At 39.6% G+C, this 69,393-nt stretch overlaps 1 long non-coding RNA gene across 1 annotated transcript; it reads right to left on the bottom strand.

Moving 5' to 3' along the window:
• Positions 1-10,432: 10,432 nt before the first annotated feature.
• LOC128137336 (uncharacterized) lies at positions 10,433-31,736 on the bottom strand. Its single transcript, XR_008233670.1, has 3 exons — positions 31,613-31,736; positions 26,820-26,952; positions 10,433-11,334 (listed from the first exon to the last, which is right to left on the bottom strand). It is a non-coding gene; the product is annotated as an uncharacterized LOC128137336 (long non-coding RNA).
• Positions 31,737-69,393: the final 37,657 nt, after the last annotated feature.

Genomic DNA, 69,393 nt, shown 5'->3' with positions numbered 1-69,393 from the left:
TCAAACTTGTGTTGTGTTTACTCTGCTTATACAGTAGGCATCAGCGCCTAGCAAGTGTAATTGTTGTGTATTTCTAGTTTACTTCAAATTTTGATTCAGTCAGAATCCCTAAATCTGACAACCTATAATCAAACAAAGGGAGTACTCTAGTAGGTGGGGATTAACAGAAGGAAATTAAACTGTCATTTTGCAACAGTTTAGACCAATATGAAAGCCCATTTATGAGTCTCTCAATAAATATCCCTTTTGTTTTGTCTAATTGCTGGTTTGAATGTATCAGACTCATCAATGGGATTAGGGTTAATAGATGTTTGGTCACGCATAACATGCAGAGGAGGAATCTGATACACACACGCACAAAAATTGCACTTAATGAGCTTAGCAAATGTTTGCCATATTTTTAATGAACCCTGGGGCTGTCATTTAGAAATGCTTAGCAACTGCTTTTCCATCCTTGAAAACAGAGCAACTGAAGGACATTAACACTATGTACACCATAAATAAAGTGAGCTATTTAAAGATGCCAACTGGGAGGTGGGAACGATGACATTTTCTGTGCAGGAGCCAGTGATACTTAATACTTAGTGCCTGTGTTGTTAGATCTCTCACAACCCAGACGGGCATCTCTAGTTTCCTACAGGGAATGGGTGTGGCTATTTGAGGGAGATCAAATAACTGCTTTTCAGAAAAGAAGTTAAATCTGTTTATGATACAGCTTTCAAAATCATTCTTCCCTGACTTTTTTTTTCTCACCCTCCTCATCTTGTTGCCAAATACCTACAGAGTGGATTTTTAAAAAAGCAGATTACTTGTTTGCATCTTCTGCTCCTGAGCTTATCATTTCTGCCTTTGCCATTAAGCAGAATGCTTCCTTAAACAAGTGATATGGCAAAGAACGGGCATACTCTGTGGGATTGACTGCACAGCAGATTTAATAATCTGTTCATTAACCTCTGGGACCTGCACCTAAAACCAATGCAGGCTGATTAATGGGGAATTATTGGAGCAAAACATGTCATGTGGTGTAGTTATTTTGACTGGATGTAGCAGAATCAGGTTTTCCTTGGGGAAGGGCTTGATTTGATATAATAATGAAAAAAGTGCCATTCAGATGCATTATGTCTAGAAGAAATGAGTGCTTTTTAAGACTTCAGTTGCCATAGAGGCAGTGGATCTAAGATCTTTTGTCTGCACACAGAAACCTTTTGAAACATCAGCTCTTAGGACCTTGGATGGAGAAAAGAATCTGAAAACTGAACTGGCCTTTAAATGTTTGTTCTTACTGTGATCAGTCAAAGCAGACCCTGCTGTGTCATGTGGGTAATGCTTTTTAAAATCTGAATAGCTGAGAAAAAACAATATCATTAGCTTAAGAGTTCACAGATGTCACCAGACAAGGCTGTGACTACTGAAACCTTGTGCTTCACTAGCTCATTTTTAGTTAATGCAGTAAGGAAGACTTGCATACTATTTCTGTTATACTGAAGTGGATGTCCCAGTTGGTCTAAAACCAGAGTGGGTTTAAAAGGGAGCTGAAACAAGAAAGGCCTTCAAACATCTTTCATCGAATAATACAAATGTGAATATAAACAGCACTGAAATTCAATAATTATGTCTTCAATTTGCTTGCATGGTGTTGTCTACATGAGCAAGAGACACCAAGTTCCTTTTCTCTCATTTTGCTTTTAGCTGATATATTATCCTTCTTGAAATTGGAGGGACAAATACGATGATGATCCTCACCTTAACTTTGACTTCCCAGCACACATACTTCAAAGTCTTGGAAACAATCCTTCCCACTTTTCGTTTATAAAATATTTTATTCAGAGAACTAAATAATTCTGAAGTTCTCTGTTGGTGTGCAGCGACTTTTTCCTCTACCCCCAAATTAGTCTAAGACCACTAATATGTAGAAGTAATTTCATATGATCATCAAGATATGCCATATACAAAAGTTTTTGGCCTTATTTCAATTCTCCCTGAAGAGGCACACACCTTACAAAAAACTACTTCTATGTTGTTTCTTTTGTGTTTATGTAAAATAGACAACTGAGCTGTTCCAGGGGTGTGTTGCTCAAAAGCAGTATGAAGTCTTGGAACTGATATGAAGTGGTACGGCCATTCACAGCTCTACAGGCTATGTATTTGGGTTTCTGGATAGGTGATTTCAAACTGCAGCTCATATCATCATTGGTAATGTAGTTTACATGTTTTGCTACTTATTTCTGATATGCTTTATTTCTTTTGGACCAATTTCACTTATATTTTCCCACTGGTATTTTTGTAAAGGAATTTTTTAACTGCATCACAAAATCTTCACATTTCTTAAATTGTTCAGGGTGATTATTGCTTCATCATATTTTAGAAAATAATCTAAGACTAAACTTTGACAAGATTGCTTTATATGCAAAAATACAGTGTACATTTTCAACCCACATAATCTTAGTTTTAAAGAGCTTTTCCAACTCTTACAAAGAGAAAAAGCTTTTCAGTTTGCAAAACCTCGAGGAGGAAAGATACAGTCTGACACCAAATCTGATTTCACCACTATTTGCATTGCTATGAATAAGACATACCAAAAGATAATAAATACCAGGAAAGAAAAAAAGGCCCTGCTGACAGTGGAGGCAGGTTCCGGAGGGATTGGACTGACTGCATGGCACAAAGGAGGAAGCAGGTGCTGAGCTGCTTGGGGAATGTCCATGCACATGAGCAGCATAAATCTCTCACCAAAACAGCAAGACTGTGAGGGAGAAGGTAAATGAAAACACAGGGTGTGTCAAAATAGACAGTGATATCAAGCCTGGGGGAGACCAGGCATGTTTCTTTGAAAACTTGTGACTTTTGTAGCTATTTGTCTGGATGCAAAATTATACAGAAACTACTTCTTGAATTCACCATTTGTGTTGAGGAAAGGTAGTAGTACAATATGCTGCTTTTCTGAGTTGAATTTTCTTCAGGACAACGGGAAGTGCTGGTAGGCTCTTGCCCAGTCCTTCACACTTCTGCTGCTACAAAATTCATGGAGGGAGGCTGGGAGGGTAATCACTGTTAGCACAGTCAATTTTGTACCAGAGCAAAAGGCATTTATTTGGTTATGTTTCCTTACCTCCACCCCAGCTTTGTTTTTTTTTATACAACCTCGTGCAAAACCACAGAAAGGACTGCAGGTCTTCAGCACTGAATTAGAGCTCCATGTGAGGATGGACTACAAGCTGGTTTCCTTTGAGAAAGGAAATAAATATAAATACATGTTAAGATGGAAAGACTATTGCAAGTCAACTTGAGGCACCTTTACCTCTTGGCCCTCTGTGCTGGTTTTGACTGGGATAGAGTTAATTTTCTTCTTAGTAGCTAGTATGGGGCTATGTTTTAGATTTGTGCTGAAAACAGTGTTGATGATAAAGCCGAGATGTTTTTGTTACTGCTGAGCAGTGCTTACACAGAGTCAAGGCCTTTTCTGCTTCTTACCCCACCCACCAGCAAGGAGGTTGGGGGTGCACAAGAATTTGGGAGGGGACACAGCCGGGACATCTGACCACAACTGACCAAAGGGATATTCCAGACCATATGACGTCATGCTCAGCATATAAAACTGGGGGAAGAAGAAGGAAAGTGGGGACATTCAGAGTGATAGCATTTGTCTTCCCAAGTAACCCTTACATGTGATGGAGCCCTGCTTTCCTGCAGATGGCTGAACACCTGTCTGCCGATGGGAAGTGGTGAATGAATTCCTTGGTTTGCTTTGCCTGTGTGCACAACTTTTGCTTTACCTATTAAACTATCTTTATCTCAGCTCATGAGTTTTCTCACTTTTACCCTTCTGATTCTTTTCCCCATCCCACTCTGAAGGAGGTGAATGAGTGGCTGCGTGGTGCTTAGTTGCCAGCTGGGGTTAAACCACAACACCTGAAGACTTTGGAAAGAGTGTGGTAGCAAGTACCGCTCCTGCATCTGTGTGTGTTAGCCTTTACGTGCACAGGAGCACACCAAGCGTAAAAGCTGGGGAAAGCTCCCTAAGTTCATCACGGACACTCTCTTACCTGATGGTCTCCTATAAATCAATAAGATTGATGCTTTTGTATTGGTCAGCATGTAAAATAACCTGTCATCAGTACAGAACGTGATGTGCAGAATATCAGCGTAACTTGAAATTCATACTACTTTAACACCTGTTTCCATAGCTACAGTGTAATCCAGACATCTAAGAGGCCAGCCTGCCTTTGCCAGGCCTGTCATTTCAGGGAAATAAATTAAGAAAGCTGATTGCAAGGCCTGGATTATACAATTTCTTTAAAGTATAGCAACCAGACCTGAAATCTCACCAGGAATGAACATCATTTGGACAAAATGGATAAAACCCATTTCCTGCAACTTTAGTAGGAAAATTTGAATGTAGCCTCCTCTGTATCTTTTTTTTCCTCCCATAAGCAATATTGTATGTTATACCTGGCAGTTATATTTGCAGGACCACAGTTCTTGATTTTTGAGAGGCTGTACCGTATTGTTAAGTGAAGGTTTGAAAAAAATAAACAGATGGAACAATAGGAGGGAGCAGGCATAGGAAAAAGATACAGTTAAGTGAATGCTAAAGGGCAAAGCTTCAGTGCCAGACAGTTATTTGCATATGCACAATATGTTTCTGTCTAGAGGCATATTTTCTCAAAGTCTGTGTGTATATTTCTATGACTCTATATTTATCTGTATTACTGGCAACATATGTATGGCTATGAATAGAGTTGGGGTGTTTGCTGAATGATTTATGATGCTGCTTAATTTTTTTTTTTTCTTCTTTTAATATATACTGGTATTGAGAAATGATCTCGTGCAGGTAGGGAAATCATAAAGAAATACAGGCATCATTTCTTAAATACAAAGCACTTGAATCCACAGAAGATGCAACTATATACATATTTGTGCTTAGAAGGCAAATATATAATGGGTATGCATGCATGATTTCTAGGCCAGTTCATTTGAAAATATTTAACAAGGGGCTGAAAGCTGTCCTGATATTTGTAGGGCTGAGGAGCAAGGCTATACTCTGCAGAGATGACTCTCTGCTAGCCAGATTTGGCTGGCAGAAAGGATCAGAGGTTCTTTTAAAAATCATGTTTTGCACTCAGTAATTTGTGACATCCCAAGAGCAAGGGAGGAGAAAGCTATGTAAAGGTCTCATAGCTGCTAACTGCATTAGGTAACTGGCCTGGCATAACACTACAAAAGGTCCCCGTGAGTAAATATTTGCCATGATAGTAGAAGAAGGGCTGTATTACTGTCGCGTTTAGCAAATGGGAATACCTACTATATGTAGTAGAGAGTGGGAAATTCATTCCTTGACTATTAGGTAATTTATCACCAAGTAATTTATAAGGCCAAATCACATTTGATTATTTGTATCAGTAAGTACCAAAATAAACAAGACAACTTTGTATGACTTTAAGTAAACAGAGCCTTGCATCCTTTTAAAGGCAACATATTTATTTGGCTTTGCTTCTATAAATAAATCATTGTCCTTGTATTGGCATGAATATAATGGCACTATAATGCCATATTTGACTTTTCCTTTTGTAAGACGTCTTACTGGTGAACCATTACCTAATGAACTGAGATAATATAAAACTCCAGGCTGAAATATGCTTTAAATACTTGAAGGACATAGCCAGATAAAATCAATGTTTCTGTTCCTGGCTGTAGTGGTGGTTTTTTTCCTAGAGGTGGATATAAAGAGGCGTGATACATTGACTTTGATCTGTCAGGCTGAAGTTATTACAGTCTGCCACATCAGTGATCCATAAGCTAAAGATTCTCAGTACAAGCCTTGACCCAATAAGCTGAAATGTCTTAGTAAGAGTTTTTATGGACTTTTGAAAGAATAATAAAATGGATTCTTTTCAGTGCCTACACAATTAATAATTCAGTAGTCTGAAAGTTCTCTGAAGATACTGCTCAGAAGTAATAAGTAAATAACATGTTTTTATACATCTTATTTCTGTGGTTCTAAAGGTGTGGGTTTTCTTTTTATATTGCCTGCAAAGTTTTCAGACAAAATAATGTCTCTAAAACTACATTATTTTTGGTAGTTGTTCATAATTCATAAAAAGAAAAGCTCCTTGAATCAATTTGTTAAATACATGGGTTAGAGTATTCTTTCCCTTTTGTCCCTTCAGCAAATCTTAATTATGACTCATATTGCACTTCTAAATATATATTTGAGGCTTCAGAAGGTTTCAAATTAGGTCAGCAACCCTGTTTGTCTTATGGTTTAACCCTTAGCTAATCTTACTTCAATCTTAGTTCAAGCAGTAGATACTATAACTCTAGATGTTAAAAGTCATCATTTCTTCTCAAGATCCTGTGATGACACTAGTTCTTGGTAGAAAGAAATCAAAGTAAGGGCAACAGTTTAGGAAGTTCCAATGTCTCTGTGTGATGGGAGGTACCAAAATATTTTAGAATGAGATACTAGTCATTACTGATGACATTACTGCTCAGTAATATACTAAGTAATGGTTCAGCAAAGATAGGCCTAAGTGGAAGTCCTGACATTGCTGAAAATGAAAATTGTTGGATCTACTTGTCTCTGATTCCAAATGTCGTGTCTGTTTTTAACTTTGTCCCAGAAATCTATACAATGAAATAATGAGATTGTGGGCCAGAAGGGTGGTGTTGGGGGATTAGTTGTATGACAAGGTAATGACATAAAAGAACACGTTAATCCACTCTGATTAGCAAATAGAAGTTCTGAAAAATATGCATTGGAAAGTTTAATTAGATAATGGTTAAAATCATGGAGATAAGGAATATTCTGTGGAATTCAACACTCCAGATTCTGACAGAGGCTAAGAATGTACATGCTTATCAAAAAAGATTAGAAAAATTCATGGAGGATAAGTCCAACACAGTTATTAAACACAGGAACCAGCATCTGTAAACCACAGTCACCCAATGCCATGAAGATATGCCAGGGAAAAGGATCACATTATGCATATTTTCTTTGTTTTATTTTTCCCTCTGTGTCTGCTCCTGGTTACCAACAGAGACAGGATGCTATAGGCTAGGTGGAGCTTTGATCCAAAAGATGGCAGTTCTTACCTGGAAACTCTTGACCCTGTAACTTTTTATGTGTGCCTTCTCTGTTTTAGATTTCTGTTGCTGCAGGGAGAGTGGTCTGAGTGTGTAAATGTATGCACAAACAAATGCGAAAAAATGAGAGGAAAAAAGAATGCTTTTTGATGTAATTAAGAAAGAGGACAACAGAGATTTACTGCAAATTCAGATCCTAATGTGTCATTAGTCTTCAGAATTTATTAGACTCAACAGTTGACTTTAAACAATTTTGTTGTAATTGTTGTACAAGAGTGAATGGACTGGGATTTTAATTTCTTTCTAAAAAGAAAGCACTTCTAAATACTTGGATTATTCCATTGCTTTGAGTTATGAGCATACCAATTTTTGTATTAACAATCTAGGTAATTACATACTAAAGAATGCAATAACCATTTAATGCCAAAAGAGAATTTTGAAAAGAACACAAGGTGGAAACAAATTAATAAAGTTTTTTCTGTTCAAGACCTAACTCTCCAAAGAATAATTATGAAACTTAAAATACTTAAATAGATCTAGAAATGGACAAGAGTTATGAATTACCATTGCTTGGGCAATAATGAGAATAAGCAATTATATAGAATAAAGCTAACATCACCGTTATCACAAGATTCAGATCACACAGTATTCCTCAAATGTCATAGCTTAGAGTGTAAAGGTACTATACCTGTTTGTTGGAAAACTTCCTAGTTTAATCACATCTTAGTTTGGTCACATGAAATTCAATCTTGAAAGCTAACAGAAATTACATGTTGAAAAGTAAATAATGAAGAGCAACTCAGGCACTTCATTAAAAGATTTTATTTCTGTATCCTGAGGGATGTTAATGAGTTGACAGAGATCCACTTTAAGGAAAAAAGAAAAATAGAAACTCCTAATGAACATTGTTATTATGTTTAAATACCTATTTTTAAAGAGGAATAAGTTTGGGAAGATAGAAAATCTACAAGCTTATACTTTCACATTGAGTAGAATATGGGAAAGTTTTTTAAAGATATGTGTAGGTCTGGAAAGGTGAAATCTCTTAGGTATTTTTTTCAGTCTGTAAATATCTAACTTAATTAGTCTTAATTCTTAGGTCCATAGGACCTTTTCTAATCTCAGAAACATCACTTCCCAACCTTTCAATATGCTTCTAACCTGAAAGCTTATTGAGAAATTTTGAACTTATTACAAGTGGAGGGTAGTTGGAGTCTATTAAAAATCACACAGAATTTCCCATACTTTAGACATAAATACTTAAATAGAATTAAGAGGTCCTGGATGCTTTGTTCCCTCTGCTCTGAAGGGCATCCTGAAGATGCACTCTACTTAACAACTCCAACATTAACTTCTAGATATGGTAAAATACAAACTTACAGTGAATATCTTACTTCTTTTATTCTTATTTTCTTTCTTACTTTCCCATATTGCTCACCATATTCAGCTTTCTATTTGACTAGACTTTTCTTATGGATCATCTAAGAAAGCAGCAGTTGTTGGTACTGTTACTAATTATGGCACATTTTGGTTCCTCCTAATGGCTTTAGATAATCAAGACACAGACTATCTCCCTTGCAGTGCCATTTGGAGTTGAGTGGCAGCAGGTTGAACATCAGCGCTTCTCCATAGACTTGTCCGTTTTTAAGCAGTTTTCCATCAGCTTTCAAAATGGACAAAGAAACATTAAAAAAGAGGCAACTCAAACCAAAAGGCAGCTTGTCCAAAGCTCCGCTGTGGCCAAAGATGTTTGGCATTGCCTGCCTCAGACTTGCCATCAGCCAGGATATTGATGGACCTAGCTTAGCAGAAATGACTGCCATTTCACAGAAGACGCCACAGGCAGCACTTTGCAACACGACCTTCCTCCCCGGTGCAGCTGAGGAGCAGCCAGCCCTCCCCTAGACTGGGAACAGATGGCAAAGGGAAAAAGACAAAGCTTTTGCTACCTACAGCTACTGCCAGCAATTCTGTAATACCTTTGATCACGTTCAGGCCCTTTGCTCTATCCTGGTCCCAGAACTTACTGGCGTGCTCAGAAATTCTGCTGCTCCCTTTTATCTTTTAAGAACAGAGCCTGACTTGTTTAAATTATGGGGTTTTTGTTGTTGTTGTTGTTGTTAGTTTCTTTTTTGTGTGTGTCTTCTTGACTTTATGAATAAGAGGAAGGAGGGAGGGAAGAAATAATTTCCAAGGACATGAGATTTTGTAAGGTTCTCTCCCAGCCTCCTACCTCAGGTTCAATCTGTTTAAATAAATAGCATGGCAGCAAAGGCTGGAGCTGGCCTTGTTCCGTAATTCAATTGCCCAGAGTCAAAACATGCCAGAGGCGACATTTGGTGACAGGATTTAAAATCAAAGACCCCTCTCTCTAGCAATGCTGGCCAGAGACCAGGGCTGATGCTGGTCTGGCTCTGCGAAGGTGGCAGAGGGTCTTGTCTCCCTGGGCTGGCATGTGTCACAGGCAGCAGCTGCTGCTGGGATTCAGCGTTGCTACTTTCCTCCTTAAACACAAATAGCTGGGCAGCAGCAGCTTTGGGAAAAGAAGCATAGAATTGAGGAGTACTGGGATTGTCTTGACATAAGAATCTCAAAATATCTCTAAAAATTTGCAAATTCTTCACTTTTTTTCTGGCATCAAAGTCAGTTGGTGCTCTGAGATGAGGAAACTGCATGGACCCATCACTATTTTTCCCACCTTCCACCTGGAAGCACAGTGTTTTCCAGAGATAACTCAACCTCAAAGCAAATCTGACCTGGTGCTTTTTCACAAGACTATGCTAAGTTCAACAGTCAGACCCCTGGAAAGATTCATTGTAGTACTGTAAGAGTAGACTTAAGATCTCCAAGTGTAAATCTAATCTCACATGTCTTCTCTAGGATAAGAAGTCATCTAAGGTTGCCCAGAGCTGATATGAGTGTCTAAAAAATTTAACAGCTCTTTCTACTGGTTAAGGAAGGAAAATGCGATGATGGCTTTCCGGTTCATTCAGCAGTGTTTTTCCCTGAGTTCTCCTTAAATTAGTTACAGCTGCACTTCAGTATTGATTTGTAAACAGGGCCTGAAAGAATACAAGTATCTGAGTGACCTTATGCCTTTAGAGTTCATAACCCACATTGCAGTTCGGTGGAGTAAGCCAGTGTGTGTGCTTTCCAGGAATTTATTAAAAACCAAGTAGACAATTAAACAAACATATGATTAATCTACAGAATAAAAAGCCACAATTAAAGCTTGAATCAATAAATCAAAACAGTCAAAGTAGTTAAATAAGCAAATCAAAATTAACTCATCATAATGTGAGGTTGAGATTATTTTGCATAGATTTGTATTAAGACTCATTATGGTGGATTTGGAGTCTTAAACTGACAAGAAAGTTGAAAACTGATGCAGTATTTTAGGCAATCCAATGTGTTGACCCAATAAGGTGAAGTGTATGTGTCTGTAGGACTCACACAAGCATTCTGCACATGGTATCTTACCTGAAGAGGTAGCCCAGTGAAAATCCCTTGATCCATGTTAAGGAAACAGTTCAGGCACTTAGAACAACTCTGGTGTACCACTTTCCATCACTGATGCTACTTTCTTTGGGGTTTTATTCTTTACTGTGTAAAATAACAAAGTCTGGAATCAAAGCAAAGGTAGTGGATTAAGAACGACGTCTTTAACTCACAATAATGTATTAACTCATTTAGTGGCAATTTGTCATACAGAAAAGCTTTTTAGGAAGCTATTAAAGCATTCTTCCTCACAGAGATATGCACACATCTATTCTCCATACACAGACATATCAATGACAGAATAGGGATAGATGTTTAGTAGAAATCAAGAGAAGAGTATAATTTTTCTCAAGTAACTCACAAAAATGTTGTTATCTGAAATTGCAGTTCTGCTCAGGCCTGAAAATGCAGAATCTTTTGTCCCTGGACAAAAGGGTCCTAAATGCTTGCTTCTTCCTCCACGTGGTCTATTCAGAAAAAAGAAGGACCATATAGCTTTGTCTCCTCTTCATGACATAGGAAGGCTGCTTTTCTTCTGCATCTTTTCTTCCTCTTTGAAACTTATTACCTTATGTGTCTGCTTCAGAGTTGTTTTTAATTGATTCAAAATTAGTTAGGCAAATGTACATTTTCTGAAACTTGTCTTCTGTCTAGTCTCTAAGCATTTCTAAGCAGTGTCTAAGCATTGTGGCTCCACCACTGAAAAAGTATTTAATCAGATCTGCTTAGGTTTTCCACAGTTCAGATTTTAGTCTAGAAATGTGAAACAAGATAGCAGAGTTAATAAAGACATGCATTTTCTGTATTCTCATGTGTTTTCCTACGTTCTAGCATTTCTTACATTATTTTGGGCTTCTCAGTAAAGAATTGGGGAGTGAATAAAAATAGATTCATTATTTGTGTTTTAAGTCAAAAGCCATTGGGACAAACCATAGTTTCTGAGAATAATTTCTATTTATTATTAAAAAAGAGTTTTCCGGTCTTATCTGTAAGCTTGACTACGATCTTTATGTAGTCATTGCTGCAGATTTTTATATAGTCTAGTGAATTATGTGAAAACAATTAGACCATACAGTTCTTCTTCCAAGATAAATTCTGCTGTAGTCACATGAGGATTACTGTTGTCACTCTTCATAGTGAAATCAATAAAACTGTGGAGGCAATGCTGTCATTAAACATCACTTGCAGCTTGATCTTTGAGCTGGTATAAATTAGAAGAGTTTTCTTGCATACAGTCTTTCTGTATGTAGTCAGTATGAAAAATATTTTTACTTTTTCTATTATTAAGTATTCCATTCAACTGCTCACCCCTTTTTTAATCTTAAATGTTAATTTTCTTCCTCAGCAAAGCAGTACCTCCCAGGAATGATTTTTTTTTTGCAATTGAGAAGAAACACAGAAATATAAAAACAGTATAATGATGAAATGTGGATTCACAGAAAACAGTTGCAGCATTTATTCACCCATCCTAAACTAATAAATATACATAGGTAAATAAATTAATTTACTTCCTGCCATCCCTAGAGTGTAGCTGCACTTACTTTCTCAACTGAACACTGGATGATACACTAGTCTAAACACAACTGTTGTTGAGATACTTCTGAGTACAATGGACCTGGTGGCAGAAGGGTGGAGGGGCAGGACTGCATGCTGAATCTGCTTGGTAGTCCTTAGAAATATAGTGAGTCTGGCTGCAGGTGTGTGGATGCCTGGTTGTTAATTGAGCCTCCTAAACAAGGTGCCTTTTACAACCACAAGTGCTCTCTGGTGGGCTGTAGGTCCCACTGCCATGCATGAATGCTGAAAGAGAGGCTTCAACTGGATTATGCAAAATTACTGAAAGTTTGTTAGGGAAGAATTTTAGTGAAAATTTGTAAGACAGACATGTCCATTCCTGCTTATTTTAAAAAGGTGTCTCAAGACTATGATGGCAGGAAGGGGGTTTGCAAACATGGTGCTGAAATTAATTGGCTTATCCAACATGTCAGTATGAAACCTGGTAGACAAAGTTGTGAGAGATGGGAAAATCTTGGTAAGCAAGCTCTCATACATTGTTTATTATGTAATTTCTATTATACATATTTATGATATAATATTATTTATCTGCTTGAACAATGATAAAATATTAAACAAGGAAGAAGGAGACTAAGCATGCCACAGTTTCAAGCTGATGGAAGGCTTAATTAAAGTTACTTGCTGTGGTTTTTTTTCCATTCTGTCTGTTGCCAGCTTTCATCAATGGTCTTTGAGAGCCTCTCACACTGAAAAGATTAAACATTTTCATTGAATAACCATTTAAAAAGCTCTGTTTTCCTTTCATCTATAAAATCACAACATAGATCCCCGCATTTAGCAGAATTTCATTCATAATCACATACACACAGCATCCATGATCTCCTACTGTTCCTTAGGAACTGATTGCTCCTCATATATGACAGTCTTGAGTGACCACTTCATGGCTGTCCTAACTAGGTACTTCTACTTGGTTCTTCAAATCAGAACACTTGATGATAAGTTAGGAAGTTGGCCATGAGCTCCTGACAGAAAGGATAAGATATGCCAAGAATACACTGAGCTGAAAAATATCACACCTTCATATTTTTTTCTGTAAAGAATTGCATTCTGTAACTTGAACCAACTCAGTTTTATCGCTTGCTCTTTGAAAGAGGATTTGCTTTCCATACGGAATAGGTCACGTGAAGCTGTTTCTACACAGCAGGTCTATGTAATCACTGCTATTCCACCTTTCCTTTTACTAAAATAGCGCTTACAATTTCTCAAACCACCCTCACCCAGGAAAGAAATGATCAGGGAATTTTATCCTTTTGAGGCTAATCTCACTGTTTTGTAATGCACAACAGCCTGCCCAGATACATAGCAGCAGTTGCATAAATGAGATGTACTCAACTTCTATGCTGGACAACAAACAGGTGCCAGTAATTTCACTTCTCAGGTGGCATTCTCAAAATCCATTTCAACTGCAGTGATTGATCAATAGTGATCACTTGTTTTCTCCTGGTCAAATAAGACACAGATTTGAGGAGGTTAGAAACAAAGCTAGCTTTTGCATTTAATTTTTCAGATATGCTTTTCTTTTAATCAAAACCAAAAGTGGGATCAAAGGAACATGCCTTTGAGTGTACAGGACTGAACTAACTACTGTGCTTAGTTCATGCTATTTATCAGGTATGTCCACATGTTTTAAACAAAGACATAAATAAATTTGGTTTAGAGGCCCTTTCAGACTTCTTTCCACTGAAAATATTTTTTCATAGTTATGATATGAAATTGTATATCTAGCAGTAAAGTTTTCTTTGTTAACTATCTAGTAACAGCAATCCAGAAATCATCCTGAACACATCTGTATTTTGTGAAGAATATAATACATATGCCATGCTCAAAGTGACATGTAATCTGAGAAGCTTCCAGCAATTCCACCTTCTTTGTAACTATTTTATGGCATAGTTGGATTAGAAAATAATTTTTCACACAGCTTTTAAATGGGATATTGCCATAATTTGGCAAAAATCTTTGGAGACAAGCTATTTTTAAAGCAGAATTTACTCAAGTATAAATTTAACTAAGTGTATTACATATTTTTTTTTTAAAGTCCCAGAAGAAGTGGGACTTTTGGCAGGCACAGTAAACTACTTTTCGTCTGCCAAAGGAAACCAAGATAGTAACTTTATGATACTGCAAAACCATGCTGAGATTATCTAGAGAAAACAGAATGTTTTTCCTCTCCTGTGTTCACTCAAAAAGACCAACTCTTACAACTCTTATAAATAAGGTCTCAAATTCCCAGAGCATTAATTTGCATGAGATTTCCTCCTGTGGTGGTTTTGTCGTGTCCCCCCCCCCCGCCTTTTTTTTTTTAATTAAATGTACCCAGGGCTCCTTCCTTAGAAAAGTCCAAAGTAGTCTGTAGATGGATGCCTTTCAACCTTTCCTTCTAGTTAGATGACTTTATATAGCAAGACATTTTTGCCAGCAGCCTTACAGTTATATGATTTCTGGAGGGGTTTTTTTTTGTCCAATATCAAAGCAGAATCAATTAAAGACCTGTTTTAAGGGAGAACTATCTGCTTCTTGCTAACATATTGTATTGAATTTTGGTTTAAAATGAAAAGGTACCATGGACTTAAAGCCATATGAATTAAAGCCACATATACAAAAATGACATACACACTTTACTTCTTCTGCTGTTATAGAACTGGGAGCTAAAATAACACAAATGAGATGAAACACACAGGAAAATAGTTTTTTGTATTGTAAATTAATTTTGTAGTACCCAACTGCGTGACCTTGTATATCTTCTTAGGGATAGCAACGGAATGAGCTTTGAGGGTTAACCTTAAAAAGACAAGGCCTCTCCATATAAATCAAGCTCATTCATATATTGATCAATAAAACAAGACCTAGAGCAACTCTTGAAGGACTCTTGTTATAATAAATTGCTTCTCTCACATAATAAAAGCAGTACAAACTGTTCAAGGTCCTTTTCTACAATCATCATAGAACCATCTAGATGCATGTGCACAATAACAGGAAATAGGATCATAAATACAAAGAAGAAGTCCTTTTACTGTTTCTCAGACAATCTGGACGTAATTCAGCTAAACAAATGGATTTATAAGTGTTTACTTTCTGCTCTCCTTCAGTGCAGTACAGATGATTATTTCCATGGACACATAGAAGCTAGGAGTCAGAGGAAAAAACACTGAGCCGACTGTTGTTTTAAGATTAAAAAACCCCCAGACTTTAAGCAACACAGATATTTTTTTAGTAGCTGAAACATGTGTTGTACTAGGTATTGAGCACCATAATCTTGAAAGTCTAAAGCTTTAAGGGCAGGTCAGGAAAGAAACCTCTCATCTATCCCTTACAGAGGAGTCACGGATCTCCTACTGTCAGGACTGCAAATTCTGGGGAGACAAAAATGATGCCTTCCAAAGGCTTGAAAGGTCTTTTTTTTTCCATTTTAAAATTAAATTTACACTGATATGAGTGGACCTCTGCACACATCTAAGCACATGCATGTTGATAGATCCCAATTTCTAAAACCTTGAGTGAATGGGCAGGATCGGAAGGAGCATTAAGTTATAAACTATGATCTGAAATTTGTAAGTTTCCCTTGTAACAAACATGGTCAAAGAAATTCATGAGCAATGTAATTGTTGAGATTTGAATCCAGACCTTGCTATTTAAATCCAATGTTGCCATTTGAATCCATATATAACAGTAGTATGTAAAATATCTTATTTACATAAGCTTTAATGACTCCATAATTCATGAATGGCAGAATGATTGAGTTACAAAGGTCATTTGGAATAAATGAGCATAAATTACATATAAAAAGTTAGTCTGTTGTATGTTCTGCTTATGGATGACCATTCTCAAGAGCTATTTAATTCATACTACATGCCTTGTACTTTGAAATAAAGCAGCACATTTCTCATAGTAGCAGTATATATCCACCCAACACAGATGCAGAAGTAAGAGTAATACCAGGGTATTTTGTGCTCTTCTTTTGTGCTTTAAATGCAACAGAGCCACAGAAACTGGTGACAAGATGGCTTTTGGGGACAATAGGGTGGAAGGCACAGTTGAGCAAACCAATCATGATGTTATGAGGTAAATATTTAAAAAAAAAAATGGATTTTGGTTGACAGCAGTTGCAATCAAATGTTCACACAGCAATTACATATTTTCAAATGCACAAGTGAAGATTAATATTAGCTGTGAATTGTCATCGTGTAGTAAAGAGAAGAAAAGTCTCTGTCATCTTAGTGTGCAAGATGACAAAGTGAAATGTGCAAAACATTTCAGTTTCACATTTTGAAAGAGGAAATGGACAGCTCTGCGAGTGATTCTAAAGATGATGTAACTACTTCAGGTCAGTGAAGTTGTAGCAATTTATCTCAAAGTTGCTGAAGAGATTTCCTTACATTGGTTTTGTATGTATATGTTTTAATTTGAAATTATGAAAGACTAATTAATTACTAATACCATACATAAGAATCAGGCTTAATGGTAATGTGAATTTGCAGCAGCAGTTTTCACCAGTGTTGCAAAATTTCCAATTAAAAAATGTTCTTGCCTTTTATTCCATTTATAAGAAACTGATTCTTATAGTGTTGTATATTATCCAATACTACTCCAATAAATGTAACTAAAAGAACACAGATTAAAAAAAGAAGCCTTATTTTGTACAGCATGTATTTCAGCATAATTGCACTGTGTGCATTATGAGTAAAAGAGCTGCCTGTGAATGTAGTTCTTAGTTCTTTTATAGAAAGTGACCATGCAAAATGGCTTTACAATATGTAAGTATATATTTCTGAAGTGTTTGAACTTAAATACTGTATTTAAAGGTGTCGTGGTTTAACCCCAGCCAGCAACTAAACACCACGCAGCCGCTCACTCACTCCCCCCCACCCAGTGGGATGGGGGAGAAAATCGGGAAAAGAAGCAAAACCCGTGGGTTGAGATAAGAACGGTTTAATAGAACAGAAAAGAAGAAACTAATAATGATAATGATAACACTCATAAAATGACAACAGGAATAATGAAAGGATTGGAATGTACAAATGATGCGCAGTGCAATTGCTCACCACCCGCCGACCGACACCCAGCCAGTCCCCGAGCGGCGAATCCCTGCCCCCCACTTCCCCATTCCTATACTGGATGGGACGTCACATGGTATGGAATACACCGTTGGCCAGTTTGGGTCAGGTGCCCTGGCTGTGTCCTGTGCCAACTTCTTGTGCCCCTCCAGCTTTCTCACTGGCTGGGCGTGAGAAGCTGAAAAATCCTTGACTTTAGTCTAAACACTACTGAGCAACAACTGAAAACATCAGTGTTATCAACATTCTTCGCTCTGAACTCAAAACATAGCACTGTACCAGCTACTAGGAAGACAGTTAACTCTATCCCAGCTGAAACCAGGACAGTATCCACCCCTTATTCTATACCATTGACGTCATGCACAGTTCCCATACCTTTAGTTACATCCTGATCAGTCATCACCTTTCCATTCCTTTAAGACATATGAGCAATGATATATATATATGTATACACACACAGAGATATCATTCCTTTAGTTCATGGGTCATGTTCATAAAATGTTCATTGAGTTCATTTAGTTTCTGACTCTGGGCTCCATCTGTCATACCAGTCTTTCTGGGCAGGAGGGATGGTGCAAAGTCCTCTCAGTCGGTAGAGCAGAATTGGGCTTCAGTGCAGTGTGACAAGCAGGTGACATTTGGTGCAGCAGGAGGATGGTGTGCACCGTTGGATTGTTGCATGCTGGAGTCAGTTCTGGTTCCATCACTACTGCGCTTTGCTCAGTTTTATCACAGTTCTTTTCTTGCTTGATCTAAGTGATTCTTACTATAGTACTATGGATATAGCACATAATTATAGTAAGGATAACATACAGTAGCAGGGTTATATAGCAACTAATATACAGTTTAATTCTGGCTGTTCTCACCTAAAATTAAATCCCCTTGAGGCACACATCGGACTTCCCCATCTTTTCGCATCACCCACCAAGTGCACCCAGGCCCTTGAGCAAAAGCAATCCCACGAATGGGTTTACCTTTGCCTGAGGCAGGAGTAACCCAGACTGTCTTCCCTAACATATTTTTTATGTGCACTACAGGGACTTTATCCCCTTCTACAGTATGTAAAAATTCTGACTGGGCAGGGCCACCCCGATTGGCAGATCCTCTGGTGTTGACTAACCAGGTGGCTTTTGCTAAATGTGTATCCCAATGTTTGAAAGTTCCACCCCCCATTGCTCTCAATGTAGTCTTTAACAGTCCATTGTATCGCTCAATTTTCCCAGAGGCTGGTGCATGATAGGGGATATGATACACCCACTCAATGCCATGCTCTTTGGCCCAGGTGTCTATGAGGTTGTTTCGGAAATGAGTCCCGTTGTCTGTCTCAATTCGTTCTGGGGTGCCATGTCGCCACAAGACTTGCTTTTCTAGGCCCAGGATAGTGTTCCGGGCGGTGGCATGGGGCACAGAATATGTTTCCAGCCATCCAGTGGTTGCTTCTACCATCGTGAGCACATACCGCTTGCCTTGGCGAGTTTGTGGGAGTGTGATATAGTCAATCTGCCAGGCTTCCCCATATTTATATTTCAGCCATCGCCCTCCATACCACAGGGGCTTTAACTGCTTGGCTTGCTTAATTGCAGCACATGTTTCACATTCATGGATAACCTGTGCAATAGTGTCCATGGTCAAGTCCACCCCTCGGTCACGAGCCCATCTATATGTTGCATCTCTTCCCTGATGGCCTGAAGCATCATGGGCCCACCGAGCCATAAATAGCTCACCCTTATGTTGCCAGTCCAGGTCCACCTGAGCCACTTCAATCTTGGCAGCCTGATCCACCTGTTGGTTGTTTTGATGTTCTTCAGTGGCCCGACTCTTGGGTATGTGAGCATCTACATGACGTACTTTTACAACCAGATTCTCTAGCCGGGATGCAATATCTTGCCACAGTGCGGCAGCCCAGATGGGTTTACCTCTGCGCTGCCAGTTGCTCTGCTTCCATTGCTGTAGCCACCCCCACAGGGCATTTGCCACCATCCATGAGTCAGTATAGAGACAGAGCACTGGCCACTTTTCTCTTTCAGCAATATCTAATGCTAGCTGGATGGCTTTCACCTCTGAAAACTGACTCGATTCACCTTCTCCTTCAGCAGTTTCTGCAACTTGTCGTGTAGGACTCCATACGGCAGCTTTCCACCTCCGATGCTTTCCCACAATGCAACAGGATCCGTCAGTGAACAGGGCATATTGCCTCTCATTTTCTGGCAGTTTATTATACAGCGGGGCCTCTTCAGCACGTGCCACCTCCTCCTCTGGTGACATTCCAAAATCTTTGCCTTCTGGCCAGTCCGTGATCACTTCCAGAATTCCGGGGCGACTGGGGTTTCCTATGCGAGCCCGTTGTGTGATCAGTGCAATCCACTTACTCCATGTGGCATCAGTCGCGTGATGTGTAGAGGAGACCCTCCCTTTGAACATCCAGCCCAGCACTGGCAGTCGGGGTGCTAAGAGGAGCTGTGTTTCAGTACCAACCACTTCTGAGGCAGCTTGAACTCCTTCATATGCTGCCAATATCTCTTTTTCAGTTGGAGTATAGCGAGCTTCGGATCCCCGATATCCTCGACTCCAAAACCCCAGGGGTCGGCCTTGGGTCTCCCCAGGTGCTTTCTGCCAGAGGCTCCAGGTAGGGCCATTCTCCCCAGATGCAGTATAGAGCACATTTTTAACATCTTGTCCTGTCCGAACTGGTCCAAGGGCTACTGCGTGAACAATCTCCCGTTTAATTTGTTCAAAGGCTTGTTGTTGCTCAGGGCCCCATTGAAAATCATTCTTCTTTCGGGTCACTTGATAGAGAGGGCTTACAATCAGACTGTAATTTGGAATATGCATTCTCCAAAACCCCACGACACCTAAGAAGGCCTGTGTTTCCTTTTTATTAGTTGGTGGAGACATAGCTGCTATTTTGTTAATCACATCCATTGGGATCTGACGACGCCCATCTTGCCATTTTATTCCTAAAAACTGGATCTCCCGTGCAGGTCCCTTGACCTTACTTTCTTTTATGGCAAAACCGGCTTTCAGAAGGATTTGGATTATTTTCTTCCCTTTCTCAAAGACTTCTTCTGCCGTGTTGCCCCATAAGATGATGTCATCAATGTATTGCAGGTGTTCCGGAGCTTCACCTTTTTCCACTGCAGTCTGGATTAGTCCATGGCAAATGGTGGGGCTGTGTTTCCACCCCTGGGGCAATCGATTCCAAGTGTACTGGACACCCCTCCAAGTAAAGGCAAATTGTGGACGACACTCTGCTGCCAGAGGGATTGAGAAAAACGCATTAGCAATGTCAATTGTAGCATACCACTTGGCTGCCTTTGACTCTAGTTCGTATTGAAGTTCTAGCATATCTGGAACGGCAGCACTCAGCGGTGGCGTAACTTCATTCAGGCCGCGATAGTCAACTGTTAGTCTCCACTCCCCATTAGACTTTCGCACGGGCCATATGGGACTATTAAAAGGTGAGCGAGTTTTGCTGATCACTCCTTGGCTCTCCAGTTGGCGAATCAACTTGTGGATGGGAATCAGAGAGTCTCAGTTGGTGCGATATTGGCGCCGGTGCACCGTCGTGGTAGCAATTGGTACTTGTTGTTCTTCAACCCTCAGCAACCCTACAATCGAAGGGTCTTGAGAGAGACCAGGCAGGGTAGACAGCTGTTCCGTGCCCTCTGTCTCCAAGGCAGCTATACCAAAAGCCCACCGATACCCCTTTGGGTCCTTAAAATACCCTCTCCTGAGATAGTCTATGCCAAGGATGCACGGAGCCTCTGGACCAGTCACAATGGGGTGTTACTGCCATTCATTCCCAGTTAGGCTTACTTCAGCTTCCAATACAGTTAACTCTTGGGATCCCCCTGTCACACCAGAAATACAAATGGGTTCTGCCCCTTCATAACTTGATGGCATTAAAGTACACTGTGCGCCGGTGTCTACTAGAGCCTTATACTCCTGTGGGTCTAACGTGCCAGGCCATCGAATCCACACAGTCCAATAGACCCGGTTATCCCTTTCCTCCACCTGGCTGGAGGCAGGGCCCCTCTAATTCTGGTCAGAGTATCCAGTATTCACTTCTCGTAAAATTGGCTCAGAAGTCCCTTCAAGAGGATCAGAAATAAGATCAGCCCTTCTACTCTGTTTGGAAACCGGAGCGGCATTTTTCCTGGTAGAATCCCCTTTTGTGGTGTTTTTTCCTCGCAGCTCACGTACCCGTGCATTTAGGACCGAGGTAGGTTTTCCATCCCATTTCCTCATGTCCTCTCCATGATCACATAAGTAAAACCACAGGGCACCTCGCGGTGTGTACCTTCTATATTCTCTCTCTTGGGCAGAGGAGCGCTCACTCCTAATAGCTGAGACATTGGTCCTTACAGGTGGGCAACAGGACATCTCCTCTTTGAATTGCTGGAAATCCTCGGACAGCTTCTCCACAGCCGAAATGCAGGCTTGTAGGGAGGAGGAGAGATTTTCTTCGTATTGACGGAGTTGGCGAGCCACTTCATCCACTGTCGGTGCCTCTTCGTCTTTCCAGGTCATTATTGCCAGTGAGTTGGCATAGGACGATGGTGCGCTCCGTACAAACTTCCGCCACATGGGTCGTGTGCATTGGACTTCTTCTGGATCTTTGGGTAATTGTGGGTTGTCCGGATCATGATGAATTGTCTCTAGCACAGCTAATTCCCTCAGATATTGGATACCTTTTTCCATGGTTGTCCACTTGCTTGATTGACATATAACATCTTCCTTAAAGGGGTACCTTTCCTTCACACTTGACAGGAGTCGCTTCCAGAGGCTGATGGCTTGTGTCCCTCTTCCAATTGCCTTGTCAATGCCACCTTCCCTGGCAAACGATCCCAGCTGCTTGGCTTCCCTACCTTCTAATTCCAAGCTATTAGTCCCATTGTCCCAGCATCGGAGGAGCCGGGTGATAATATGCTCACCTATACGGCGGCCAAAATCTTTTCGCATATCCCGCAGCTCACTCAAGGATAGGGACCAGGTTATTACCTCTGGTTCTGCCTCTTCCTCCTGTTCCCGTGATGACCCTGGTTCGCCTTCATCCTTCGCTAAGCAAACTGATTTTTTTGTATATTTCTTTTTCTGTACGGGGGCAACTGATACTGGTGCAGGTTGGTCCGCTGGTTCAGTTGCAGTACCGCTCGCCGGGTCTTGGAGAACCGCAGTGTCTGTTGCCAAGGTTTGGGTAGCTGCTGTGCTCGTTGCTGGGGCTGGAGGGACCTCAGTGCCCATTGCCGAGGTTTGGGTAGCTGCCGTGCCCATTGCCGAGGCTGGAGGGGCTGCAGTGCCTGTCACTGAGGTTTGGGTAGCCACAGTGCTCGTCGCCGGGGCTGGAGGGGCCGCAGTGCCCGTTGCCAAGGTTTGAGTGACTGCAGTGCTCATCGTTTTGTTGTTAGGTCCAGAGACCTTCTTTTCCCCTTGAGGGTACTGAATGGTGTCGAACAGGGCTCGATAGGCATGGGCCAGGCCCCAGCACGTTGCAGTAATTTGTATCTCTCTGGAGCTGCCAGGGTGACAGCATACCTTTTCCAAATATTTTACTAGTTCTTCTGGATTCTGCACTTGTTCAGGGGTGAATTTCCAAAACATTGGAGGTGCCCACTTTTCTAGGTACTTGCCCATACTACCCCACACACCCTGCCACTCATAATTATCCAGCCTTGGGGCAGATCTCTGGGTGATTTTCTTAAATAGTTGTTTAACCTTAAACGAGAGCTGAACCACATTCAGAAGCATGCTAATTCCTAGCAGTAGGGCTAGGACCGTGCTGGTCCCAACATCCCAAGAGTATTCAAATTTTTCAAAATTCTCAAACACCATTGTAACTGGACTGAAGGAGAAAGGAGAGGGGAAGAAAGGTATCCCACCCATAGACTGGTTTTCCAAGGAGGAAAGGTAAATGGTATAATTATTAATAGTTTCCCACAGATGGCTTCCACAGTATAAAGGTGACAATGCTGGGTGCAAGTACCGGATTAATCCCACAGCCGACGACTTTATCATACCATAAACCAGTGTTATACAATACATCAAAGCGAAAACCTTAATCCACCTCCCACGGATGATAAGCAGCAGAAGAGGGACTACATACAGCAAGCGAGGTGATACATAACAGAACTTTAAAAACCAGAGCAACAACTCTAAGAACACATAAATCAACATAATGACGAGCGACTATTAGACCGATATAATGAATGCTTATAACAAATTTGTTTTAACAAGCTCTGGTCAGGTTTGTCGTTATCTCAATCCTTCGTGCCCCACGTTGGGCGCCAAAAAGGACTGTTGTGGTTTAACCCCAGTCAGCAACTAAACACCACGCAGCCGCTCACTCACTCCCCCCCACCCAGTGGGATGGGGGAGAAAATCGGGAAAAGAAGCAAAACCCGTGGGTTGAGATAAGAACGGTTTAATAGAACAGAAAAGAAGAAACTAATAATGATAATGATAACACTCATAAAATGACAACAGCAATAATGAAAGGATTGGAATGTACAAATGATGCGCAGTGCAATTGCTCACCACCCGCCGACCGACACCCCGCCAGTCCCCGAGCGGCGAAATCCCCCCCCCACTTCCCCATTCCTATACTAGATGGGATGTCACATGGTATGGAATACACCGTTGGCCAGTTTGGGTCAGGTGCCCTGGCTGTGTCCTGTGCCAACTTCTTGTGCCCCTCCAGCTTTCTCGCTGGCTGGGCATGAGAAGCTGAAAAATCCTTGACTTTAGTCTAAACACTACTGAGCAACAACTGAAAACATCAGTGTTATCAACATTCTTCGCTCTGAACTCAAAACATAGCACTGTACCAGCTACTAGGAAGACAGTTAACTCTATCCCAGCTGAAACCAGGACAAAAGGCAATAAATAATTTACAATTAATGTAAAATGGTTTCAACGGCAGATGGTGTTACATTGACATATTTGTGATGATTTGATACAAAATTATTTATGTATAGAGGTTTCCATATGTTTTTGATGGGTCATTGTATTAAAAAGATGATGGAAATTGTAGTTATTAATAGCAACTACATATGGTATTCATAACAGTCTATCTTCCAATTTATTACACTTACTATGTTAAGAACATTTTGTTAAGAATAGGCCAATATATTCAAAATTTGAGGTACTTTCTGGAAAATGAGGCTTTTTATCTCCTAAACAAATGATGAGATTTTAGGAATATCTTACCTTGTTTGTTCTGGATCCTTTGAAGACCTTATTTTAGTGGACAACCACTGAATTTGTTTAAATGTCAAATTTGGGGCAGAGCGGCAAGAGAGAAATAACAAATGCCTATTTGTTATTAATAATTAACATAACTGAAACCACCAAAGTATCCTTGAAAATCATAGAATAGTAAGCATCCTCTCCAGTTAATACACTTTCTCTCTCAGTGTTTCAAGCAGAGTTTCACTGGAAGTAACATAAACAGATATATATACTGACAGAAATGATACATAAAAATGATCTTCACTTGCTTGCATGCTATCAGCATACTATATGTTTGATCCCCTTGAAAATTGTTACTGCATGTCACACTATCCAATAATTTCATTCTTTGTTAATATCTCTATGCTAAGAATTCTTGCTTAGTCCATATTAAACCAAAAACTTACTTTTCTCTTTTTGTATTACAATTGAGGACACACCTATGCAGTGTCATTACCTAATTAAAAGACTGAAAACAGTTAATTCTAGAAAACACGGTAAGTTCATTTTCCTGCTAAAAAATGAGAGTAATTAGACAAAAAATGAGGAACGAACCTTTACAAAGCCATACATGTGTGCGCACATGCTTAAGAATTTGACTTGCTTGCACAAGGCAGGTCACAGTGCTTCTCTGTGCTTGTATTTTTAAGGCTTAATTGAAGTTAAAGTGTAGTGATAGCCTTTTGCATGTAGAGGAAATTCTTGACAGGAGTAGTCTTTCCTGGAGTATTTCTAGAATGTCCTGTTTCTAGAGAAGGAAAAAAAATTATATGAATTCTAACATTCCCTACCTTTATAAATTCCATTTGAATCATGGCATTTCAGTGAGTTAAAACATACTGGCATTAAAGGTAGTTAACAGACACTCTCTAGGTATTTCACCTTGAATTATGTCAATTCTAGAATTAGCAATCAACTCAAGGGCAGGGACAGTTTTCAATTGTCCTTTTTTTACACTCAGAATGTATGACTAGCCTGTTAAAGTTTACATCACCTCCCCATCTAATTTTCAAAGACCACAGCCACAAAACCATGTATTAAATATACAACCTGATGCATGTGCTAACCTCTATTTCATTTTTATTAGAAAACCTTATCTCCCATTTTTTTGAATTCTACTTCTATATTTTGTAATGTTGTCATTCCTTTGAAGAGTAAGAATAGGTAAAATGGTAAGTATTTTATAGAAATTTTTATTAAAGAAAAAACAAGTTCAGACAGGGAAAGGGGGTTTATGCAAACTTTTCTGTTTGGAATTGGGACAGGAATCTCCCTCCCAATTTCTAGCTTTCCTTGTGTCGTGGTTTAACCCCAGCCAGCAACTAAGCACCATGCAGCCGCTCACTCACTCCCCCACCACCCAGTGGGATGGGGGAGAAAGTCGGGAAAAGAAGCAAAACCCGTGAGTTGAGATAAGAACGGTTTAATAGAACAGAAAAGAAGAAACTAATAATGATAACACTAATAAAATGACAACAGCAATAATAAAAGGATTGGAATGTACAAATGATGTGCAGTGCAATTGCTCACCACCCGTCGACCGACACCCAGCCAGTCCCCGAGCGGCGATTCCCTGCCCCCCACTCCCCATTCCTATACTAGATGTGATGTCACATGGTATGGAATACCCCGTTGGCCAGTTTGGGTCAGGTGCCCTGGCTGTGTCCTGTGCCAACTTCTTGTGCCCCTCCAGCTTTCTCACTGGCTGGGAATGAGAAGCTGAAAAATCCTTGACTTTAGACTAAACACTACTGAGCAACAACTGAAAACATCAGTGTTATCAACATTCTTCGCATACTGAACTCAAAACATAGCACTGTACCAGCTACTAGGAAGACAGTTAACTCTATCCCAGCTGAAACCAGGACACCTTGTCGGTGATTTGATTTAATTCATTTTATTATTATAATTTTTAAAATTTTTCTATTCTGGTGTAACTGCATCAATGAATGTGGTAGGTACTGATTCAAGTTCAGACAAAATACATTCTTAAGGAATGAAAAGCAAAAAAAAAGTTGCAGTGTAAGGTACAAAATAATGCTAACATTCATTTGTTTAAGTAAACAGAAATTTGAATGACTGTGTTCCTCTTTTGCATATTTTAATATGTTATAGGAATGACTGAAGTGCATATTTTTGAAACTTGGCATTCAAATAGCTTCCCTGAAGGCTTCTTTTTGTCTCATCAAAACTGAGTTATGTTTTTTTTCTGTGGCCAATATTTGGGGTAAAAATGAAGAAAAGCTGCAAAAAGTTTTTCCCTCTGTCTGTACTAATAAAGCTTGTGTTTCTACTAAGCTTTGTGCTAGGAGAATCACAGTTGTGTCTTAGAGTACCAATATTTCCATATGTAATTAATTTAAATATAACATAAAAGCAACAGACCCCAGATGAAATAGACAATTATCCTCTTCATAAGTTCATTAAACCACAAACCAAGGCCATGCTTAGAGTCTGGTCTTCATCTTCTTTCTTTTAGTGTTCATCTTTCTTTGTTTTTCTTGGGCTGTTTCGCATGCTTAAGGGAATCAAAAGAAGAATGTTATACAAGCAAGAGAAATGCAATAAAATACATCAGAGAAATATAGAGTTACTGTTCATGCAAGGATATTAAGGGATTTACCTTCTTTTTTTCAAAATTTATGTGAAAATAGGTGCTCATTGTCAGCAGTCAAAGGAAACCTAATTTGGGAAACTTAAAGTTTCTCATGATGTTTGTTTTCTATTTGTGAGATAGATGGACTGCAGAAACTGCTGAGGGCCGCATGCCTCTCTGTATTAACCACGCATAGTATGAGATGGTCTAAATACAGATCTCGAGCATCTCTATCTATATCCTCTGTCATTTCTCCTAAACACCACTGCACAGTCATACTCACTGCACATGGACTATTGTAACACCTGAGGGCATCCTGTTTATGCTCTACAAGGTATTTGTTCAAGATTTGCTAACTCCTTTCCTTTTCCCTGTGGTTATATCCAACTACATGTAATGCATCTAATACATTGCTAATATTATCTTTCCATAAAAGCTATTGTTCAGCTGTCCCAAGCATAGCAACATAATATGGTTAAGGGAAGTAGATGGCAAGTAAAGTAATAGATTTCAAGGCCAGAAGATGCTACAGTGATAAACTGCAGAATTTTCTCAAGTGGTTTCTGTTTCAAGTTTGTAATTTCCTGTTGGACCAGAGCATGACTTTTAGAAGAGGCATCAAGGCTTAATATAAAGATATCAGCTGACAAAGAATGTAAAATATTCTGCTGTTTAATTACCTCCACTATAGAAATGCTATCTCTATAGCAGTTTTATCTTCCAGTTTCCACTTCCTGCTATGCCTTTGGCAGTTATGTTTTTTAAAACAATTTATATTTTTTCTCATTGATTACTTAGAGCTGAATTGTCACTTCTACTTGTAGTGAACTTAAATTGATTGAGCTTCTCTAGTCTTTTATTGTTAGAAGATATTTCTGTTCATCCCTATCTTGTGTTTCTTTTAATTCTTTCCAGTTTGCCAACACTTGTTTTGTTTTGTTTTGTTTTAAGTATGAACAGCTCAACAGGTTACCAGAGGACAGCACAGAGTAAAAACAGGACAGTGTGAGAATCTACGAAAAAGCTGAACATCTCCTGACATACAGATCAAATTTAGGATTTAAGATTGACATGAGAGTGCAATGTTTCTTGTTCTACACCTGTGGAGAAAAGGGATGAGAAAACAGAAAAGTGAGAGTAAGTATGCTGTAGGATGGAGTGCTGCTTGTAGTTAACCGTAGGGAAGACAAGTGCTTCCTCATGATGGCTTTGGTTATATCGCAGTTGGATGTAAGGGCAAGGCAGTCCTTTTTCTTTCTATTTATTTTGTCTATAATTTTGAGATTATTCTTAGAAATGAGTGAGAGATAATGTTTCAAATTTTAGGAAAACTGGGTAAAGTTGGTGATTTGCTGTTGCTGTTCTAATATAATTCTGCCTTTAAATTTATGTAATACTTACACAGATGTGCAGACAATTTTCATTCCTTATTCTTTCCTCTCTGTCTTATTTCTGCTATACAGCACAGAATAGGATTTATGTCCCTGAGAATGTATTTCTGTTTATGAATTAACATTAGACATACAGATGAGAATTTGTGTCTTCTGCCTTCATTTTACTAAGTGCATAGTAAGAATCTTACTGAGATAGATATAATACATTAACAAGTCTTTCAGGCTTGGGAAACACTTACTGCATTCAGAGTTCTTGTTTTGAAATGACCACAAGAACCAAATCAACAAATTTTATGTGAAATTCTGTTGAAAGGAGCTTTTTGTTCTTTTGCATAAGGCTGAGAAGTCTAATTTGGACTACTAAAAACCAGTATAGCCTCAAATGCAATCTGTTTCTCTCTCAAAGGGGAAGAACATTGTCACTAACTGCTCTTTCAGCTTACTCTACGAATAGGATTAGAAGGACTTACAGAGTATGGAAAAGTAAAAAGGGGATAATTTAATTATGGAGGAAAGATATCTTAAATGTCTTTTCAAAATACAGGAAAAGAGGTAACCAATGGTTTTTTCCCTAAGGCTCACATTCAGGATGAATTTTTTGTGGCAATTACTGAAGAAAAATAATTAAATAGAACATTCTAAGTTTGACCCACAGCACATATTTATGGAGAATGTATAACCCTCTAAAATAAATGTTTGAGATATAAATTCTGTGGTTCTTGCTTATAACTGAATTATGATATATAGGCTCTAGTGAATGGTTGGAGAATCATAAAACAAAGCTGAGCCTCCCCCCACCACTTGACAACAAATAAGAGACATGTTATAATTTAATTGTAAGGAACTCTAGGAACCACATAGTTACACTACAATGAAATTTTTGCAAACAAAAACCTCTTCTGGTACACTGGGTGAAGCCTTCCCAACCCCTTCTCTCCCTCTTAATTTTTATGTTTACTTGGGCAGGTAAGGAAGTTTCAGCTGGATGAGATAAAGGTTTGAAGAAAGCAATGAGCATGTCCATTCCATATAATACACACATCCATGCCCTGTACAGGCTGCTGCTTGTTGTAACCTGGAACATTGAGAAATTCAGGTCCTCTGATTGACAAAATATCACTCACTGCCTGACGAGCCAGGTAAAGCAAATCTCATAGTTCAGTGGTGTGATACCACACATGTTTCAAGCAATCGCTGATGCTAGAGCAAAAGGTAAGCCACAGTAGTGATGCTAAAGGGGAAAAAAAATCACCGGAGCAGTAGAGTAAATCTCTGAAACAGTGCAAAAGAGCAATCATTAGAGCAGTAAGAGGAGCAGCCTTCCAAGTCACCAAAGCAGTTTAAGACGTGATTGCAGAAAATGTGAGGGAAAAGTAAACTGGAAAGACAGAAAGCTTCTGTGAGAGTTCATGATTAAGAGTAAGGCAGCTGTAAGATGTAGAGATGGAATAAATTTTATGGTACACGTATGATTCCATTAAGTCATGACTTCAAAACACAATTAAAAAAGCTATAAAGGCAGAAGCTGTAATTACTGATGGTGCTGTGGACATCATATTCTATTTTGTTGTATAATTAGAATGGCCTAATAAAATTGCTTCTTATATACTTATCTGTCTTTTTGCCTCATGTTTAGTGCAAACAAATTGAGGAGCATGAAGTATATGGAGAAGCATTTTGCTTAGAAATAGTTACAGTGATGTTTCAAGTTCATTGATTTCCCCCTTTCTGGTGACAAGTATTTGAAATCAAGAACTTTACTTGTTTCATGCAGCTTGCTTTCCAAATGTACTTAATAGAAGGATCATTTGACACACACAGATTTTAGACAATGTAAAAAACCCAAACAAAACCTTTTCAGCTAATGTCTTCCACCTCTTCCTGTTCAGGATGCACCTAGCATTTGGTGGCACCTAACAAAAATCTTAATGAGCTTGATCCCCTGATTGTCTGCACACACATTTAGTCACTTCGTTACCACAGGATAACCTTGCTTCCCTGACACTTCCTACATGTGAGGTATGCAGCCGCTATTTCTGTTAATCTTCTCAATGCCAACTTTTAAGTGCTTCACATTCAGTCACAAGACAATATTTCACACATGTGTAATTAGCATGATTAATAAGTCTTGTGATAAAGAAAGGAAGCTGATACTTGCATGGTATGATAGGACATAGCTTCTCAAGGATGTTCTATTTCCAATAGATCGGTTGTTTGTTTATACCTAAGAAAATACTAATACATCTTGCATAATCCTTGGAATGGTATTTTCTTCTTTTTAAACTCAAAATTATGGTTTTGTAGTCATTGTTAGTGCTTATTTTCCAAAAGAACTCCCTTTATCTAAAAATGTGATTATTTAGGAAGGATTTTGGTTTTGTCATTTGGAAAATGCTCATGAACTAGTTGCTTTTTTACAAGTATGCTGACTCTTCAAAAATCACTATAAGAGAACAAAAGATAGTGTTGTAGACATATTTGATGTTCAGACTCAGAGCCTTGTCACTACTAGATTAATTAACTCACTACCTTGGTGAGTATATGACTTACTAAATGTGACATGCATGTAACTGTCTTCAGGATAACATACTATACAAAGGCAACACACACTTTAAGGCAGTTCTACATATTAATGTAGAATCATGCTGAAGCACATGAATGATCTTCAGATTTTATAGGAAACCACAAGTGTTGCAAAATCTGTCTTCCATGCATCTAGTCATCAAGCCGTTATAGTTGAAACCTGTCTTTAAATACTGTGTAACTGACCACCATTTATGGGGACAATTAGACTTTCACATGAGTTAAGACATCATGATTGACATCTTGTTTTCCAGTGACGCTTAAGGGATAACTTCAACAGGTTTAGATAGAAAAGCTTCCAAAATCCTTAAAATCACTTATATCACTTATATAATTTTGAATATATTACCCTGTCATGGTTTAACCCCAGCCAGCAGCTAAGCACCATGCAGCCACTCGCTCACTTCCCTCCCCACTCAGTGGGATGGGGGAGAGAATTGGGAAAAAAAAGTCAAACTCCTGCATCGAGATAAAGACAGTTTAATAGGACAGAAAGGAAGAAAATAATAATGATATTAATAATAATAATAAAATGACAATAATAATAGTAAAATAATTGGAATATACAAAACAATTGATGCACAGTGCAATTGCTTACCACTCACCGACTGATGCCCAGTTAGTTCCCAAGCAGCCACCTGCCCCCCAGGCCAACTGCCCCCAGTTTATATACTGGGCAAGTATGGAATATTCCTTTGGCCAGTTTGGGTCAGCTGTCCTGGCTGTGTCCCCTCCCAGCTTCCTGTGCCCCTCCAGTGTTCTTGCTGGCTGGGTATGAGAAGTTGAAAAATCCTTGACTTGGTATAAACGCTACTCAGCAACAACTAAAAACATCAGTGTGTTATCAACATTATTCTGACACTAAATCCAAAACTTAACACTATACCAGCTACTAGAAAGAAAATTAACTCTATCCCAGCCAAAACCACGACATACCCACAAGCATTTCATTCAACTAAGGAATCTTTCTTTAGATTTTAGCAGTAGTTGGTAGGGTTCCAGGGAACACACGAGATCTTGACAAGTTTAGCTTCTTTTTTCTTTTTTTGCCTGGCATGCTTAAATGCAGTTTTCATTAGAAAGAGACAAAGTTCCAACTCTGGATTCTAATCTTATGGAACAAGAATAAATAATACAAACCAATTACCTGTTGGTGTTTTTTTCATTTTAGTCTTTGGAAAAACTAACCAAAAGCCTCAAATTCTTTCCATTTATCCCAGGAATCTTTGTAAAGGGCCAAATTTTTCTTCCTTCACTTATTTGAGAAGTCTTATCAAGTCAAATTCTTTCATCTCTCTTCCTGTCATTTATTAAATTCTCCTTTTAATGGTCCATGTGTGTGCGCAACTTTGACTTCAGGTGCGTAATTCTGAAATCTTAATATGTAACTTTTTTCATAAACAATAGAAAGAAGTTGACAGGTCTGAAAGGGGCTTGTGTGAAAAGATAATTAAGTGCTTTAGAGAGTGTCAAGAGTCAATAGCTCAGCACTGTCAGCATTCTCAAGTGTTACAGGCTATAATTAGATGGCATGGAGGTGTAAGGGATGTTTGGCAGTTTATTTCAGCATGATCTCCAGGGTAAAAAAAAAGAGCTGCCTCAAAATGAGACAGTATGACTGAGAAAAGCAGGGAGATTAAAACCTCACACATGTTTTTTAGCAACTTACACAAACTGTTACTTTGTGAAGATGCCACTGTTTTCAAAATTTTATCCATCTATCCATTCAGTTTTATTTTATGCCCTAAATTTCGATTATGATGTCACTGGTACTTTTTTTTTTTCTAATTTTCCAATTCTTTCCTAACTTGCACTCCTTCCTGTTTCATTATGGCACTTAGTGAGTGGCCTTTAATCAATAACATAATATACAACAAGCCATGTGTTATTACAGGGATTGGCAAACACTCCTAACCATGCTGATTCAGAAACAAGACACAGCCAGTTGCTACTAAGTACTTGAAAGTGGTCAAGAAAGCTTTAATAAATACAGACCCTGAAATCTTACTGTGGTATTTATGTAACAGAGCCAATGTACATGACAAGTTTGCAAGAAGAAAAAAATCTTTAATTTCTAAACACTCTGGTGTAAGGGCCAAAATAATAGCTGTTTTAGAAATTACCTAAAATGGATAAAAATGTAAACAAATGGCTTTGATCTTGTGTGTAAATACACCAGTGAAGATAAATAACTCTGCAAAAGTGACTGCATGAGATCCTTGGGTTTCATACAACTAGTCCTAAAGCAGACAAGACAAAAGGACTTTCACATCCTGATATGTGATCTCTTTTTGAAGACCTGATCCTAAGTGAAATTGAGTAGGAAATTGACTTACCAAATTACTTGAGTAAAAATTTCAAAAGCACCTATTTAACTATTGCTATTTAAACCATGCAAAAAACCTAGCTGGTTACTTGATTACTGGATTGTGTACTTCTGTAAATGCAATAATTTACTTCCTTTCTTTTTCACTCATGCACTACTAATCCTACCCTTTGCATTAATATAGCACCAACCACCTCAAAATCACAAGGATTTTAACTCTTGTTCAAGATAACATCTGTTTTACCGATTCATTTTGAAATATCAGAAGCTCAGGATTTATACTGAAAAATAATTCCTACCATAACTTTTGTTTCTGACTGCAACCAGTTTTCTACATATAGTATTGTAATTAAAAGTTAGCTATGTAAGAGTTCATGTGATTACAGTTATGATTACTAAAATATCAGTCATCCACATTTCCATTAGCTTTCTACTTGGTAGTTACCAATAAGCAGAAATAAAATATTAGGACTTTTAAAGCAAGAGATTACCAATTAGTGGAATTCTCCAGTGGCACAGAATAAACATTAATTATCATAATCATCATTATTCACAAAGCAAAATGTCTCTGGGATACCTGTATACTTCCTTCCTGCACTGTTCTCCAATGTCGGCCTTATCTGCTCTCAAATCCTGAAGCAATACTTGTATTAACTAAAGACCTGGCTGCATAACAAATGAAAAGTTACTGCTGGAGGAAAGTCATGGCATGGAGCTAAGCTTTGTTTGGAGGGAAGGTTTTTTTACCTTTTTTTCTTCTGGACATTTCACAAACTATTTAAAATGACAGCCTCACTGGAGTGCTCTCTGAGCATCCTCTGGTCATATCTCTCCAGAATTACTTCGCTTATAAATAATCAAGAAAAGCTGGAAGATCTGTTAAAAAAAGAAAGTTAGCTACTAAGCCACAGGAATTTCCTTAAGCTAGTCAAAGAGAAACCATCACATTTTTACATTCTGAAAAGACAAGCTATAAAAGCATTTAATGTACTGAGGGGATCTTAACAGGAAGATAAGCTGGTGGCCTCAGTTTGGTTCCCTGCTCCTCTAGAAATTTTCTGTTTGTTATTACGCTGCTCCCTCCAGGCTGGAGCTCCAGAAGCACAGAACCTGCTAAATTGACTTGACGCTAACCTGCTGCTCAGGGCTGGCAGCACTTGATGTCTGAGTGCACCAGAAGAAGTGTGCTAGGTCTCCCGAGTTATGTGACTAGGTGCTATTAGGCAGGTCCTCCTTTTCTCATTCAAGCTAGGTTCTCTCCCATGTGCCACCAGAGGGTTTCCTCAGACCTCATCACCTGCCACATTCCCTGAGCTGTTAATAACAAGCAGTTGAGTAGAGAAGCACTTCTTTCTCCAACTTTTGTTGGAGAGATTTGACCTTTTGTGATCCTTGAAATCAGGAATTTGGGTGTTTTCCTCTGGAAGAGGATTTAGTGCTATGCAAGCCCACTGGCATGGAGTAAGAGCCATGGAAGGGTAAGATTTGTAACCACTTTGTCAGAAGCACTTTTTGTTGGCTACTTGAGCCAGCCAAGTACTTAAAATCAGTACTGTTTGTTGTGAAGTCCCATTTTGTGACACTCCCTTACCCTCACCTTCATCTCTTATATTCCTGTATACCAAACTTGGTAATGAAAACACTTTGAAAATTATCCTCTGGTAAGCGTTTTTTATGCGCATAATTTTTTATGCCAACAAAAATTACATGTCCCTTATTTGAATTGTTTGGACATTTCAGTGAAGTATTGGAAGGAGAAGAATGACTAGGTACAATTTCTTTAGACTTGCAAAAATGTTTGAGCGAGGTCATATTAAAGGGCTGTTATAGAAATTAAATAGTTACAATGTGAGAAATGATATAACATCATGGATCAATATCAACCAAAAGAAAGCAAGTAAAGAGTGCAATTAAACTGACAGTAGGTGTTGATAGCACAGCACCTTGAGATTCCATACTGAGGTCCTATGTAATGCTTTAAGAACATATACAGTCAAAAGGGAATGTGATTAATGAAATAGTACTGTTAGAAGTCATAAGAATTACTAAGGTGTTTTTAAGGGCTGCAAGAAACTTCAGAGCTATCTGATCATGCTAAGTAAGCCCAGTGATTAGGAAGGGACAGTCAAAGGAAAACCTTCACTTGCCACAGTTTTTGTCTTTAAAAATTTTAAATCCTATAAAGGGGGATGATATAGATAGTATGTTACCTCTGTAAAAAATTAGCAGTGCGGTCCTCAACTAAAAATTCAAATTATCTAGCAATATGGTTCTCCCCATCTCAGAAAGGATATTGCAAAAGTTAAATGTTCAGTGAAAGATGAAGAAAATTATTATGAGGAGGAGTCTGTTTTGGGAGTTGAAAAACACTTTAGAGGGATTGAAAAAGGATTTTTTAAAATCTTAGATAGGAAATTAAGAAGATGAAACAGGAAAAAAATTTAAAAAATAGTAAATGTTAGAGAAGAAATAGCAGAGGACATTTAGTTCCCTATTGTATAGCTCAAGAACAAGACATCATTCAAGAAAGCAAAAAGATTTGCTTGTTAAAAACATTAATGCATATTTGTGAATGCAGTGGTCCACACAAAATCTTTGTGGCCAACAATTTTGCATAAGTCTAAAAAGGGTTTGGAAGTTACAGGACAATAAAAATGTTCAGAATTCCAATTATTACTGCAGCCAAATATTTTGGTATGTATTTAAAGTACCTTTTGAGGGGTATAAGAGCATACCTAACTAAAGAGATTAGGACATGTATTATTGATACAAATTATTCCATGTCAGCTGAGAATGAACTATTCTTCTTCCTCTGAAACTTTCAAAACTGGACAGTCTCCAAAATAGAACAGATTTCAGCACACTCTATACCCAGTTGAAATCAATGGCATAATTTTTTAGCTTTCACATTCTTAATTCTGCTCCCTGAATAACCATACCATTGTCCATAACTTTGTTTATATCTCAAATACTTAGCTAAGAAAATTAAACATACATTTATCTTATTTCTGTTATTTTTGTGTCAATAGATACACACTGAGCTAAATCCCTGTTGCAATGCTTAAATCTCCTTGTAGGACTAACCTCAAAGTGATTTTGAAAGCAGATTTTAGGATTCTAAATTATTTAGACACTATAAAAATTATGTCAACTTAATATATAAAATAATAATACTAATTAAAAAATCAACAAAAAATGGTGTAAATAATTTGATTCCAGCATTAGACAGCATGGTTTTATTCCAGAATGCAACCTGGTAATTCTGAGAATTGCTTGTGGTGAGAATATAACTTTATGTTTTTCCTATCCAAAAGACAGAAATAAGTACTATAATACTAAGCCAGAATGATTTCTCTAAGTAGCTACAGGCTGAGAAGTTATTATACCTTAGTATTTAGAACGTTTTGTAAGCTGTAGGAGAAAAATAAAAACAACCCCCCCAAAGCCCTCTCTGACAGTCATAGAAAAAAATTAAAGAGCAGAATTTTAAATTGCACCTCTTTACATTAATAATCAATGAGAACAGAGATGACATAATTTCTTTTACATATGTGAGTACAGTAAAATAAGCAAATCTGACTCATCTGGGAGTTTGATTGCTGTGTTTGGAATTCCACCGTAGTTGGAGCAGGTGGGGGAAGGATGAAGAAGGGAAGGTGAGGACAATGTTTGTAAAAGAGGCTTCCAGAAGGGGAGGAGGTAAAAGATGTTGAATAGGATTTTAGACTTTAAAAAAAGACATGACACATATGTTACCCTTTCTAGGAAAATATTTTTTAAAATTTAGGTTTTTAAGTTCTAGAAGTTATAGTTTATGGAGGCTGATCCTATTTTTCCTTTGACAAAGATCTTTTCTCATTTGTGGAGGAACTGCTCACTGCTGCTTATACCACTGATCTCATGAACCTATTGTGAAGTCCCTGTAAGCTTTTGGGTCCATCTAGTTTTCTGAACATGATTCCTTTACCAGCAGCAAGAAATACCCTATATTATAAAAGTTTACATTTCTGAACATATTCTTGCAATGTGATTAAACCACAATCCAGTCAGAAGGTATAGGTGGAATTTCTTTTTAGGATCATCACTTTCCAGAGTCCCTTGACTTTCACCTCATGACATCCGTTTGCTTAATGTTTCTTCCTATATTGACGGTCTCTTCTCCTGTAAGTTTTGAGATGGTTTCTCAGACACTGACATTGATACGGTTTTGCATAAATCAAGATCCGCCCATAGTAGTATTCTTTCAAAAAGACTTTGCAAGATCGATTTTGCCCTTTATTTCTCCCTTTTGTGCTCTCCCAAGGACACATTTTATATCTGGGTAAGTATTTAACATCCTTGCTTATTTCTCATAGGTACCTCTGCTACGAGGAAAATGTTTATTTTGTCTTTTAGCATGGAAGCTACAGCAAAAAAGGAAAGTAATATAAATTCCCTTCATTTAGTTAATCATTAATTTAATCTCTGTCTCTCCATTAAAGCACACAATAAACAGAAATTCTAAGCATGTAGCGGGGTAAGGTTATCACCATCGCACCTGTGCTGCTCATGGGCTCTATCTTTATTGTGTGGCTAGGATCTGAAGCCTCATCCAAAGTAGGTGGAATTACCAACTAGATCCTTTAAAGAGCATGTAAGAGCTTTTTCTAGCTCTTCTCAGTTTCTCAGGTGGAATGGTGGTAGGAAAATGTAACTGGTTGCCTTTCCTTGGGACATTCACCTATAAAAATGTCTGTCATCTAAACTTGAGATACCAGGAAAAGGAAAAAATGTCAGCTGGGTTGTATCCTGAAAAATAAAATGCTATTATCCTGCTAATTTTGCATAATAAACAATGTTCCTGAAAAATATAAAGCAACCTAGTTCCATTTACTCTCCTGTTATATTCTGCTGATTTCCTGTGCATGTTGCAAGGAAGTAGTGGTCATTTATTATATATATTTGCTTTGGAGTCTTAAATTTCTCAGCAAATTCCATTTTTAGATCTGAGATCTTGGGGTGCACTATAGATTTAGCAGAAGAATCTAAAAGCAATGGAAAATCCATGTCAGATTATAAATGTCCATTCCTATATCACAGACTTATGTTTGGGACAAAAAAAGATAGTCATGTAAAAGTAAATGTCTTTTGAGTGTTTATTGGAATTTATACTGTGTTCCAATAATAAAATCAAACAGACAAACAAAAAGTCCCTAAACCTAAAGTTAATACTCTGGCTTCAGCCCCAGTGATTATATTTTGGCTGCCTTTACAGGGTGTATAACTAGTCAGAACACCACCACACTGAACATCAGCACTCTCAGGTTACATTTGACAAATTCTGAACAAATTTTAGGTTTTATCATAAATATTCTATCTGTGAGGTCTTCAATCTTATATGCTAGTTTCTGCTATATTAAAAGATATTAAATGAATATTTTGTAATATCTTAACCAGCAGTTGTTCTACAGTAAGTTGAGTGGTTTCAAAGGATGCAATTCTTGTGAGTGAGTGCATAAAGATTTTCAGTGTAATAGAATAGGTGCATGTTCGCATACTGCAGGGACCCTGCCCCCTTTATACAGTCTTGACATGGGGGCAGGATGAAGATTGCTGATGAAGATTGTTATGTGTCAAAAGGAGTATGATTATGTGACTCACCTTGTTTTCCATTATATATAATTTAAAAGCATACTGTCATGGTATTTTTCATAATTAAAAAAGTCCTTGCTATTGTTTATAATTATCCCTTTAGTGCTTGACATTGAAATCTGTTTCCTTACTGATTTATTTTCCCCTTTCTTTGAAAGTAAGTGGATGAGTTATTGAAGTTATGTATGAATGTCAGGTGACTTAATTCTTATGCTTTTTCTTAAGAGAGGGGAGAGAATTTCTTTGTATTTCACCTAGATGGTTTTCTTGACAAGCCCTTGGCTGCCCTCACTGGATTCTCAGATTCATGTTATGTCTGTGGACAAAAAGAATGTGGTAGTGCAGTGCTTCCTTGTGTAGTGCCTCAGTGGTCCATGGTATGCAGAAAAATGGGTATGTAAGGGGAAATGCCTTCAGTTAAACACCTGAGCCTGAGTCTCAGGGTATGTCTTCCTTTAGGAAGACCAGTGTGAGGACGTAATACACTCCATCAGTTTATTGCATGACTTCCATCTTTTATCACCTAGTGTCCATCACAGACAGTTCCAAACATATGGCCTGTACTCACCCATGATATTAACTGTCTACTTTTTTGAACCTCCCTCAAACTCCAGCAGTTCTAATGGAAATGTTTGCTAGTTTGCGTTGTGTAAAATAGCATGGTAAATTTTATAATTCATATATTGTGAGGCTGAGGTCTCACTGAGTCACACCAGATGTTCAGCTAGCCCATTTTCCCATTCCTCACTGATATGGCATGTAGTTGTTGCTTACAGATAAAGAAAAGGAATCAGGGAAATACAAATTGCTCCTTCCATTCTTGTAACCTTTCACTTTCTGGAAATCTGCAATTTAGGAACTTTTTTCGAGCTGCAAATTGCATCTAGACTGTGGTTTTTAGTAGATCTTGATAGAGCCTTCTGGTGGTTTGACCTTGGCCAGCTGCAGGGCACCCACCCAGCCACTCTCTCTCCTTCTTCAACAGGGTAGAGGAAGGGGAGAAAATAAGATGGAAATACTCGTGGTTTGAAATAAAGACAGGGAGATCACTTACTAATTACTGTCATGGACAAAACAGACTCAACTTGGGGAATAGTATTTTAATTTATTACCGATTAAAATAGAGTTGGATGGCAAGAAACAAAGACAAAATCTAAAACATCTTCCATCCCCTTCTTTCCAGTCTCAACTTCACTCTGCTCCTGACTCCTCTACCTTCCACCCTCACACCCCAAGCAGTGCAAGGCAGGATGGTGAATGGAGGGTTGTGATTAGTTCATAACAGTTCCTCTCTGCCACTCCTTCCTCCTCACACTGTTCCCTGCTCTGCCATGGGGTCTTTCATTGGCTGCAGGGAAATATGTCCTCCACTGTTGTCTCTCCCACAGGCTACATGGGAATCTCTGCTCCAGTGCCTGCAGCAGCTCCTCCCCCTCCTTCTTCAACACCTTGTTGTTTGCAGGGTTGTTTCTCACACTTTTTTTTCCCTCACTCCTCTTCTATTAATTTAATTGTTTCAGTGTCTACTACAATATAATTGTTTTTTGTTTAAAAAAGTACTTCCTTTTATTTTAAACTCACTGACTGCTAATTTTATTTGGTTTCTCCTAAGTTGTGTGTATGTGAAATGGTGAATACCTATACCTATTCACTTTCTTCATGCCATTAAAAATTTTATAGATAGCTGTCAAATTCTTGGCCATCTGCTTCCTAGACTGAAGAGCCTCTTTGGTTACTCTTTTACAGAAACCATTCCGTACTCCTGACCACCCTTCTTGTCCTTTTGAGATAGGGATATCACAGCTGAAACTGTGTTGTCACCAGAATCTATACATATTTGTTTTAATTGCTATTCTTCTCCTAACAGTTGTTAGCATTCTGTTTTTATTTTTTATTTCTGGTGAGCATTTTAGAGAATTTTAGTCCATGGTAGTTCTGAAATCCATTTTCCTTCCAATAAGATTTAATTTAGAGAACATGTTTTCTCTTTGTTCCTTATTTTTAATTTAGCACCACTTAATTTAATCTGTTTTTTCCTGTCACTCTCTATCATGAAATTCTTATGCAAACCTTAGTAATTTTAGATTTCCTTCCATCAACAGTTGTATAGCATTATCAATTCTTTTTTCAAATTGCTATTTCCTGATAATTTATGAATACAATGAGCACCAGTTCCTAGGAAAGATCTCTCTGATGGACTTTCCTGGTAGCCTTCCTCTATACTGAATGTTGACTGTTTATTGTTACTCTTTTCCTAGTATCATTCAACCAGTCATAATTTCATTGGAGGACCATCCCTCATGCCCTCCAAAAGCTTGGCTTTTTTAATAGCTTTTAGAGAAAGACCTTGCCATGAGTTTTCTGGAACTCCAAACATACTATGTGTACTAGATAACCTTTGCCACTTTTGCAAGAGCTCAAGAAGTGCTTGAGTTGGCTCTGCTTATTCCTGCCATTACAAAAAGAAGGGAAGGTGTTCAAGACTAGAACAAGACTCACTGGCCAGGGATAGACTGATGTAGCAGGCCTCCAGATGCCTTTGCAGCCTTCTGCTTTTGGCTCTCAAAGTTGTAGTTCCAGCTGAGGTGATCCAAAGAGACAGTCCTACCTCTAATGGGCCTGCCTGGAGTTCTGAAAAGCTACTATTTCACCATCTTCTTAATGTTGTCTCCCACAGTACCTACAGCAAATATATCTCTCTGCAACATACAACACAGTTAGGCATTTTAAAACCACAAATCACTGCTACTGTGTGCAATATGCAGTATCTGAGCAAAGATGAAATTGTGAAGCTTTATGAGAAGACCTGTGAAATATCCACTGGGTCACATTTTGGCATCTTCTTCTGGCAATACAGCAATTGTAATTTTTTCCCTCATGTACAAAACCAACTAAACAAAGGAATCATTATGCAGTTTTTCCTGCTTTGAGAATAAATGAGTTTCAAGAAAAAAGCTGCTTCAGATGCAAATACTAGCCTGCCAAGATCACTAATCCACTTGGATGACACTGCCAGAAATGGCCTGCAGTGAGTACTACAGTTTGTAAAATGGTTTGTACTTCTTTCAGGCCATCTTGATCCTTTAAGACCTCTCTCCAGCTTAAGGGTCTCACTCGAGTAAGGAATCTGTGTTCTGCTCCTTACCCAGGACCTTTAGAAAAACAGTCTGCTCCTGTCATGGACTAGGCTTTCTCTGATAGCTGATGTGAAGATAAGCAAAATTATTTGTACTTCATAGTTCTTTGAAGAACATTCCCCATACAGTAGTGTTTACATTCAATGGGTCTTTCTCTTGCACAGGATGCAAAAGTTGGTCATAACATGGTCCTAAAAAGGGATTTAGTTTATTTGGGATGAAGCTTCTAGAATATGCACAAAGAATTAATTCAATCTAAGAAAAGGAGAAGGAGGAGTCAGTGAGACTTTCTGAGGAGCAAAGCTCTTTGTACAATGGCTGTTCTGGACTAAGCAAAACTTTCCAGGACTCACTGTGAGGAAAAAGCTTCCATTGTTGAGAAAATATGCTAAAACCTGAATCAGTCTTTCTCTAATCTTTCTGTCAAACTCCCCCTCTTGCCTGAAAGGGCAAAACCCATGACAACATAAAAGAAAATATTTAAGTTTGCACTTCAGTAGAATATGGTTCTTATAGCCAAAATATGGTCCTAGAAATGCTTGTTCAGATGCATAGAGTTTACCCCCAGGCCTTTTTTCTTCCTTAGCAATAACCCAGATGCCTAGAAGAATGCCTAGAAATGTGCATTCTGCAGATATCCAGAGTTGCTTCTAACTTGACTGGCTGACCAGCCTAAGTCCAATCATTACTGAGAAATAGTTATTTCTCTGCATGACTCCTATCAGGCCTCTGTGTAAGCACTCTCCAGGCATGCACTACTACCATGATCAGTTAAGATCTCTGTAATGAGGTCAATGTGCTGACTCTTATGACTCCCATTTTAAGCTACCACTCTGGGGTGCCTAGGTGTGAGTAAATTAGATTAGATCCAGTCTGGGAGCCAGGCACCTCCCATGAAATTTTGTGATCCTTAGCACTGCAGCATGAAAGCCAGTTTTTGCAGTTTACCCTCAAATCTGGAAAAGTTACTTATTGTGGCACCAAATTCTTTACTAGATCTGGCACTAAATCATCTGCTTTGTGAGTTTTTTCCTTTCTTAATTTTCACAACTGATAGTCACCAGTCTGACAGATAGCAGAAAAGTAGTTGTTCATTTTCCACTATCTAAACATTTGCCATTGTTTATTCTTTTAAACCATTCCTTTTTTTATTAAGACTCATCTTGATACCCTTTTAAATTATTAAGGGCTAGAGATGTTCATTAAGAAAGAGATAAGAAGACTTAATAGACTGTCCTAGTTTCAGCTGGGATAGAGTTAACTGTCTTCCTAGTAGCTGGTATGGTGCTATGTTTTGAGTTCAGTATGCGAAGAATGTTGATAACACTGATGTTTTCAGTTGTTGCTCAGTAGTGTTTAGACTAAAGTCAAGGATTTTTCAGCTTCTCATGCCCAGCCAGTGAGAAAGCTGGAGGGGCACAAGAAGTTGGCACAGGACACAGCCAGGGCACCTGACCCAAACTGGCCAACGGTGTATTCCATACCATGTGACGTCACATCTAGTCTAGGAACTGGGGAGTGGGGGGCAGGGAATAGCCGCTCGGGGACTGGCTGGGTGTCGGTCGACGGGTGGTGAGCAATTGCACTGCGCATCATTTGTACATTCCAATCCTTTTATTATTGCTGTTGTCATTTTATTAGTGTTATCATTATCATTATTAGTTTCTTCTTTTCTGTTCTATTAAACCGTTCTTATCTCAACCCACGGGTTTTGCTTCTTTTCCCGACTTTCTCCCCCATCCCACTGGGTGGCAGGGGAGTGAGTGAGCGGCTGCGTGGTGTTTAGTTGCTGGCTGGGGTTAAACCATAACATAGACATAGGTAATTATTTAAGGCCCAAGAAGGGGACAAATGATGCATTTTAACTGAGGCTTTAGTGGATTGTTAAATTAAATGAGTGGTTTAGTGATAAACAGGTTGGAGTTAATCAATTGAGTAAAACTATAGGGAGACTGTGTAAGTGAATTTGGATTTGAAGGGTTTTACAAGTAATCACACTTTGAGAGCCACATCTGCTTCATATTTGTTTAATAATAGATGATGACTAACTAATGGTGCACAATATCTAATGCCGCTTAAAAGTGGTGCTGGCAGTGAGGCACTGTGAGATGCCTGAAATTCATTAGCATAACAAACCATAAGAAGTATTTATTTAAATCTTGTGATGAATTGGTACAGAACACATCTTCTGGGAGGTTATTTGACAATAAGGACTAACTATTTGAATGTGTTTTAATTTCCTGAATTCTTCAACTCTTCTTCATTATCTATACCTTGTAAAGATACAGTTGATATCTTTCATCTGCCAGTAGGAAAGGATAATAGGAGATAGCCAGACCTGCTGGTCAAGACATTCAGTAGCAAACAGTAGGATCATTTACCTTCTAATCTAGCTCACTTTTGTCACATTCAGTAAAAACTAGAAGTTTCCTTTCTACAGCAGATTAAGTGTTCTTGTAAAATATGTTAGTTACAAATAAATGGCTTGCTAGGTTTTGCAACTTAGTTTAGTGCAATATAGTTTATAAGATTTGGGGGTTTTTTTGTGCAACTAAAAAAAGCTTAAAACATTTAAGCAAATATAATTATTTCTCTGTGAATTATTACAGGGAGAGGTTAGAGTCTTTATTGTCAAATGGTTGTTACAACGTTCAAGCTGTGCTAGTTTGGCTGGACATATGGTATCACTTGTGCTTTGATTGGGCGAGTGTCACTGTTAGATCCAATTTAATAAACGTGTCATATATGAAAGCTACATTTTTCTTCAATAAATAATTTTTTTCCCCAAATTTCTTATTACTGTTCATTTAAGTATACATATAAATTAAACAGAAAGACACAGAGCAAAGAAATCCTTAAAAAGATCAAGTATAACAGTTCTATCAAATATTTTAATGTTTTAATCAGTTCCACAAGAAATAAAAAATAATTTTATTTAATTTTAATACTATTAATAGCAAAAAAAGCAGTAATGCTGCTGAGGAGAGAATAGGCTTCAAAACGGGAATGTCCTTCTACCCTGACAGCTGGCCTCTCAAGTTGCAGTGGAGCTTGTTGGAAGAAAATGGTAAAGATCTTGATACATTAGTGGATGAAAAGTGGAAGACTGTGTTTCACAGAGATTAGAAGTTTTTCTTGATACGATATTTAATCTAACTTTTATAGAAAACACAGCAATGTCAGCATTACAAAGAACTGATAGTCTGTTAATAAAGAAATGCTGGGTATTTAAAACTGTTGGAATTCTTGTTTGACAAATCACCAAAGAGCTAGAGCCCTTTTATGTCACTCTCTTATTAATTGGTGGCAGAAAAAGAAAAAAAAAGTTAAGTCATACTGATTGCAGAGTAAAATACATGTTTAAAAGCAGAAATCCAAAACTAGTCCCAATTCATTCTAAATACTCTGTCCTTGGTCTTCTCTGCATATGCAAAAGAATGGTAAGGAAAACAGTAAGACACAGTCAAGGACAAGAAATTATTTTGGGAGGAAGGATAGGTTTTGGTAGTGACATTACTAGGAGTAGCTGAGGAGAATAAGATTTCTCAGCCAATATTTAAGACACAGTGTCACAAGCAGCACTTCATTGCTGTGCCTCTGACTCTCCCTTGTTTGCCACCTTACAGAAGTGGTGAGAAGCAACTGAAACTCCTTCCCCATCTTGTCTATAAGGAGGACACATCTCAGCCAGATTCTGCCCATGCACATACAGGTCTCAGTTCTGATTTGTCCTGCTTCGTTACAGCAGATTGATGGTCTGTCTTTCTTGTGAAAGAAAAAGTGAGCAACAGATACATGATTCCACCTTTTGGGGCGTGGGGGTGTGTGTGTGTAAATATAACACATTTTCAGAAGGCAAACTAATCTGGAATTTATCTAAGACCCTATGCCATTTCTGGGAAGGTCAAAATCAAAGCAACATTCAGAGGTAGCTCCTCTCTTTTCATTGAATACTTTCTAATGTATCCAAAATTTTATCCATATTCTATATTGATATTAAATACAAGTCAAATTGGCCTTTGTTCCTGCTCAACATATTACTGCTCTCTGGTCTTCATCTAAATATACAGTTGTACATATCTGTCCCTGGTGTCATTTCACGGAAATGCACTTGTTACTGACCTGATATTCATGATGCTCTGACATGAGTGCTAGGATCTCAGGTGAGCCAGGCAATGCATAGAAAACATGTAAATACACACACATATGTATATGTACTATACCTATAACTTTCATTTATTTTTTCTACTTAATTGTCAGTGTGTTCCTTTTGCATTCATGAAATATTATGGGCTCCCTCTGGTGGGCCAAAAAAATACCTTTAAGTTTTAGAGTCATTATAGGGTGTTGGAAGTCCATTTAGCCTAGTGGAAAATAAATACTTGTTCTGTGTATCTAAGGTTCAGAGTGCTAATCTGGATTTCTTATCTAATTTTAATTTCTGTACAGTTTGTGTCTGTCTCAGGAACACTGTATTTTCAGTGCTTAATTCTCATCACTTAATTTACTTACAAAATATTTTGATGAAAAGACTAAATAACCTGCACTAAAGCTGAAGGTTCACGTTTCATGAATATGTGATGACTATAATCAAAAGGAGCAGTGAGTCCCTCAACTGAATCACAGAGATCACTAAAAATTCAAATAAATATATGTCTTTTTTTCAGAATATCATACATGGAGTTATTTTGCACACTAAACCTAATTGGTCTCAAGAGCTTGATGTATCTATATCTCATAAGACTAATTGCTTGTTCAAAATCAGGACTGTATCTTGGTTGTTAGTGCTTTTTCTGTACAAATATTTTTTCCATTCATTTCTACAGTTTCTGTGGAATTATGGTGATCTCATGTCTATGAGGTGAATATTAAAATTTGTTGGTCCTTTCCTCCTTAATACGCAATTTTCTTAACGTGACTATTTTTGGTACTTGATATCATTATGAATTGACTAATTCTGACAACTTTCCTCAAATAGATCCAAAATTTGTAGCAGATCTGAACTGTTTTATAGGTACAGGAAAGACAAATCATAAGGGAAATGCTTTAGCTAAACAGAGATGAAATTTAAACAAGTCACACCATCAGAGTAGGCTGAGAGACTGAAATAATGTACATAAACAATAGATGATTACAATAAAGATGATTGCGTTATCCTGATTTTCAGACCCCGGTGTATCTTACTCAAGGTGGTCACTTATATGGGTTACTCTTTTTGCCAAAATGGCTATCTTGGGAGATTATCTGGCAGATTATGTTTTTTTCTGATGTAGCTGTAAGCTTTGTTTCATGTCTTCCAAAAATTGTGCACTTTGTTGTACTGTTGCATTGCTTTATTATTTCTTCTGCACACATGAAGTGCTTTCACAAAAGAGATCAAGACAAAAAAAAGTTTCATTGAACTGATAAGAAGATGAAATACATGTCTGTGTTTAGTTATGTTGTTAGTGGCAAAGTTCCTATTATAAGATTAAGGCCCCCCAAATGGTGTTGAAAAATGTCCCACAACTCCAGTGCTAACAAAGAGCACAAATAATTTCTGACAGTGACCGGAAGAACTTCAAACTGAGAAAAGAAGAGGATAGGGCAAAACTTTTAATTTGTTCACCTCTCTTACAAAGACTTGACTGAAAGGTGTCACTAAGCTTAGTGTGTCACTGTGATCAGGCACACGGTTTTGTTGTTCTGAGTATAAACTGATAAAGCTTTACAAGATGAATCATACCTGACACTAAGCTGACCCGAAATGCATTTAGGAAGCTGATGAAGAAGAGCAGAGCCTTCCACTGAACTGTTGTCTTTTAGGAAGACAGGAGTGTTTCAAATCCATATTCCAAACTGCCATTTCATTGTCAATAAGTGCTGCAGAAGAGCAGTAACCTCTGCACGCATGGAGAGATGGGGAAACTTTTAATGAAAGGGTCTGGTTACAATACACTTTTCTCTTCTCTTGTTAATGGCAGTGGATGGCTACAGTCTTTGTCCTCACAGTTTGTCACAATTTTCTGAAGTTCTAATTGTAGAATGGAGAAGATAAATTGCACTCCTAACTCTGTTTCAAATGGAGAAAATGCCTGGGATATAGGGAATATTTTCAAAACTCCAGAAGAAGTTCTTGTCACCATATCATCCTGTATTTACATAATAATATATCATCATAGAGAGAAGCATGGGGATTATTTCATACATTTAGTTATGGTGATTAAAATGCTGATGCTCACGTTCTAATGTTTTTTGTACTTACATAGTACATTCCTCTCAGCTCTCCACATGAGGGTTGTGATGATGATGATAATGAAGATTATGCTTAGCTTAGAATAGGAGAAATAAGTCACAGTCTGAGAAGTCAGTACTTGAAAATAAGAATAGTGGTCATACTTAGACATCTCTTTTTTTGCTCTATTTCTGATATGAACATGTTCTAGGTACATATGCAGAAATGGCCTGCATTTGACTACAGGCAGGGGGAGCTATTAAAAAAATCAGGCCATCACATTCTCACCCTCAAGTATGTTCATAGGTCTATCCCTTAGCAAACGTGTTCTGACATTGTAGGTTTTCAAACTGTCGAACAGTATGCTGCAGTGTCAGCTAAATGTGGGGAAAATCTTTCTTTTTGCTCAGTTTCACGTTTCGTTTGAGGCTTTTGAAGTACATATTTTTTATGACTAGATATATGCATTGAATTATCTGTTTTCATAAGTTACCAAGTGAAATGAAAATAAAGTAGAATACAAAATAACTGCTTTGTATTTTGCTTTTTTTGTCAGAGATAAAGCACATTAAAATTTGGGAGTGTATTTACATAAGATGGTCTTTGAATTTAAAGAATTTATTCTCTTTGTAAATTCCAGCTAGTGGCCAAGTTTTGCTTGAAATTTTCAACATGTCTGACATTTGCTTCCAGAAACAATCTGCTCCAACTTTCTTACTTCAATCCTTTCCAAAAGGCACCATGAATCATGCTGATGCATGTTAAGTTTCCAGTCCTATTCTAGAGCACTGATTTCCAACCCTCTTCATGCACTTGTTTCATATGACAAAAGAAAAAGACCTTTGGCATCACTTCTAACTTTAATGAAAGTCAGAGTGATTGATCAATTGATTCCTGAGGTGAGAACCAATGAACCTGTAAGCTAAATGGCATTAACCTGTCTACAAAGTCTAAACCCAGCCTTGGAGTATTCTGCTTGTTCCTGGTCATCAGTGGAAGACAAGTCTCATGCAATCATCAAGATGACAAAAATTTAAACAGCTATAAATCTCAATTTGGATTTTACAAAAGACCCTCTTTCTTCTGTCTTTCTCATGCAGATTTTATTCTGGAAATTCTTCAAAATAAAATAGAAGAGTTAGTGTTCATTCAAACTTAGGTCTTTCTTCAACAGAAGCCACTGAGCCTCTGGGTGCTCATCCAAACTGAACCAGCAAGCATTTAAAGGCTTCCCTCCCATTAATTTTGACTGCCAAATCACATTACTTCCATGTTTTCTCTCAAGATTCAAGATTAAAGAGGCTGGTGCCCTGGTCAGCCTCAATATAGTAACATTCCCCTTTTTCTCAAAGCTATTTTTATCTCTTTACTCCCTTCCTTCTAGAAATTGCAACCTCGTCATAAAGAAATTTGAAGGGGCCAAATTCTTGGCACTTTACTGACCAAACTTACTGAGATTGAACCCTTCAAAGCAGAACTGAATGTGTTTTAAAACATTTTGTTCAGCTAAAGAACATATTTCTATTGTGTGTTTCCTAGAAGGCTTTGTTTAATTTTATTATTTACTGTGTTTTGCTGCTGCCTGAAGGACAGGAAAATAGTCTCATTTGCTGAACAATACCTCCACGTTTTTCACTGTTGTGGAAATTAATTAAAAGATGTTGATTTAAAAGTTTTCCCACCTCCCCCACCCCTCAGTTTCTCAAATATTTAAACAATTTTTTTAGCCATCTTTTTTTTTTTTTTTTTATTTCTCTTTTCTCTCTGTTTGTAATAAGATTAATTATGTGTGGTGCACCACTGCTTATCCCCATGAAAGAAAATCTAAAACGAGGGATTTCGGCTTCAAGAAGGCTATTTTGTCCTGTTTCCGATGTTCTAAAGGGATTAATTTACCATATCGTATAGCCCTGGAAGATTGTGATAATTGAAAACATCCATATTCATTGCATGTTCAAAGGGATCTGTCTGACTTTGTAATGTAAAAAGTGCATTTTTAACCTGAACGGGGACCTGCATCTGGTATTGCTTAATCCTATTAGTCCGACAGTTCCAAAGCTTTAGTGTATAATCATTAGCTCGTGTTAATCCTCAGACATGCCTCCAGCTTCAGCCTGTCAGAAGGAGTCCCTGCAGGGAAAATGTGGAGGTGCTGATAGCACAACACCAACTAATCTTATCTTAAATGCTAGCAGCAGCCACTATCTGTGATAGCCAGGGAATTAAAAACAAATTTTTTATGGGTATTGGGTATTGCTTTCCCTTCTCTCACACAGCTCTTCTACCTTGCCCTAGTTTCTCCCCCCTTACTCCCCCACAGTCTTTGTCAGGCAAGCAGTAATACTGATGGTAGCTGGGCAAGTGGCAGTGGGGGACAAGGAGAATATTTGAAGATATTTACTATGCTGTCATAAAAATAGCAATGTAAGCTACTAAACCTCTCAGGTGCCTTGCAGTCTTTTCTATAGAGGAGTCTCAAGTCTATCTTATACAGGCTTATAATTTATTTCCTATTTCCCACCAGCTGCCACACCACATAATAAGAGCAGCCATGATCCCTGGAAAAGGAGCTGTATCCTGAATACCAGCAAGCTCATGTGGCTGCCCTGCTAGCATCATGTGCCAGTTTGGCATGGTGAGTTGGGAGGCACATCTGATTAGAGGGAGAGAAAAGGTGATAGTGGGGGCAAAAAGAAAAGGAGTTTGATGTGTTTCTCCTGCCCTGGCCCCAGTGTTAAGGAGAAGATGTGTTCAGAGCCCTCCATATCCCTAACCAATGCAAAGTAGGGGAGTGGTAAAAGCTGAGAGTGTTTTCTGTTTCAGTGAGTGGGTGTCCGTATGGAGGAGGAGGTGGTGTGTGGTATCATGCAGGAGTGTCTCCAGTGCTAGTGCTGGGAAAGGAGGGCACAATGTCCCTGCTCCATTCTCTGGGGTAGAACTAGGACTTCATCTGCCCTCTGAAATACCTTTTTTTTCCCTTTTTTTGTTAAATATAGCAGGTAAGATTGTGCTGAACTGGGCAGGAACATACACAGAATGGGGAGCAGACAGCGCACAGATCTATCTGTGCCCCAGGTGCCTTTTGCTTCACTTCTGGGGTTTGTGTAGCTGAAGCAGGTTCAGGGCTCTGCACCATTGCAGTGCAGACATGTCCTTAGACTCATCCAAATTAATGTGTTCCATGGTAGCTATGCTGGCTGCTTAATTTCCTTTTTTTCCCATTGACTTGAATGACATATGCCTGAGGATCCTCTCTCAGGAGCCTGGAAAACTTATTTTAATAAGACTTCCCCTCCCACCCCCCCACCCCCCGAAGTCTAAGCATATCTAGCTCTAATTAAAACTAAGGAGTTTTGCTAAATTACGATGTTAAAAAATGAACAATCTAGTTTTGCTTCAGTCTAGCTCTTAGGGTTGCATCTGTACTATCTCTTCTGGAAGAGTTTTGAGCTCCTTTCACACAGGGTTCTTGGCACCACTTACTGGAACGTAGCTAGACCTCTCATTGCCTTCAGTGACTGATGGGCATTTGGGTTGTTTGGGTAGCTGTGAAGTATGACCCTGATCCACATAGGACAAGTATTCTTTGCACACTTAACTGATTTTACTGAACTTGCTGGCCTGATTCATATCATGTGCAGTAAGAGGCAGATCTTTTACTGGGGTGAAGGGGAGTGAAATCCAGTTGTGTTGCTCACATCCCTAATACAGAGGCTTTTGCCTTTTTGCTAGAGTCATGGATTAATCACCATCATGTGGGGACAGCTTACGGGTTTTGACTTTCAGCTATTACTTCATAAAAGAGTAATAAATCACTTCCGTGGTTGCTTTAGTATGAGGATCTTAAAGTACTTAAAAATATTAATGAGCTGTACCACTCTGACTTTAAAGATAGAGAAATCAGAGCACAATAGAATTAAATGACTTCCACAAGGTCGTTCTGCATGTGAAGAAGTGTACAGCAATCAGTATCTTGATTTTTTAGCCTTCCCCTGTTACTAACAGCAATGGTTTGTACAAGTGTTGTAATAAGCATTGGTAGTAGATGATTTGCGTGAAGTTCTACTCTTTCTACTATAGTGTCCATATGTGGAGTTGTCCTGGTTTCAGCTGGGATAGAGTTAACTGTCTTCCTAGTAGCTGGTACAGTGCTGTGTTTTGAGTTCAGTATGTGAAGAATGTTGATAACACTGATGTTTTCAGTTGTTGCTCAGTAGTGTTTAGACTAATGTCAAGGATTTTTCAGCTTCTCATGCCCAGCCAGCGAGAAAGCTGGAGGGGCACAAGAAGTTGGCACAGGACACAGCCAGGGCACCTGACCCAAACTGGCCAACGGGGTATTCCATACCATGTGACGTCCCATCTAGTATAGGAACGGGGAAGTGGGGGCAGGGATTCGCCGCTCGGGGACTGGCGGGGTGTCGGTTGACGGGTGGTGAGCAATTGCGCTGCGCATCATTTGTACATTCCAATCCTTTCATTATTTCTGTTGTCATTTTATGAGTGTTATCATTATCATTATTAGTTTCTTCTTTTTCTGTTCTATTAAACCGTTCTTATCTCAACCCACGGGTTTTGCTTCTTTTCCTGATTTTCTCTGCCATCCCACTGGGTGGGGGGGAGTGAGTGAGCAGCTGCGTGGTGTTTAGTTGCTGGCTGGGGTTAAACCACGACAGGAGTGAAACAGGAAACTCTGGAGGATAGAGGTAGTGTCAGTTTATATTAAGATTGTACCACAACACACCTGCAAAAGGTGCCAAATCAAGGTTGTGCAATTAATCTTAAGTCTATAATGTTATTTGCCCTTCGTAATGTTTGCCCTTGCAATTCAAGAATTATTTAAATGTAAGTTTATTTTAATTGTACTGAATAATAGTATGGACATTGTACCCATAGGTATTAATGTTGGGTACCTAATTAACATATTTAATAATAGATAGAGACAGAGTGTTGTTCACTGTACTGGACATCAAAAACTTCAGATGTTTGTGTAAGTTCCATAAAGAAGTTATCAAGTTTAGATATAACAACTGTGTTAACAATATACAAATTGATTGCCATCCTCTACCACCTTCTTTCACATGTTGTTGATGCCATAAATGAAATATCATGTACTTATATAAAAACAATAACTTCTATTTCACTGTTATTGAATTAAGAACTGAGAATACTGAATGTATGTGTGGGAGGAACAGAGCATCTAATATCCAGACTGCACAGCAGGACTAGAGAGATGCTTCCTGAAGTTCTCTGATCCTTGCTTTGCCTTCCATGAATGTGACTTAAGGTCTTCAGCTGTACATTTAACTTAGATTGGATACAGTAATTTGAAGACTGCTAGGGGAATGGAAGAAAAAAAAAGCCCAAGTTGCCACCAATTTTTAGAACAGGTAATTTCACTTTTTTTGAGAATCATAATGAAATATTTTCTGCCTACTTTGTATTTCTGAAAATCCTAATATCTGTTGGATTTTCAGAAAACCAGTTCAGGTGATGCTAATTACTAATTTTCCTAAAATATTTATAACAAAATCTTGGAGATTTTGCTTTGGAAACCAAACTGACATCCTTGCAGTAACAAACTGATTCACATGAAGAAAAAAAAAGGGGAAAAAAATGCAGTGTTGATAAAAACACAGTTAAGCATTATCATTATATGGCATTGTGCTGATTAGAACCAATAAATGTCTGGCACAAATGGGGATAATTTTGGCCTTGCCTGTAGGTGTCTAGCTAAGAGAATATTTTGTATATGAATATTCATTCAGTTTGAAAGACTTTTTCCCTTAAGCCAAACAGCTCCCATCTCCAAAACACAGTATGCTCATACATGAGGTACAAACATCCAAGGCAAAAGATGTTGTCCATGAACATAAAAAACGAGTGTGAGAAATTAAGAAGTTACAAACCAGATCTCAAGTCCACAGAAGATAAGCCTAGAAAGCAAGAAGATAAGTCAGATAATTAAATGAGCCTGAAACAATGAAAATAATTTGTTGTGATTCAGATTTAGTTTCTTCAGAAGGCTTTTCCTTTTTCTAAAGATCAAGAAAGGTGAAAGTGTATCATTATATCATGGCATATTTTTGTACAGTGTCTAATCTTAGTTCATCTGTCCACTAATCTAAATCCAAGTTTTAGATTCACTTAAACTCCCTATCTCTTACAAATGTATTGCCACTATCCTTTCAAAACAGAAATAGCAGCCAATAAACACCTTGATCCTATTTTTGTTCTTTTCTGTTGATCCATGTACGGATAATTAATTCAGTTAGACTAAGTAAGATTTTAACCTAGATTTTACCTGATTTCTATTTTCTCCATTAAATAAAATTGGGCTTTATCAGCTGCTACATTCTTTTGTGAAATTCAACCAAAATGACATTTTGTGTAGTTACCATATGCTCAAGATATCTTGGCGGGGGGCAGTGGTGGTGATGGTGGTGTATGGGTGTACATAGGTGTGTGTTTGTGTGTTTATATAGCATGGGCACACTGAAGTCAGTTATTGACTTCAGTAGTATTAGGATCTTTTATATATACGTATACAAATATGCATACAGTTATTTGTGTTTGTGTACATAATAGTATACACACACACAGAAATTCTTATAGTCTAGTTGAAATTATTCACTTACTCAAACTTTATAAATGACTACATATGATTGACTCATATTTCTGAGGCTGGCTTTTAACTTTTCCATTGTAGCATACTCACATAAATGTGAACACACTCTGTTTAGTACCTACTGACTAGAGTTACCAATATAAGATATAAAAAAATATTTTAGTGGTATGGTTTCCAGACTGTATGACAGGAAAGTCATATTCTTTAAGTTAGGTTTTATCTTTAATTGCAAATAGGTGTGCTGCCGTTTGATTAAAAATAAGAAACTTGTTGAGGTTTTCTCAATTGCAAAGACTATCATCCCTTGCTCCTATACCACCTTTCATGCCAGAGAAAACATTTTTTTTTTTGTCATTTGGTCTACTTTTACTCTTAAGCTGACTTGCCACACAATCTGTCCCCACTGCTTCGCCAGTAGTGGCTGCAAGAGGTGTGTGTAGGGTAGACTCTCAATGTCACTGAGGAGGTAGCTCTTCATATTTTGAAGGTGGTGAGGAGTGTGTCCCAGAAGCTGTTTAGCAAGTAGAGATTCTTGTTGGGTTACTAAATTAGCATATCAAACGATCACGCCTCTGTATCACTACCAGCTTAGTATTTCAGTTATGAATACCTCCCGCCCGCAATACAGTAAGGGCTTATGGAAAGACTATCTTTGGTTTTTCATTTCCTTCAAGATTAATTGTCCTTCCAGATTCTCTTTCTTACAGCACATCCAATAACATGGTCAGACACAGGCAAGTAGCCACTTCCTCTTGCGAATGTCGTTCTTCACCTACCATGTCCACTGTCATGGCCTGCTCTTGTTAAAATCCTCTGCAGATAAGATTGCTTCTGTAAGTGCATTGCACTGCAACTTACCAGGTCTGCCCTACCCAGCTGTGTGCCCATGGATTGCTTGTTAATCAGGAGAAATATTTGTTCAGTGAAATTTGTAACTATGCACCTCAGACATTTTGGGACAACTCCTCCTGCCTCCAAGAGCCAAATTTCTTGCTGTCATGACAGGAGGACTTTCTCTAGTTTGGTGACTATAACTGATGATATTTTTTAGCTGTCACGTGCTCCTAAGGTGATTTCTTGTGCAGAGTAAGGTTGAAGGAAAGGGAAAATGAAAAAAAAATACATAAATATTACTTAAAATACATGCACACATACACCCATGCATTTTAGGACAGTTTTTATTATGTACAGCTGTTTCAAACTAGGGTCAGATCCTCTGAGACTGTATTTTTTTTATTTACCATTTTTGAGAAAGTATCTATGTTATCTGCAGCATTAAGGGGTGCTCAAACCCCTCATAGGTTTCTGGAAACTGAGCTGACGAAAAGCTTTTAAGATCCTGATGAAGGCTGACACAGTCATAGAGATGACACAGCTGCCACTCTGCCCATCTGCCCCTCCTCTGGGAATCCATAGAAATCCTGGCCTTCATTTAAATCAGGAGTTTTGTCACTCACTTCAATGGAACCAGAATTTCACCCTACAATTTGAAATACTCTCTGCAGATGACAGGCAAGTAAAATGATTACCTCACTGTTCCCACTGCCTCTGTGTCATAAACTGTGCAAAGATTATCATCAGTGAAGAGCAGTACAGATGTTCCCTCCCTCATTCCTTCCCAGTCATCTTTCATCCTCCTCTGTCCTCTCTTTTTCCCTACAGTTCTGTTTTTTTACTCTTCATTGCATTTCTTTGGCATTCAGTACCAGGAAGAGAAGCCCCTACATGGGCAATTCATCAATCTTTGGCACTGGTTGAGACTACCATTAGTGCTTACAAGAGTAAGATGGCTTTATAAATCAAGGGACAGTTTGAAATGAAGGAGGTTTATAAATACAATAAAATGTCTAATAATTATTCAGAAGGTTTGAAATTTATCTGCTCTCAGTAGGGGTTCTCTCATTAGCCACTCCACATGACTACACCACTCATGAGTGAAAAGGTCACCTCCTATATCATGAATATAAATTGCAGGTTCTTTAATGTAGTTTTGATACGTTTCATATATAGAGTGAGAATATGAGAGATGGGAACATGTCTCCTAAACGCTGTAATGCCCAGAAGTGAAGAATGTTGGAAATGCCTGACTTGATTTGTGCCCATCTTAGGAAGAAGAGTGTGCACTTTTAAACAATGCTACTTTCATTTGAAAATTGCTTATCCTTCAACAGGATAGAGAAGAATCTTTAAATGAAATTGAAAAGTGGATGTGTCCAGATCTTTATGTACAGCTAAAAGCTGCTCTTGTGCAGTTGAAGAGGTGGAGAAACAATTTTATCCAGACAGAGGCCAGAATTCAATTCTGACTGCTGGTGTGACTTTATTTCCTGGACATTAGTCTGAGACTTTTTAGCAGGTTTCAGTAGTCTCATGTATACAGATACTATGCTAAAAGGAAGAAAGTTCATATATCTAAGCAGCTTTATTACAGCCTATAGCTGAACAACAATGACAGGGTCTGAGGCCTTTATGCTACTCTACCTTCATACATCAACTATTTGGAGAAAGAAAATCCAAGACTAGCTATCTATTTTTTTCAGATGTTCAGCATGGAGGAAATGTTCTTTTAGTCTGACACATTTTCTTCCCATCACATGTATGCTCACACAAGGACTCCATTCACACTCCAATGCATTTTTCTTCCCAACACAAATATTGTCCATACTGTACATATTATGAAGATCTTACTTTCTGTCTTGGGTTGACCCTAGCAGGATGCAAGGTGCCCACCAAAGTGGCTCTATCACTCCCCCTCCTCAGCAGGACAGGGATATAAAAAAGTATCATGAGCTAAGGACAGGGAGAGATCACTCACCAATTACTGTCATGGGCAAAACAGACTTGACTTCCCAAAGATTAATTTAATTTATTACCAATCAAATCAGAATAGGATAATGAAAAATAAAAACTAAATCTTAAAACACCTTCCCCCCACCCCTCCTTTCTTCCTGGGCTCAACTTCACTCCTGATTTTCTCTACCTCCCCCCCTTGGAGCTGCAGGGGGACGGGGAATGGGAGTTGCAGTCAGTTCATCACATGTTGTCTTTGCTGCTCCTTCCTCCTCCCTGGGACAACTCCTCACACTCTTCCCCTGCTCCAGCGTGGGGTCCCTCCCACAGTAGACAGTTCTCCAAGAACTTCTCCAACATGAGTCCTTTCCACAGGCTGCAGTTCTTCACAAACTGCTCCAGCGTGGGTCCCTTCCACAGGGTGCAGTCCTTCAGGCACAGACTGCTCCAGCGTGGGACCCCCATGGGGTCACAAGCCCTGACAGAAAACCTGCTCCAGTGTGGGCTCCTCTCTCCATGGCATCCCAGGTCCTGCGAGGAGCCTGCTCCAGCGTGGACTTCCCACGGGATCACAGCCTTCTTCGGACATCCACCTGCTCTGGTGTGGGGTCCTCCACGGGCTGCAGGTAGATATCTGCTCCACCGTGGACCTCCATGGGCTGCAGTGGGACAGCCTGCCTCACCATGGTCTTCACCACAGGCTGCAGGGGAATCTCTGCTCCGGTGCCTGGAGCACCTCCTCCCCCTCCTTCTTCACTGACCTTGGTGTCTGCAGGGTTGTTTCTCACATGTTCTCACTCTTCTCTCCAGCTGCAGTTGTGCAGGGTTTTTTTTCCTCCTTCTTAAATATGTTATCACCAAAGCGCTACTACTGCTGCTGATGGGCTTGGCCTTGGGCAGCAGCAGGTCTGTCTTGGAGCCATTTGACATCATTGGCTTTATTGGACATGGGGGAAGCTTCTAGAAGGTTCTCACAGAAGCCATACCTGTAGACTTCCCACTACCAAAACCTTGCAAAGCAAACCCAATACACTTTCTTTTCATTGAAAGCATGTATACTATGCAATCAAACTGATACATGCCATAAATCTTGGAATTACTCTGTGTATGTATTTCAGTGTATGTAAGTGTGTGTATGCGAAATATCTGTTTAGCACATATACAGAAGGTCTGATGCTTCTGGAAGGACAGACTTCAGCTCATGCACTGCATAGTATGTATGCATGTATTTTTGGTTTGGAAATTGTGGAAAAAACTGTCTCATTACTATTCCTTCTAGAAATTTTGAAATAATTCTATTGCTCAATACCTTTTCAAAGGCAGTATTTTGCCCATGTCAGTAGGTACCCTTTACATTAATTAGTTGTCATTTTCTGAATTGTTGATCATGGTTTTGATAGTGGTTGATAGTAAAAAAAATTTTATGGAGCATATTGTCTGGAAAATAAAATTTACTTAAAAAACCCCAAACAAATAAAAAAGTTAAGCAGGAATGTTTCTTCTAAAGAACCCTTTTAAATATGAAACTATTTGTTTAGCTTGTACTTAAGAATGATAAGAACTAATAATTTTATCTGGATGAAAAGAAAGTATCTTTGCAGTGTGGCTTCATATAGAGGAGGCAGGAAAGGTTTGAATGATTGGAGAGACATTAGTAGCCATTGCCTTTTTACAAAACAAAACAGTCGTCACTACCAATGACTGGTAATATGATCAACTTTCCAGAAGAGCCGTAAGTGAAGAAGTGTAAGATCTTTCTTACAAGATGTATGGAAGAGATAAATAACTTTTTCTTGCTCCATGGACCAGCTGCATCCCAAACGTACAACCTGTAATATATTCCAATTTCTTTAATTTCTCCAAAGTGAAATTTCCAAAATGGACAATTATGTTGAGACCTTAATCTCACATGTCCTGTAGCATAAAACGTCTTGTGGTTTCAGTTATGTAACTTCAGAAGCCATTTGACGAGTGAAGCTACATTCAGTTCCTAGCATATGTAAGGTGATGAAAAAACATTGTTTCTCATATTAGTAGGACCATTGCACACTGATTTTTTCCTTTAAATTTTCAGAAAATAGTATCATATTGTTGTAATTTTAAATCAGAAGACATGATAATATGAACATATTTTCAACCAACATCAAGGCCCAAAGTTATTGTGGAAAAGAGTAAGACTGGAGGGTTTTAAAATGAAAATAATGTCTTTGTAAAAGCAGCTAAAAAGGGAAAAGAAAGGAGTGTGTGCACAAGACCCCTACATTGTAGTCTCACAGCTGTTTATCCACAGACTTGTCCCTTTCAGAAAATGGCTGATCTTGAGTCTGATTTAAGATAATGAAGTGTAAAATGAAATGCTTCCTTGGAAGACAGTAAACTTCCATAGACCGAGGGCCAACAAATAAAAAAACCCTCTAAGAAATATACCTCCAAAATAATTTACCAAACAAGGAAGCACACCTAAAAATAAAATTAAACTAGACCAAAAACCTATGACAAGATCCTTCCGTGTTGTCAAAGAAGTGGATATACACTGGAATTTCCTGTATTTCTCTCAGCACTCTTTCCTGGCATTAGTTAGTGAACCTTTCACTTCATGTTGCCAACCAAATGTTAGCTGTTCTTCTGCATGGGAAGGATGATCTTCCTCTTTCCAGCATCTCGACAGGATTTATTTTGGCAACGACACACAGAGCCAGAAACCATTCTCACAGCAAGAGAGAAATATGCTCTTAGGTAAAATGCCCACTCAACACACTTTACAGAATGGCTCAAATTCAGTTTGAAGAGCTATCCAGACACCAGTTCAACCATCTTGTCAATATTTTTGGAAATCAGCTACAGCACTGCCAAGTACCATCAGTGTCAAAACCAGGACTAATGTATCCTGACAAATTCTCCAGAATCTCTATGACTATTTCAAACCATGTTTTGAAAAGCATGCATTCACGTGACCAGGCATACCTAGCAAAAATTTTGCACTCAATAGCCCAATTATGTGGTGTTGGTATATTTTTTCAGAATGATGTCTCATTGTTCTATACCAATTGGCTATAATGATTCAGAAATCTCTAGTATTCAGGATAGGATGAAGCTAAACGTTTTGTAGCAAATACTAGCCAGGTATTTCTGATGTAAGAGAAAAATGGAAGGGGAATCACCTGTCGTGATATCTCCATACAAGAGCTTATATTGGTTGACACTTTAGACAAGGAACAAAAATAATGATCCCACGTACTGAGTTCCAGTCCACAGAATCACAGGATGGATGAGGTTGGAAGGGATCTCTGAAGGTCATCTTTTCCAGCCCCCTAGAGAAGGTTTCCCAGAACCATGTCCAGACAGCTTTTGAAGATCTCCAAGGACAAGCTGTGTACAGGGCTCTCACCCTGCTACCTTTCCACTGATGGCAGGCAGAAGAGCAACCTCCATACTCCTAATGGTAGTTCACTTGCAATGCAGGACACAGTCCTGGGCAGCTCACTGCTACACTGTGTTTGAAAGCATTCCATACAGTGGGTAGCTCTTGGATTTGGGGAAAAAAAAACAGCCCCTGGAAAGCATTTGGATGTTTATTGGATGCAACAGTAGGCAAAAAGCTGAGATCGCAGCACTGCTCTGCCAATGCACTCGTAGGCTGCAGCTGCTGGGACGGGTGGGCGCTCCCCTGCACTTGGCGGGGTTTGCTCCTGAGAAGGGCTGTGTGCAGGAGCCTGCTGGAAGAAGACATTTGGGGACCTGGAGCTGTGCCATGGCTCTCTGCTTGGTGGCTCCCCACAGGCCCCCTTCTGCCAGTGGAGGGGGTGTCATTGGTGGCCGAGCTGTGCAGGTTGTCGTGCTGCTGTGGGGATCTGCTCTGGACCCTCTCTCTGACCACATCCCTCCGGAGGCAGTTGGACAAGGGGACCATGTACTCCATGTAGCTGTCGTCCACTTGCACTGAATGCAGGAGCAGGTCGAAAGGCTGCCTGCAGAGCAGAGACCTAGCTCTCCTTTTGGTCCCGTCCTCGATGCAGGCAAAGCAGAACTGGTGGAGGCAGAAGGCCACATAGACTGTGTCCTTGATGTCTCCCAGGTAGATGGGGCACCAGGAGCATTCTGCTGCCTCCTCCAGCCCTGCCTGTGGCAGCTGGCTTGTGCCACCATCCCTTGCAGCACAGCCACTCTCCTCCAGGTCTTCCTTCGTGCCCGATGCCATGTCCTGCCAAGAGAGACATGCAAAGTGCAGGAGCTTTCCTGGTGCTGGTAGTGGAAAAGCAAAGAAAGGCCCAGAAAGCTTTGGGAGAGGGGGGATAAGGGCCTCCTGAAGGGTCTCCTTGCAGGCTGGAAAGCAGCAGCAGCAGCTGCCCTGTGGGCCAGCCAGCCCCAGTGTCTGCCTGCACCCCTGCCTTCCCCAGGCAGGCTGCCCGCACTGGATGGAGAGGTGCCAGGGGAACGTCCTGCCCAGGTGCCAGGGCAAGGCAGGCTTGGGCAAAGGGCCCCGGGCAGGGGGAGAATGTGTGGCTCTGGGTGGGAAAGGCTCCAGCTGGGGCTTGGTAGGAGCTGGGGCAGGGCAGGGAGATGTGGGGCCAGCCTGGGATGTGCACCTATGTCTGCATTCCCTTGGAGGTGAGATCCAAGGAGGGAGGGATGGAGAGCAGGAGGGGAAGCTCACCCAGATCTCCTCCTCACCTCCCCAGTGCTCAAGCCGCCTGGGGCAAGTGCTGGTGAGTTGTTGGGGGGCCCTGGGGGAAGAGTTGGAGTGCCCAAGCCCCCAGAGCCCCCGTGCTGTCCCCCAGACACCGCCTGGGTGGCACAGGGTACCTGCAGGAAGCGGTGAGGGAAGGTGGAGGAACTTTCGGGGATGTTCAGCACTGCCAACATCCCTGGCACTCTCATTGCTCCCATGGTCCCGGGACAGGCACTGACGGGCCCCGCAGCACCAAGCAGCTGGGTAGGGGAGAAAAGAGTGCTGGAAGGGGCTGCCTTTGCTCAGCGCCCACAGCTGCTGCTCTCCCCCACACCAAAGCTCAAAGAGAAAGCCAAAGGTTCTGCTGGAGCCTGCATACCTTGCGCATGCACCCGCAGGAGCCCTGGCCAAAATGCGCGGCGAAAGTGCCTGCGGCTGCTGAAAAGCAGCGAGGTCATGGGCAGTTACAGCTGCTCCCCAGCAACACCACAGGAGTGTTGGGGGCTGTCCCTTGACAGCCGCCCTGCTAGGAAAGCTGATGCCCTTTCAAAGGGGAAAAGCCTGCTCTGCAGGATGCTTGTTGCCTTTTCACGGCCTTGCGAGTGGGTTTTAAACTCAGGCTTGTCAGATCCTGTGATGAGAGGCTGGTGCCCTGAGCACAAAGACCTGGCAACGGGCAGACCAGCAATGCAGCAGGAGAGCCCTGGTGAGCTTCTCGGTGCCAACCAAGTGCCGTGACGCAGCTCCTCCAAGGGCTCCTCTCAGGGAAGAAGGACCTGCCTCTTGTCAGTGGAGGGAAACCCCCCGAGATGACAGAATGGTTGAGGTTCAAAGGGACCTCTGGAGGTCACCATGTCCAAGATCCCCACTGAAGCATGTTCATGTAAAGCAGATTGCCCAGGACCCTGTCTAGATGGCTTTTGAAGGTCTCCAAGGACAGAGAGTCCACCAGCTCTCTGGGCAACCTGTTGCTGTCACCCTCACAGTAAAGGAGTATCTCCTCATGTTGAGGACGAACCTGCCGTGTTTCAGCTTGTGCCCATTGCTTTTGCTCTGTCACTGGGCACCATTAGTCAGAGCCTGGCTCTGTCATCTGTACACCCTCCCTTCAGATACCAGGAGACCTTGATGAAGTTCCCCTGAGCCTTCTCTTCTCCAGGCTCAGCAGTCAGTGCTCTCTGTGCCATTCCTCTTATGGGAGATGCTCCAGTCCCTTCATCACCTTATCCAGCCCTTGGCTAGATGCTTTTCAGTAGATCCGTGTCTGTCTTGCAGTGGGGAGCCTAGAAATGGGCACGGTGTTGCAGTGGTGGCCTCACCAGTGCTGAGGAGTGGGGAAAGATCATTTACCCCAACCTGTGGGTAACAGTCCTTCTTATGCAGCCCAGCATACTGCTGGCCTTCTTTGCCACAAGAGCGCAGTGCTGGCTCTTGTTCAACTTGCTGTCCTTCAGGCCCCCTGGGTCCTTTTCTGCAAGGCTTCTTCCTATCTTTTTAGCCCCCATCATGTTATTGGTGCATGGGATTGTGCCTCCCCAGGTGCAGGACTGTGCACTTCCCTTTGCTGAACTTCATGATGTTCCTGTTTGCCCATTTCTCCAACCAGTTGTGGTGCCTCAGTTTTTTTCTTAATGAAAGGTGCATGGCAAAAGCATTTTGCTTCATGATTTAAGACGACAGAGTAATTGATTTGTTTCTCTAGGTAATAACCCTCACTACAGGCTTGAAAAGAGGTAAGAGAAAGTGACCTTGAAGCACTATCCTCCTGACTCTGATAGAGATAAAGGACTTGCTCCTCAGTCGTCCACATCCAGACTTAATGCCCTTTCTTTCTCTGAGTTGGTTTCTCCTAGTCTCTACCTAGCATAATTGCTCTAAAATTGTTTTGTGTCTACTAAAAGAGATCTTATGACATAGTTATAATTAAGGGAAGTCATACGTACAACGGTAATTTTTTTTTCTTTTGACACTAATGACCTCATATTCTTGGGGAGCTCTAGTCGCTGTTTAGTTCCAGACCCAGGTCTGGTCTCTCTCCTTGATCAAAAATTCCAGCATTGAAGAAACCTTTCTGGACCAGAGCACTATAGACACTGATATGCTTCCAGGAATAAATGCAGATTTCAATGAATCACTGTTTCTCTCTCAGAAAATCAGTTAACTGGAAAATTCCTGAAGAACTGTACTTTCTCTTGTGTTTAATGACAGTCTGGCATAGATGTTTATTTGAGGTAGGCACATAAGTGTGTTATGAGAGGAACATAGTAATTCTGTGATCTGAAGTAGCTTTGAAAAGTCATGTGTGTACTTACAGTATTTGTCCAGTATGATGTTCAGTAGTTTACATAATGGGTATGGATACAAAACATGTTCATCACTGAATACAATAGAACATGAGGAACTAAGGTATTTTTAAAGATTTCAAATTATGTAAGGTATTTATATCTACTATCATCCATTTTTTCCCATTTTTTCTGTGAAAATGGTTCACCCATATGATGTCACACTTTGCTTCCTCCCCAGCCCTTTCTTACCATGCTTTGATTTTTCTTCTCCTCCATGAATTTTGTCTTCCTTCTGCCTTTCTTTTTGCCTTTATCTTGTCTTCTGGCTGCTGCTGTCACATTGTTTTGAGGCACAGGACAGGTCTCTTCCCATCAGTGATCAGAAGTGTTATTCTTCAGCCATTTGGAAAGCCTAGGGACACATAGGTGTTCGTGCAGTGAACTGAGCTTACTTAATGGAATTGCAGCTAACTCATTGCCTTTCATAAAGCTAGGCCATGCACTGTTAGGAGATATGACTTTCATGTCGAACTTGAAATAGTCCTGTCATGTTAAAGTCCTACAGGCCTATTCCTCCATGGCATTTTATTTTTTTCTTGCCCAGAAGAAGCATTTTCAGTTAAACAAAGCAAACTATAGCCTGGGATGTAACACCTGGAAAGGGTTCATGAGCTTGCAGTTTTGGTTGTGTTTTTTGCCCCTCTGTTTCATGTGCTGACTTGTTTTGCCCACCTCTGACAAATATCGCACTGAATTTTCTGGTCTTCAGATAGGTTACAGAAGTGGCTGCTCACAGAGACAAATCCTAGTTGCTTTGCCCTCTGGTCTGGTAATTGTAGGATCATGAGGTCCAGAAGGAATATGACCTATAGTTGAAAGCTGCCAATGGAGCATGCAAATATTTTGCCATTTCAGTATGGCCTCATTCATGGGGCTGGCCCGTTCCAGGCATGAAAAAGGATATGGTTTCATTGTGTTAGAGAGACCAGGAAGAGCAGGACCTTGGTGAGCAGGAAGCCTGTTCCTTACCTGCACAACTGCAAGAAATTGAATAGAAACTTCAAAGGATTTGGAGAAAAGACACTGTAGTAGCATTAATTAATTAATTAATTATGTAAACAAAAATGAATCAGAGTATAAGGAAGCACTTTTCTTCTGTTAGTAACAAAAATTTAGAAATGTTTATTTCAGAGTGTCAATGTTTTAATATATTGATGAAACATTAAGGAAAGAGGGAAAGCAGCCAGCTGGTAGCCATCTAGACTGTAAATTTTGTTGATAGCTGTACTTCAGTAAGTTTATTGCATGTATGATTAGCTAATCTCTAATCTGAGAGTTTTTTGAGCAAATCTGAACTGAGCAGTGAGTTTAATTAGGAAGTACTCTCTTCCTTTCTTAGCACTGAGCTGACCTCTGCTTTTGGTTACAAGAATTATAATACAGGTGGGCCTCCAGCTTCTGCATTTGTTTTAAAGGCTTTTGTGAGGAGTCTGTCCCTCTTTTGTAAATCCTTAACTAGTAGCTGACAAGAAACTCAAGGATAAATAGATAATTACACCCTTAAGTAATTTTTAGTCTAAAGGCTGATTGAGATGGTTGATGTAACTTCTTCAAGAACTGAAGGGAAGATTAAAAAAAAAGGTGTGTGGGGGGAGGAAACCCTCTTGAATATCTTGAATAAAGCACCCAATCATCTGGTGTCATCTCTGGCACTAACGTTTAGTAACTGATAATTGCTGTAACTAGAACCATTGAACCTTGCAAACATTATCCAGTAAATTTTAATTAACACCCCGGGGACTGAAGAATTTCAGAACAAGCTCATGGGAGACTCCCCCCCAACCAGTGGCAAAGTGTGCTGAGTAATTTTAGATCAGCCTGCCTGTCAAAGTGGATCAGTGTCATCTTGCCACTTATGCTGAAGAAAATGCACCTGCTTCTACATGGAAATAAGGTGCATTATCTGCCAATTTGTGCTGCTTATTTTCACTGCTGCCTGAGTTTGACAAGTGGGAAATATAAATGCGTGGATTATTTATTCATAAACCAAGGGGGTAGGAAAAGGTGAAAGAGGTTCATGGGCAAAAAAGGTAACGTACTTGGTATTACAGGACCCACCAGAAGCCACCTAAATAAACACATCATGGGCTTCTACTAAAACTCTAGAGAGGCAAATACTCTTGCCTTGTATTTTTAACATCAATCGAAAACCTAGTCATCAAGAAAGTCCAGTAGCATAAAATGACACTGCTAACAATGGAATGGGCACTATTTTAATAGCCATAAATTTTCCTTAAATCTCCATAAGAAAGGGACAGACTTTCAATATTAATATTCTGAGTCCAATATTCTGAATATTCAAACCACACTAAATAACAATTTGCTAGATATACTCAATACATATGACAATATCTAGCTCTGATTCTGCTTTCACTACTACAGAATAATTAAATAAAAATCAGTGAAATCAGAGTGCCTGGTTATAAATTAATCTCAAGGGAGCAAATAACATTATTGGAGTGAAATCATTAACTTCAGTTAATATCCATAGGTCTGTGAAGGATAAAATCCATAAAAATTTTCAGACTTGTTTGGTATTTCTCAGATTGGTTGCATAGGACAAGATAAAATCTTTCAAAAGTGTTGAGAACCTAGGTAATGCAGTTCCCCGTAAGAAGATTTTAAGTCATATTTAATTAAATAATTAAGTCATATTTAGGACCTTACCATTTTCTGCTTTTTTCAGATTCATTTTTTTAAAAAAATTCTAGGTCTAGGAAAGGAACATAATTGAAACTTAATTTTGCTGTTGCTCAGGCAGAGCCTTTTCTAATGGCTGTGTCTAGAGTCAGAACTTTATACACAGGTTGAGAAAGTTTTTCTTTTCAGTTAGAGAAGAAACACACAGGTTTCACAACTACTCATTCCCAGTCTCAGTCACAAGGCAGGCATTCCCCAGATCCTGGGCAGGTGTCTGCTGTAATCTGCCCTGAAGGTTATTGCCTGTCAGGTACCCTGGGATATTTCAACTAGAAAATTCTGCAAATAAATGGTTTCATAGAATCATAGAATGCTTTGTGTTGGAAGGAACCTTAAAGGTCATCTAGTTCCCACCCCCCGTGCCATGGGCAGGGACACCTTCCACTAGACCAGGTTGCTCAAAGCCCCATCCAACCTGGCCTTGAACACTTCCAGGGATGGGGCATCCACAGAACCTCTGGGCAACCTGTGCCAGTGCCTCACCACCCTTACAGTAAAGAACTTCTTCCTTACATCTAATCTAAACCTACCCTCTTTCAGTTTAAAGCCATCACCCCTTGTCCTATCACTAGATGCCCTTGTAAAAAGTCCCTCTCTGGCTTTCTTGTAGGCCCCCTTTAGGTACTGGAAGGCTGCTACAAGGTGTCCCCAGAGCCTTCTCTTCTCCAGGCTGAACAACCCCAATTCCTGACCCATAAGCTCTCAGTTGGCTCCTCATCCATCCCCAGGCAGGGCTCCATGCACGCCAGCTGGTCATTGACAGAGAGCAACACCCCCTCCTCGTTTCCCGTGCCTGTCTTTCCTAAAGAGCCTGTATCATTCCATTCCAACACTGCAGTCATAGGAGCCATCCCACCGTGTCTCCATGATGCCAATAAGATCATAGCCCTGCAAGCGTGCGCACGCCTCTAACTCCTCTTGTTTATTCCCCATGCTATGTGCATTTGCATAGAGGTGTTTAAGTTGGGCCCCCGATGAAGCTGACTTACTGGCTGGAGTGGCTGGAATTTCTTTGTACTGCTCTTCAGGTGCTCTCCTGCTGACCTGTGATCCCTCTCCAGGTTCTGGGCATCTATTGCTGGCACTGGTGCCAAAGTGGTAAGAGTGGGATGGATTGAGGTTCCCCTTCCCTGGCAACTTTAGTTTAAAGACCTCCACTAGCTTGGCAAGCCTGTGACTGAAGATGCTCTTCCCCCTCTCTGACAGATGGACCCCCTCAGCCCCCAGTAGACCAGGTTTCTCAAAGCTAGTCCCATGGCCTAAGTAGCTGAACCCCTGGCTGTGGCACCAGTCCCATAACCATTTGTTGATTCACCAGATTTGACTGGTCTTTTCAAACCCCTGGCCTTTGACTGGGAGGATAAAGGAAAAAACTACCTGGACTCCAGAGTCCCTTACGGCTGCTCCCAGGGCTCTGTAATCCTTGATACTCCTCCTAGCTCCTAGCTGTATCACTGGCTCCTAGCTGTATCACTGGTGCCCACGTGAAACAGCAGCAGCAGATAATAGTCGGTGTACTGTAGGAGGCTTCGTAGTCTCTCGGTGACATCCCTGATAGGAGCCCCCGGTAAGTGGCACACCTCTCTAGAGAGTGCGTCAGGTTGGCGGATGGGTGCCTCCCTACCTCTCAGAAGAGAGTCGCCTACTACTATCACCCGTCACCTTTTCTTAGTTGTGCTGGTTGTTACACGGGGAGCAGATCGGTCTGCCTTACTCAGCTCCAACGTCTCTCCTGATGTGATGGGTCTTTCCTCTTCAGTCTGCAGAGCCGTGAAGGGGTTCTGCAAGGGCACCTCAGGCTTCGGTAGAAGTCCCTTCCTCCTGCTGGTCTTTGCTGTTGCAAGCTTCCCTTCTTGTGCATTATTGGCCCCCCTCCCTTCTGTGTGTGTGCTGGTGGGGGAGTTTTTGGCTGTTTGGCCGTGGGCTGTGGGTCCCCTGCAGACTGC

This window comes from Harpia harpyja, chromosome Z (assembly GCF_026419915.1).
Source record: "Harpia harpyja isolate bHarHar1 chromosome Z, bHarHar1 primary haplotype, whole genome shotgun sequence".
Lineage (NCBI taxonomy): Eukaryota > Metazoa > Chordata > Aves > Accipitriformes > Accipitridae > Harpia > Harpia harpyja.
This window is presented reverse-complemented; position numbering and strand designations above follow the sequence as displayed.